Genomic DNA, 71,567 nt, shown 5'->3' with positions numbered 1-71,567 from the left:
TTTTTCCCCTCTAAGTTTCCTCAGCAGCTCCTTGTCCATCCATGGAGGTCTCCTGGCCCTCCTGCTCCACTTTCTTCTAGTCGGGATGCAACACTCTTGAGCACGTAGCAGGTGATCCTTGAATACCGACCAGCAGTCTTGGGCCCCCCTGCCCTCTAGGACTATATCCCATGGAACCTTACTAAGCAGGTTCCTGAAGAGGCCAAAGTCTGCTCTCTTGAAGTCCAGGGCAGTGAGCTTGCTGCATGCTCTTCTCACTGTCCTGAGGATCTCAAACTCGACCATCTCGTGATCACTAGAGCCAAGGCTGCCCTGGAGCGTCACATTTCCAACCAGTCCCTCCCTGTTGGTGAGCACGAGGTCAAGCATGGCACCTCTCCTTGTCGGCTCCTCTATTACTTGAAAGAGGAAGTTGTCTTCCACACAATCGAGGAACCTCCTGGATTGCTTGTGCCGGGCCGTACCGTCCCTCCAACAGATGTCAGGATGGTTGAAGTCCCCCATGAGGACAAGGGCCTGCGAGCGTGAGGCTGCTCCTATCTGTCTGTAGAGCGCTTCGTCCACAGAGTCCTCTTGATCAGGCGGCCTGTAACAGATCCCCACCGTAATGTCCCCCATTGCTGTTTTCCCTTTGATCCTGACCCACAAACACTCTGTTACCTCATCACCTGTCCCCAGACAGAGTTCCATACTCTCCAGCCTATCACTGACATAGATAGCAACGCCCCCTCCCCGTCTGTGTGGCCTGTCTTTTCTAAACAGCCTGTAACCTTCCATTCTGACACTCCAGTCATAGGAGCCATCCCACCATGTTTCTGTGATACCAATGACATCATATTCCTGTATCCTTGCACACATCTCTAATTCCTCTTGCTTGTTCCCCATACTATGGGCATTTGTATAGAGGCACCTTAGCCAAGCTCCAAATGAAGCCGACTCAATGGCTGGGGCAGCTGGAACATCTCTACATCGCTCCAAGCACTTAGTACAGGTGCTGGCAACTGACCGGGAGTGTTGGGATGGATCAATGCTCCCCTCCCCCAACACACCTAGTTTAAAGCTTTCTTGACCAGCCTGGCAAGCCTCCTACCAAAACAGCTCTTCCCCTTCTTTGTCAGACCAGCTCCACCAGCCTCCAGTAGATCTGGCCTCCCAAATCGAGTCCCATGTTCTAAATAGCCAAACCCCTGACTATGGCACCACTCTTCTAACCATTTATTAACCTGCCAAATGCGCCTAGCTTTTTTAAGGTCCTCCCCTTTGTCCTGGAGAATCAATGAAAAACTATCTGAGCTCCAGAGCCCCTAACCACCTCTCCCAGGGCTCTGTAGTCCTTCTTAATGTTCTCTAGGCTACTGCTATCTATATCTCTAGCACCCACATGGACCACTAGAAGGGGGTAATAGTCAGCAGGACTTAGTAGACCAGGCAGCCTCTCAGCAACATCCCTGATCCAAGCCCCTGGCAGGCAACACACCTCCCTCAAGACTGGATCAGGCCAGCAGATGGGTGTCTCTGTGCCTTTCAAAGTAGAGTCCCCTACTACTATGACCCTCCTCTTTTTCCTGGAGGCACCAGTAGCGATCCTCTTTACTGGTGCATCAGCAAGATGCTCATTAGGTGTGGTGGGTGCTTTCTCATTAGCCCCCTGCAGAGCTGCGAAGAGGTTCTGGGTGGGGACATCAGATTTAGGAGGAAGCCCCTTGTCGTTAATTGTCCTCTTCCTCCTTTTTTTGTTAGTTTTTCTCGTAACTAATTCCCAGCTTCCTGGGTTGCTGCCCTCCTTCTTTCCTATATGAACAATGCTGGACGTTTGCAGCCCCTGTACAGTTTGGGCCTGGAGCAAGCAGCCCAGCTTCCTCTCAGCTTCCCTGGCATCTTTTAGCTCTCCAACAGCCTCCCGCAGCTCAGCCACCTGCTGCAGGAGGACCTCCACCAGGGCGCACCGAGTGCAGCCCTGCCCATTGTGCACCCTCGCCTCAAGAGACCAGTCGAGGCACTTTCTACACTCCGAGGTCTGCGCCGCAGCCTCCCCTCTCATCGGCTCTGTCTGGGTGCCTACGCTGGCCACCGCCGGGGCAGAGCTCCCAGAGCGGGCCCTGGTCCTGAGGCGAGAGCTCACCATCCCTCTCGCTGCCCACGCAAACTACCGTACCACGCCCTGGTCGCTCACGCTCCCTGGGATGGGTTTTTACCCACTGAGGGCTGGTGCCGTCACTCCTGGCGCCGCCCCCTGTGAGTCAGCTGCTCGCGTGAGCTGAGCTGCCGGCTCCTGGGCAAGTCCTGTCGAGGACTTCAGGCTCCCTCGGTTGCTCTTGCTGCTCCGAACTGAGGCTCCTGGACGCTGTGCTTCCCCCCGCTCTGGTGTTAAAGGCGTCCTCTCTGGAGATACCTCGGCAATAACCCTTTGCCTCAATGAGACCTTTATGTTTCATATTTGAATCAGAGGAAGAAACAAAAATAAAAGTCATAACCACAAGAAAATTGGTGAACATCTCAGGAACTTTCACTGCAGAAAAAGCATCCTTTGTCTGCTGCTGGGATGTATGTTTCGCTGCGTCAGGCTTTATGAATTTTTAATTTTTTTTTATTAAACATGCACACAGATGTCTTATGAATCTACACTCACCAAACAGGTGCTTTTTTGCCCCAAAGGGCAGCCCATGTGTACGTATGTACCTGCACGGTGCTCAAAGCTGCAGGCAGCATCCCATAACCCCTACTGCTCAGCAACCAATCCCAGTCAAAGTCTCGTTTCTGCAAGTCCCATCACTGGTATCAATAGCACGTGATGGCACCAGAGGAGCTGCAGAGTCTCCCCAGATCAACTACAGAGAAGCTATCAGAATACAAAACCTTTTCAGCAGTTATTTTTCATTTTTCAAGAGAGCTGCATGCTTTAAAAGTACATTTCAAAAAAGGCATTATCTTATTTTTATAAATAGACAACTTTGAAATGTATTCTCTTTAAAAATTATACATTTCTTTACATTTAAATGCCAAAACTTTATTTTCTCTGTAGTGGATTAGAAAGCTGCTATTAATGTAATTTAATTTTCGTAAGGAGCAGCATCTGGTTTCTATTTTTAAAAAAATAAGTGGTTCTGAAATCCTGGCCTGTCAACATTGCTTAAAACATTCCCATTCCATGCCTCTACATAATAAATTAAATCAGTGTTTTAACTATGCCCATGCTTTGTGGTTCCTGGCAGTACAAAAAGATCTTCTGTGAATGCACATCCCAAAAAAATCCTACTGAGTGATTAATTACTAGTCTGGAAGATATAAATAGGCTTTTCAGTAAAGACAATATGGACTGCTAGAAGCTTTGGCCTTGTACATCTCTGTAGATCTCTTTCACCCAGCAGACATCATCTTAATTCAAACAAGATCCCAGCTTCAATATTTACTGGCAGTACAAACCCCCTTCTCTGCCCATTTGCCCTATTTAATTAATACAAGGTATATATATTTGAAACTGAGGAAGATGAGATGTTTATTCATATTTCAGGTTTCTCCAAGTTTTCCTCCTCCTTAAATAACTGTTTAGTCCTGCATGTTCTGGACAATATAGCTCCTCCAGAACAGTGTTTTTATTAGCATGTGAGTAAAGAACAGCCAAGCTGTCAGTCCCAGCCCCATATATAACTTTCCTCCCTGTGACTCTCTGCTGTCACAGCTGGTGGCTTTGCTCTCTCCTTAAACCCTTCTTCTGCTCCAAATCAATTCTGGGAGAACCCAGTGATATTTGCAGTCTGTTCTCAGCTTGTCATACAATAAACATGCAAGGAGATTTATTTTTTTTTCCTTCCCACTAGAACACCATCAGAATGTAAAACTTCAAGCTATTCCACCTGCACTTTGAAGCAAGTCAGTGCCAGCCCAGCCAACCAGTGGGGTTCAGCTGCAGTTCCAGCAGAAGCTTCCATCATGTCAAGGGAAACATCTCCCAGTGTGGTGAGAAGCAGCAGGCAAATAATTCAGCAGAAGGAAAACTAATCAAAACCAGCAGCGAGTTGAAAGGACCTGGAACTAGCAATGTAGTATTGAACTTCAGAGTCAGGTCACCAATGCAAGCCAAAGCAACTTAAGTGGAGATTACTGCTCAATGGCCTGAAAGCAGGGATTGATGGATCATAATCTAGCTCCTTATCATGAGGAACACAATTTATTTCACTAGAAGCAAGAACATGACAACCAAAGACTACCTCCCCATCCTTACTCTTTCAAAAGGTCTGTCCATAGTCAAGGAACAGACTGATATATGAAGGAGAAACCTGTGCCTGTTCTGAGGACAGAAGACTAGAGTTTTGCAATTCTCTGATCACCAAAATTCACCAAAATAATTGGCGCCATTGTGATTGGTCATTAACAATACACATCTTCCAGCTGACATTTTTCATCTGGACCTTGAGAAAACCACGAATTAAACATACATAAGAAGGTAGCCAGCTTCAACAGAGGAAAGGCCTTAAAAAAAAAAAAAATCACAAAAAAAAAGGAAAAAAAACCAACCCCACCACCACAAAACAAAACAAAAAAACCACACAGACCACCAAGAAAGAAAATAAACCTTTGATAAAATAGTTGCTTCTACTGTTGGTTTTGCCAAGCACTGTGGCAATAACTATTCTTAAAAATCACCAAACCACATAACTTATATTCACTGAAGTATTGACCACAACTCAGGATCCCAAAAGCTATCTGTAACTTATCAAACCTAGGTGCCCTACAGTTATATTACCTGGCAAGAAAAGTTTTCTTCTCCTCCTACCCTCAAAGTAGAGGTTCTTCCAACGTTGCACTAGCCTGACCTCAACAAGAGAGGACGCATACTTGTGGCCACTTTAAGGGGTGTAAAGTAATGACCTTGGTGGAATAAAAGCATGAGTTGTGTGAGATGGGGATTCCAGCACAGGTGTTGACATGGACCACACACATGTCCTACCACCTACCACCCCTCTGGTCCTTCTTGCTCTTTGCAGTGCTCACATGCTTCTTTGCACATTGGGAGAGGAGCCTGCACACACACAGACACAGGCACTCTGGATTTATACATGGACCACTAAGAAACATCTGTTTCCAAACTTGCCAAAAAGGGTCTAATTTCCTTTCTCTGGAAATGGAGCATATTTCCTATAAGGAAGATGAGTAGATTTCATTGACATTCCCTTCAACTAATTTTGCCACTCAAATAGCATGTTTTCACCAAATTCAGGACAACAGGGTCTCACAACCCATTTCAAGTTTCTTCGGCTGGTGAGCCAGCATGGCAACCACCACCTCTGAGACAGCAACATTCAAGTCCAACAGGTTTGCATGGGTTTATAGGACCTTTTGGTATCTAATAAGTCTAAGGTATTTTGCCAGAACAGTCCCCGAATTTAAAACCAAAAGCCACAACATCTTTTTCCTATATTTCTGTGATTGCTGCTCTTATTTACAGTGTTCACAGGGTGAGCAGCATGAGCGAGAGCCAGAACACCTCTTCTGAAATAGCACAAGCGTTCCTAAACACAGGGGATTTTTGAAGTGCTGGTTATAATATTTGTTATAATACACTAAATACAGATGCAACAAAGACAGATGACAGGATCTTCCCCTTTAGGAATAGGGTAGTTTTAGCTGCATAAACTCATTATGAGTAGAGTTGTTTTGTACTCTAAAAATGAAAAGAACAGACAAATGTATCAAAGTGGTGAGCCTGAAGGTTTAGACTCTCAGCATCCTGAAACAGAAAATGTCACCCTGCAGGAGTCATTTGCATTAATCAAAATACTCTGCTAGCTAATCCCACATGGATAACAAGGGCTAACCACACAGGGAGCTCAGGTATGCAATGGGGATGGCACAAAGTAAAAGATAATTCAACCAGGAAATATCTCTGCCATAGCCTAGAGGTCAAGTCTGGAGAGCACTGCACAATATCATCCACAACAAGAAAACTTATCCTATATCTGAATGAGCTGCTGATCGATATGTTCATCCTGGATAACCTTGTGCCAAGGCAGTTTCAAGGAGGCAAATCAGAATCATCAGATGTTCAGCAGAGCGGCCTTGCAAATAAAGGATGGTATTGGAGAGCGATGCACCGAGTGAGTCATGGACTATTTGATACCCAGAAATGAGTCATGGCTCAAGAAATGGGCTTGCTCCAGCCACATCCCTTTGTCATATAGTTCTAAGAAGACCAAAAACCCCTAATTGCATCATCCACAACAGAGGAAACTATAAGCTTTTCCAGTCAAGACTGAGCTCATGCATCCAGAACAAAACAACCCCATGTGATTTTTTGCAACCAATTTTTGTGACATTATCAACAGGAATACAAAGCACAAAACACTTTCTGTAATACCAACTAACTAAGGAGGTGCAGAAGCCCGGAGAGCCCCTACTGAGAGTGAATCCATCCCAAGCCCAGCAATAGCACATCAGCCAGCCAAGGCTGTCAACAGCACCATGACAAGGCTCCTGTCTACTGCCAAGAACAAGAAACCAAGCACAGGAGATCCAAGTGGTAAGAGCAAAGTGGCTGCCATGCTGCACCACCTCACTGAACTCTGCCATAAAGGACAGAGCAGGGTCAAAGGGACGAAGATGATGTTCACATGGATGTTGCACATATGGTGCATTTTCTAGAATACTTTAGCCTATATTGCCCATCTTGCCACCACTTTATACAGGTAGTTATTGCCTGTGGTATGGCAAAGTAAAATAACCCAAAGGAGTTGCCATACCATGATCTTTCAGCATGGGAAAGTGTGGGACTAAGGGGCTCCTCCACCCAGCACCACACTGGGGAGCAGCTGTGTCAGCCCCACACAGCCCTGAGGCCCAGCTCAGGGCCATGGCAATCCCGGCACAGGCAACGGGAAGTGAGAAATCCCCGACTTTTCTCCAGCTGCCCACATGCCAGGACCCAGAGCCATTGAGTCCATATGCAGCCCTGCTGCCTTTTAATTAAAGGCATATCACAGAAAAACTTCCAACTTAGAATTGTTCCAGTACTCATCCACAAGTACTCCAGCTTGAAATATCCATATATTTAAAACTACTGGGCCTGTTTTATACAAAATTGGCTTCTACTTCCTTCCTTCTCAACAGTGATCACATCTACTGAATTTGAAATACCAGTTTTAATGGTTCGGGGTTTTTTGGCTATGCACAAAGGGTGAATTTAAAAGGGACATTATTTTTACACCAAGATCCAGAAATCCATCAGACTCTGAATTATTTAAAGAAATATTTTAACAGATACCAGGGAAGAAAAAATTCAGCTTTAAAGAACTAAAGTAAGCTATCAGTTACTGAAACACTGAAAGGCATTAAACCAATAATGGGTTTGTATCAACTCCCAAAGATTATTCATATATTAAAACAAGAAATACTGGAGTTTCTTGGACAGGCACATTACTATAACACACACAGGCTTCAGAAACATAAAAGATCTCTTTAGGCATGTTTTTGTAGAGGGAATTAATAAGGATCAGTTCCAATTTGAATCCTTATTTTGTTTGTGTTACACTGTGCTTTTGGTGCAGCTTCATCTGAACAATTCACACTCTTAAGTCTGAACCAAACCCTGGGACTGAGGGAAAGGGGGGTCAGCCTGGGCCAGCTTCCCCCTGAAGCCGCAGTCACCCTGCCACCCCCCAGCAAACCCTCAGAAGAGCCAATGACCCGGGGGGGGAGGCAGATACACATCACTTAGGGCTTTTAAGGCTGAAAATAACATGGGTGACTTTGCACAATAATCAGACCATTGCAGTATTTCCACCCAATTGGCTCCTGTAGGACCATAATGGAAGGTGTAAGTAAAAGGAAATCTCTATAACTCATCCTAGACTTTAATCAAATGAGAGGGATAAACCATGTTTCTTTGAAAGTCACATGTGGTACATAATTTGCTATCATACCAAGTCTTAACACAAAATTAAAAACTTGGTTCTATTTCCTATAAGTAGCAAAGTAGTAACTTGGCGTTATCCTCTTAGCTCATTCATGCATTATGGACTCAATAGGTTAGTCTTGGTTTTTAATACGTTATCATTAATCAGATGTGGCATGGCCAGAGGCAGAAAACTGTCAGCAGAAAAGGCAAAGATCCAAACTCACTGCATCCCAGCCCATGGGACCTGCCCAGCTGGACCTTCACTGACTTCAACTTCCCAGGAGACACCCCTGGTCTCCGGGCTCCAAAGCAGGTGATCCAGAAGAAACACACACATGCCGCTGATATAAGCATGATCAGAACTTGATACGAGAGGTTGAAATATTAATTCAATGTAATTAAATTTTATTTCCCCAAAAATTACATTTTCTCCTGCGATAGAATTTACTCACAATTGCAATTTTAAATTAAATGCAATCTGTGTTAAATGAAGCCTGTTTACATATAATGCTGTTGTGGTTTAAGCCGAGCCGGTAACTCGGAACCATGCAGCCGCTCGCTCACTCCCCCCCTTCTTCCTCCCCCTGCTCCTGGAGGGATGGGGAGGAGAATCAAAAGAATTTAACTCCCACGGGTGGAGATAAGAACAGTCCAGTAACTAAGGTATAATACAAAACCACTACTGCTACCACCAATGATAATAATGATGAGGGAAATAACAAGGGGAGAGGATACAATTGCACAGCACCTGCTGACTGATACCCAACCCGACCCAAGCAGTGATCTGGGCCTTCTGGGTGACTTCCCCTAGTTTATATACTGGGCATGACGTGCTGTGGTATGGAATACCCCTTTGGCCAGTTTGGGTCAGGTGCCCTGTCTCTGCTTCCTCCCAGCTTCCCTTCCTCCCTGGCAAAGCATGAGACTGAGAAAGTCCTTGGTCGGAATAACCATTACTTAGCAACAACTAAAAACATCAGTGTTATCAGCGTTGTTCCCAGGCTGAAAGTCAAAAACACAGCACTGCACCAGCTACTAAGAAGGAGAAAAAAATGACTGCTGTAGCTGAACCCAGGACAGTATCCACCCCTTATTCCATACCATTCACGCCATGCTCAGATCCCACATTTTGCAATATACCATCGCTTTTGTCTCATATATATATACACCCCCACAGCCACACACAAAGAAAGAGATATCATTCCTTAGGCCATGGACCAATCCCTACAAAGGTGCTGAAGACATCCAGTCTGTGATGTCAGGCTCCATCTCTTCGAATAGTCTTTCAGGGCAGGAGGGACGGTGTGTAGTGTTGGGTTGTTGCCTGCTGATGACACCACTGAACTCGCCTAGTCACTGCGGAGCTTGTCTGGTTTCGTCAAAATTCATTCTTTGTTGGGGTGATGATTGGAGGGAAGTCAGGACCAGTTGCTGGTGACCTGAAGATATCTAGCTGGTGGGCTATAAAAGTGTTATAGAGCAGGCAACAGCATACAATTGAGCTCATTGGCTGTTTTCCCCAAAAATTAAATCCCCATGAGGTACATATCAGACTTCCCCATCTTCCTGCATTACCCACCAAGGATATCCAGGTCCCTGAGCAAAAGCAACCCCACGAGTGGGTTTGCCTTTACCTGAAGCAGGAATAACCCAGACTGTCTTCCCCAAAAAATTCTTTATGTGCACCACAGGAACTTTATCCCCCTCTACAGTAAGTAAAAGTTGTGATTGGGCTGGGCCAGCCCTGTTGGCAGAACCCCTCGTGTTGACCAACCAGGTGGCTTTTGGTAAATGTGTATCCCAGTGTTTGAAAGTCCCACCACCCATTGCTCTCAGTGTAGTTTTTAACAGCCCATTGTACCGTTGAATTTTCCCAGAGGCTGGTGCATGGTAGGGGATGTGATATACCCACTCAATGCCATGCTCTTTGGCCCAAGTGTCTATAAGGTTGTTCCGGAAATGAGTCCCATTGTCTGACTCAATTCTCTCTGGGGTGCCGTGTCGCCACAAAACTTGTTTCTCAAGGCCCAGGATAGTGTTCCGGGCAGTGGCATGGGGCACAGCGTATGTTTCCAGCCAGCCGGTGGTTGCTTCCACCATGGCAAGCACATAACGCTTGCCTTGGCGGGTCGGTGGGAGTGTGATATAGTCAATCTGCCAGGCCTCCCCATACTTGTACTTCAGCCATCATCCTCCATACCAGAGAGGCTTTAACCATTTGGCTTGCTTAATTGCAGCACATGTTTCACATTCGTGAATAACCTGGGCAATAGAGTCCATTGTTAAGTCCACCCCTCGATCATGAGCCCATCTATATGTTGCATCTCTGCCTTGATGGCCTGAGGTGTCATGGGCCCACTGGGCTAAAAATAATTCACCCTTATGTTGCCAATCTAAGTCCATCTTAGCCACTTCAATCTTAGCAGCTTTATCCACTTGCTGGTTGTTCTGGTGTTCCTCAGTGGCCCGACTCTTGGGTACATGAGCATCTACGTGGCGTACCTTCACCATCAGGTTCTGCACCCGGGCAGTGATACCTTGCCACAGTGCAGCAGCCCAGATGGGTTTACCTCTGAGTTGCCAGTTGCTCTGCTTCCATTGCTGCAACCACCCCCACAGGGCATTTGCCACCATCCATGAGTCAGTATAGAGATAAAGTACTGGCCATTTTTCCCATTCAGCAATGTCCGAGGCCAGCTGGATGGCTTTCCCCTCTGCAAACTGACTCGATTCACCCTCTCCTTCAGTGGTTTCTGCAACTTGTCGCAGGGGACCTCATACAGCTGCCTTCCATCTCCGACCCTTCAAAAGCACTGGAGGGGTCCACTGGCCTAGATACTTGGCCATACTATCCCACACACCCTGCCACTCATGACTGTCCAGCCTCAGGGAAAATCTCTTGGTGGTCCTCCTATATTGTTGTCTAACCCTAGACCACATTTGAACCCGATACTGCTTAACTTTCGAGATCAGACGAAATAGGGTGATCCCAGGGTGGGATGGCCATGGGTAAAACACACTCCGTATGTTTGCCAACATGCTGATCCCCAGCACAATCAGCAGGCAGGTCTCAAGAGTATTCAAAGGCCATCCAAAACCTTCAGAACTCTCAAATGCTGTTGCAAATAGGCTGGTGGGGGAACGGGGGGTGTAAGGGAATGCCTCCTTTGTAGGTTGACCCCCTAAGGAGAAAAAAAAAGATGCAATTGCTAAAAAATTTCATTATATACCTCTCAAAGTATAGAGGTGATAACCACGCTGGGAACGCAAACCAGACCATTTTCATGATCAATGAGTCTATTGCATTACAAGTCATTACCATGAAGTACAGTGAAACAAGAACCTTAGCCCAGGCCCCCCAGCCGATAAACACTAAAACAGCAATTACTGCCTCTAAGTAAGGTACAACATGCTGAAACTCTGAGATCAAGTGCAACAACTCTGAGAGCCAATAAATCGACATTGTAATGAGTGACTATTAATCAGAAACAATGAATGCTTATCACAAATATGATTAGACACACTCTGGTCAGATCTGTCATTATCTCAACCCTTCGTGCCCCACATTGGGCGCCACAAAGAACTGTCATGGTTTAAGCCCAGCCGGTAACTCGGAACCACGCAGTTGCTCGCTCACTCCCCCCCTTCCTCCTCCCCCTGCTCCTGGAGGGATGGGGAGGAGAATCAAAAGAATGTAACTCCCACGGGTTGAGATAAGAACAGACCAGCAACTAAGGTACAATACAAAACCACTACTGCTACCACCAATAATAATAATGATAAGGGAAATAACAAGGGGAGGGGATACCATTGCTCACCACCCGCTGACCGATACCCAACCCGAACTGAGCAGCGATCTGGGCCTTCCGGGTAACTCCCCCCGGTTTATATACGGGGCATGATGTGCCATGGTATGGAATACCCCTTTGGCCAGTTTGGGTCAGGTGTCCTGTTTCTGCTTCTTCCCAGCTTCCCTTCCTCCCTGGCAGACCATGAGACTCAGAAAGTCCTTGGTCAGAGTAAACATTACTTAGCAACAACTAAAACCATCGGTGTTATCAGCTTTGTTCCCAGGCTGAAAGTCAAAACCACAGCACTGTACCAGCTACTAAGAAGGAGAAAAAAATGACTGCTGTAGCTGAACCCAGGACAAATGCTTAGGTTTATAAGTAACCAGAAGCATTCGTAAAGGTCACTGTCTGAAGGCAGATCCATCTCAACTAACTCATGTGCCTACTAATGGTGTTCCCACCACCATCACACTTCCTACAAGCCCTCAGCAGCAGGGTGACTGAGCACGAGCTGAGCCGGCAGAAGGGCCATCTGGTGCCACCAGTGATATAGTAAAACATCCCTGTTCACTGCTAGAAACTTCTGTTGCCATTTAATTATGTTCTTATGAAAAATAAGTACCTCAATGCCCGGAAATGCATCTTTAGAAAACTTACTCCTGGGTAAAAAGGACTCTTGTCTACCAGAATTCACCATATAAAATTGTTCTTCAGCATTACTGTAAGCTGGATTTTAGTCTTAAAAGATAAAAGTATAACAATACCAAACAAAAACCTCACCTATTATCTAAAGAAAGTTATGAAAAATGAAATGAGAAAAAAATTAAGTACAAAATTAGCACAAAAACTGTGAAAGCCTGGGCCAGAAACATGACAATGCACTGCTGAGGGAAGCTTTTATTGCCACTTTACAAAACCAGTTGAACAGACAAAGCTTTCCCACATGCCATGGCTGGGTGCATCCCACCAGCTTTAGTGAAGCCCTGCACCTAACCCCTGCCTGTGCCCACCAGCTGGTCTGTGCCCCCATGGCATGGCACAGTCCACAGCCAATGCAGGGCTGGCAGCACAGCAAGGCAGCAACCAAACCCACCTGGGTGCAGTGAGGGAAGCATCCTCGTTAGGCACTCTGTGCAATTAGCTTGAGTCAGTTGAAAGCACATTTTTTGCTCTGCCTTTCTACATCTGTGTTTTCCCCAGAGTCTTGACTACCTGGTTTACTGCTCAAATGCTAAAATTCAGCTCTCCTTCCATGAAGTATTTTAATCTAAGAATAACTTGAACCATGTTTATTTTTTAAGAACTTTTACCCTCCCAAAAATGTTTAAAAGGACAACTTTAAATGTTAATACAGAGTAAATAATTGCTGTTGCTTTTGTTGCAGATAAATCACTTTTAATCTATTTTACCAAAAAAAAAAAAAAAGATCAAAAGTAATATTAATCATGCTGGCCAGGGAGCAAAAGGACATTCCCAGACATTAACTGCTTTCAAAACATGAAAAACATTAAATATCTCTCAAAGCAAGATGTTTTTCTCATGTTTCCTTTGGGGGAAAGCTGGGCGCATTCCTCCCCAGGCTCAGCTTGGGCATTGCCTGCTAGGCTTGGCCGAGGGAGCACCAGCACCACCTGGCACATAAACCTTCCTGCATTAAGCCTTAGGGATACCCCTCACCACCAGCCTGGGCACCTAGCCGGCTCTAGTACTGGGACATCCCTGTCCAGGATGGGGCAGGATGACAATGCTCCAGTGGCACAGCCATACAAGGTGCCCGCACCACCTCACCTCTCCCTGCCCATCACCAGCCCTGCACCAACTGACCACGGCAGCAGAGCCTGGTTTACATATGAATGCTGCACTGGGAGTCATCCTGTTTCTGCAAATTGATTTTTCCCAAACTTTTATAAGAAAGCACACACATGGAAACTCCCACTCTATGCAGCTGTTGCCACAGCACATGTGGATCAAACACCACAGACAGATTTTGCTGTTATTTAATCATGACCGGTGATTTCTATTGACTCAGTCTGAGCCTGATCCAAAACGTGTTCCTTTACCCAAACCACTGGAGGCTTGATGTAACAGGTGTTCTTAGAACAGAGAACAGGTACTGACATGACCTACTGCTGCCCCTTGTTCCTTCCTCCCTGCCTTGCAAAAGCTTAGAGCATACTCACTTCGCTTGTTGGGAAGGTTGAAACTTGTATTTCCTACCTCCTGACAGACTGCAGGATGACCCAGGTGGATAGATTCCACCTTCCCTATAAATAACAAAAGTATTTGAGATTCTTTAACAGCGTGATTGCTGCTCTACTGCTTTGGTTTGTCATGAGAAATGTTCCACCATCTGTTTTGGGAACTATGATGTATTTCGTAATAGTCAATTGGCAGATAAAATCCAGAAGCAGATTATAAATGGTATCAGGATTAGAGTCCTGCTTCTACATGAACAAAGCTTTTAAACTGCAGTTTCAAACATGCCATTTCAAAGTGTGACTTTTGATGTGGTTGCACAGGACACAGCATAGTGAGGCTCAAATCACTGCAGTTCTTTGCATCACCTTGAGAAAAAAATAAAGCTAGGACAGTATGGTTTTTGTTGGTTTGCTCCCCTTGACAAGCATGAATTCTATAGAAGTAATTTTTTTATATGAAACTAGCAAATTCCAGTCTAGTCACAGGTGAGTTCTAAAATGGCAGCTACTTTGAAAAATTAAAGCCTTACTTAGTTGAGGTTTAGGTCCCACCTGGACTAGGGTACGGAGGCCAGGACTCATGCAGAGATGCACCACCCTCAGTCCAATGTCAAGTAAGTTAAGGAGCCTTTACTAGTAGGCTCAATGTCTACTAAAACCATGAAACTCTTTGTAAACACCTTTTATTGACAATGTTTTGCAAACACCTTAGTTCATGAACACTGTGTAGAAGTTTCATCCTTTATGAAAACAAAGTGTATTTCTTAGCAGGAATTATAAACTTTGTGGATTAATACATCTTGCCTGCCTGCACAGATCTGTAACCTTTTTCCCCCGCAGCAAAACCAAGTATTTGTATATAGAATATCACAGAAATAGTAGAAAACAATTTTTTTTTTGCTCCATTCCTCTTTACTGTTGGTTTCAACACAAAGTGAAGACGCTTGGACATTCTTCAGAAGTATGGTCAGTCTTCCTATCACATCTACTGTTTGGTCTCTGTTTCGATCTGAGTTTCTTGAGATTCTTCAGCTTCTGAAAGTTTTTCATCATCTAAAATTCAATATTACTGTTAGTCAAACATGCTTGGCTATACTTACAGACTGCACTGTAACAGGGGCAAGCTCCAGAACACCTGCAATACATTGATGACATCATCGTGTGGGGTGATACAGCGGAAGAAGGTTTTGAGAAAGGGAGGAAGATAATCCAAATCCTGCTGAAGGCCGGTTTTGCCATAAAACGGAGTAAGGTCAAGGGACCTGCACAGGAGATTCAATTTTTGGGAATAAAATGGCAAGATGGATGCCGCCAGATCCCCACAGACGTGATCAACAAGATAACAGCAATGTCTCCACCAACTAACAAGAAAGAAACACAAGCTTTCTTAGGTGTTGTGGGGTTCTGGAGAATGCACATCCCAAATTACAGTCTGATTGTAAGCCCCCTCTACCACGTGACCCGGAAGAAGAATGATTTCAAATGGGGCCCTGAGCAACAACAAGCCTTTGAACAAATTAAACGAGAAATAGTTCATGCAGTAGCCCTTGGACCAGTCCGGGCCGGGCCAGATGTGAAAAACGTGCTCTATACCGCAGCCGGGGAGAATGGTCCTACCTGGAGCCTCTGGCAGAAAGCTCCAGGGGAGACTCGAGGTCGACCCCTTGGCTTTTGGAGTCGGGGATATAAAGGATCCGAGGCCAGCTATACTCCCACTGAAAAAGAGATACTGGCAGCCTATGAAGGGGTTCGAGCTGCCTCAGAAGTGATTGGAACTGAAGCGCAGCTCCTCCTGGCACCCCGGTTGCCTGTGCTGGGCTGGATGTTCAAAGGCAGGGTCTCCTCTACACATCATGCAACTGATGCTACATGGAGTAAGTGGGCCGCACTAATTACACAACGAGCTCGAATAGGAAATCCCAGTCATCCAGGAATTCTAGAAGTCATCATGGACTGGCCAGAGGGCAAAGATTTTGGGATGTCACCAGAAGAGGAGGTGACGCGTGCTGAAGAGGCCCCACCATATAATGAACTGTCAGAGTGAAAAGCAATATGCCTTGTTTACTGATGGGTCCTGCCATATTGTGGGAAAGCATCAGAGATGGAAGGCAGCTGTGTGGAGTCCCCTGAGACAAGTTGCAGAAACTGCTGAAGGAGAGGGTGAATAGAGTCAGTTTGCAGAGGGGAAAGCCATCCAGCTGGCCTTGGACATTGCTGAACGAGAAAAATGGCCAGTACTTTATCTCTCTACTGACTCATGGATGGTGGCAAATGCCCTGTGGGGGTGGTTGCAGCAATGGAAGCAGAGCAACTGGCAACGCAGAGGTAAACCCATCTGGGCTGCTGCATTGTGGCAAGATATCGCTGTTCGGGTGCAGAACCTGGTGGTGAAGGTACGCCACGTAGATGCTCATGTACCCAAGAGTCGGGCCACTGAGGAACACCAGAATAACCAGCAAGTGGATAAAGCTGCTAAGATTAAAGTGGCTCAGATGGACTTGGATTGGCAACATAAGGGTGAATTATTTTTAGCCAGGTGGGCCCATGACACCTCAGGCCATCAAGGCAGAGATGCAACATATAGATGGACTCGTGATCGAGGGGTGGACTTAACAATGGACACTATTGCCCAGGTTATTCACGAATGTGAAACATGTGCTGCAATTAAGCAAGCCAAGCGGTTAAAGCCTCTCTGCTATGGAGGACGATGGCTGAAGTACAAGTATGGGGAGGCCTGGCAGATTGACTATATCACACTCCCACCGACCTGCCAAGGCAAGCACCATGTGCTTACCATGGTGGAAGCAACCACCGGCTGGCTGGAAACATACGCTGTGTCCCACGCCACTGCCTGGAACACTATCCTGGGCCTTGAGAAACAAGTCTTGTGGCGACACGGCACCCCAGAGAGAATTGAGTCAGACAATGGGACTCATTTCCGGAACAACCTCATAGACACTTGGGCCAAAGAGCATGGCATTGAGTGGGTATATCACATCCCCTACCATGCACCAGCCTCTGGGAAAATCGAACAGTACAATGGGCTGTTAAAAACTACACTGAGAGCAATGGGTGGTGGGACTTTCAAACACTGGGATACGCATTTACCAAAAGCCACCTGGTTGGTTAACAGTAGGGGATCTGCCAACAGGGCTGGCCCAGCCCAATCAGAACTTTTACGTACTGTAGAGGGGGATAAAGTTCCTGTGGTGCACATAAAGAATTTGTTGGGGAAGACAGTCTGGGTTATTCCTGCTTCAGGTAAAGGCAAACCCACTCGTGGGGTTGCTTTTGCTCAGGGACCTGGATATACTTGGTGGGTAATGCGGGAAGATGGGGAAGTCCGATGTGCACCTCAAGGGGATTTGATTTTTGGGGAAAACAGCCAATGAGCTCAATTGTATGCTGTTGCCTGCTCTATAACACTTTGATAGCCCACCAGCTAGATATCTTCAGGTTGCCAGCAATTGACCCTGACTTCCCTCTGATCATCACCCCAACAAAGAATGAATTTTGAGGAAACCAGACAAGCTCAGCAGTGACCAGACGAGTTTGGCGGTATCATCAGCAGGCAACAACCCAACACTACATACCGTCCCTCCTGCCCTGAAAGACTATTACAAGAGATGGAGCCTGACATCATGGACTGGATGAGTTCAGCAATTTTACAGGGATTGGTCCATGGACTAGGGAATGATATCTTTCTCTGTGTGTGGGTGTGGGTGTATATATATGTGTATATATGGGAGAGGGGCGATGGTGTGTTGAGAGATGTGGGATCTGAGCATGACGTGAATGGTATGGAATAAGGGGTGGATACTGTCCTGGGTTCAGCTATAGCAGTCATTTTTCTCCTGCTTAGTAGCTGGTGCAGTGCTGTGTTTTTTAACTTTCAGCCTGGGAACAACGCTGATAACACTGATGGTTTTAGTTGTTGCTAAGTAATGTTTATTCCAACCAAGGACTTTCTCAGTCTCATGCTTTGCCAGGGAGGAGGGGAAGCCAGGAGGAAGCAGAGACAGGACACCTGACCCAAACTAGCCAAAGGGGTATTCCATACCACAGCACGTCATGCCCAGTATGTAAACCGGGGGGAGTTACCCGGAAGGCCCAGATCACTGCTCGGGTCGGGCTGGGTATCGGTCGGCGGGTGGTGAGCAATTGTATCCTCTCCCCTTGTTATTTCACTAATCATTATTATCATTGGTGGTAGCAGTAGTGGTTTTGTATTATACCGTAGTTGCGGGACTGCTCTTATCTCAACCCGTGGGAGTTACATTCTTCCGATTCTCCTCCCCATCCCTCCGAGAGTGGGGGGAGGAAGGGGGGGAGTGAGCGAGCAGCTGTGTGGTTCTGAGTTACCGGCTGGGCTCAAACCACGACACTCTGGAATAAGCTTTTCATCTGCTAATCCACCAGCGCCACAGTGCTGTCCTTCCCAAAACAAACGAATACAGGTTTTCTCTCAGATGCACGAGGAAGAATTTTATTAGGCTGAAGTGTACATGTATGATTAGAATAACAGAAAGATTAGCTTATTTGTGAAATAACTGACAAAACCAATACCCAAGTCCTCAGCAGATAGGATAGATGCCTTTTAGCAAGGACTATTAAAAAAAACCCCAAACAAATGAAAGTATCACCAAACACACACATAGGTCCCTCACATTTTCAACCTAGTTTCTTCTCTCTCCCTCACTAATTTTTTTTTAACAGAACAGCAGTAGTATTTGAACTTCTACCAACTCCTAAGGAATTAGGATTTTACATGTTTATCATCTCTTGCAAGAGAAAATTCCCAGAGATCCCAGTGATACACAGCACACAAAGCACAATGCAAAGTGATACAACTTGTTGGAAAGTTCATAATTACAGATCTTTAAAATATTTCAGTGTGAAATATACGAGAATGTTCTAGTCCCCTGCACTTTGTAAAAGCAAATTAACAGCTATTCAGTATCTCACATCAGTACGGTAGTGTACTGCATGGTCTGGATGTTACAAATCCCATTCAAGCAGGAATTAGCCATCCTTAACTTACCTGCCAGCTCCCAAGCACAAAGCTCTACACTTCAATGACCGTCAACGGCACTTATGTCGCCAACAGAAAACCAGGACGCAGAGGATGCTTCAGCTGCGGGGTGTCAGGAGTCAGAGATGGCAGCAAGGCTCCCTCTGCATCCTTCACACATTCCATCCCAGTATTGATGGGACCAATAGAATTTGTGAGGTGTGTAGGATCACAGCAGTAAAACCCAACAATGCATGTCCTGGACTGCAATTAGAGTGCAGAGTCTTGAGGGTACCAGGGCTGGTGGAATGCATGCCCTTTTTTCAATTAGAACACCAAAAAAGGAGCCTATATAAACTATTATTGCTTTCTGATTCACTGTTAGATTAATACTCAAACAGAAGATATACAGCCTCAAGTTATTTTCAAAACATTAGGATAAGACAGGACAAGCATTTAATATACTGATTTAAACTTCTGCTGGGCAAAAGTACTTTAGACCATACCCTCGGCTTACTGTCTGCAGGTGTGCCTATGCCACTGCCAATACTGACAACAGACCTGTCACCTTCAAGACACAATCCATAATTGACACAGTAAAAAAACAGAAAATATAAGTGAAGCTTCTCCCAACCTTTTTGCCTTTCCTATGAAAGAGACAGTTATCCCTGCTCCAGCAGTACTTAGATAAGTACACACAGAATGCCTACAGGCTACAGTTTTTCATTTTCCTCTTGGTCAATCTATAACTAAGCTGCCAAAATAAACAAGTTTAGCCTTCCAGTCAGGCTCAAAATGAACCAAACTGAATTTTGATGTCATAAAAGGAAGCAAAAAAATAAGCAGGAACAGTTAAAATGCTTAAAATATCAACACTTTCCCAGAAGGGAAAATAAATTTATGAAGACACGCTATTAAGCAATGATTTCAGATGCTAATTATACAGCCCCCAATGCATCCAATGCAGTACCACAATCACAGTCTTCTTTCTAAAGTCAATGAAGAGAAAAAGTTTAGCCCTGTGACATGAGGGAACAAAACAATAGACTTTTTAGGTCAGAAGAGGAACAAGCACATATTTTGAAAGTGACCTCATTAACTCATTCTTTGCGGAGCAACAACTTTATTAAACTACAAGGTTTGAGTGACATTTTTACTGCCCAGTGAAAGCTCCAGAAACAAACCAGAGAGGAATCTTAAGTCTCCTCCGACTCAGAGATTCAGGGATGCCCCAAGGTCACTTGGGCAGCCAAGAGCCAGCTCGGCTTTAAAGAGCTGGTATTGATATTATCTGGAGACACCAAGTTTTCTCCATAGGACCCAGACTACTTCCATTACTGGACCTAATTTGAACTTTAAATGATTAAATATTTCATTGTGTACTGAAAACCTGAAGGATGAACTTTTCTAAAATGCTGAAAACACAGTAAGCAAAAAGACAACACAGACCCGAGGAGTACAACAATCACCTCCCACAACGCCAGTCAGCATATTTCAATGCTATTTTGGTACAGTTCTGCCTCTGACAGGCCTGTAACCAGGGAGTGTGGAACACCCACCAAATCCCTTCTTCCTTGGCCCAATCTTGTACTGCTGTGGCTGTAAAATGTGACCCGTTGTCACTTTGGATTTCCTCTGGAAGGGGAAGTGTGCTGAACCACCCCTTAAGACCCTTTACTGTGTTCTCTCCTGTGGCTGATGTAAAGTCAGTGGCCACAGCGAGTCCAGAGATGATTTCTACTCCCACCAAAACATATTTCTTCCCACCTGATGGTCTCAATGGTCCAACATAGTCAATTTGCCAGGAGTGCCACAATGTTTTCCTGTCCCGAATGTGTAAAGGAGAGGCCTTACTCGGATGGTCTTTACTGAGTCGTAAGCAACATTGTGAGCAGGCAGTCACTACCTGTTCACACAGTTTAACCGATACAGGCCACCCTCGGGCTAAACCTTCCCGATAAAAATCAGCCCATCCGGTATGGCCATGTTTAACGCGTAACCATTCAAGTAAGCGTTCCCATTTCTGATCATCATCTACAATATCAATTTGCCTTGGTTGTGTGAGGCTGTCTACTTGCTGGCTAAACCGAGCAGTGATCGAGTCTGAATGGTCATGTCCTTTTACCCAACCAACGTGTAATGCTCTCTGTTCCCCTATCTCCAACAGTTGTTTCCAGCTATCGGTTTCCCAAACTGGGACCCTGTTCACCTGCCAGTCATTTGCTGCCCAATGACCCACCCATTCGGTGGCTCCTTTGAAAACAGCATATGAGTCAGTGTAAATGTGACTAGCCCCATGTTGTGCAGCTAGTAGGACTGCTCTGAGCTCCCCCACTTGTGCACTTCCTTCACCTGTTTCAGTTACTCTTTCCCGTTGCTACCTCCAGCGCTACGGCTTTGTATTTCCACTTATTGTTCTCTCGATAAGATGATGCATCTGTAAACCACACTCCAGTAAGATCACTGCCTTCCTTCAGAGGAGGGGCTTCTTGAATCGGAGATGGTTTATTCAGTGGAGATTGGAACAACAGAGTACCATCTATGTCCTTTTGCAGTTTGGATACTTTAACATTGCCTTCAGAAATCGGCATAATTTCATTAATTCCCTCTAAATAAGCATACCACTTACGAACTGTGGGTTTCTGGGTGATGCCAGCTGGCGGTGCTGTTCCTTTACGGACCACATCTAGGAGGCGGAAAGGCCCCTGAATGATCACACTTTGTTCTTATTTGTTCTGCTTGTTTCACCGCTCACACTAGGGACAGTAGGCCCTTCTCAAGATCTGAATACCTCCTTTCAGTATCATTGAAAGAGTGAGAGCTAAACTCCAGCGGTCTTTCTGGTCCTTCTGGCCCCTTTTGCCATAAGTTGCAGTGAGAACCATGTTCACTGAACCCCCATTCTACATGGATAAGGTCAGTTGGGTGTATAGGACCAAGCTGTTGGAATAACCTTAGCTCATTTATTAATAATTCCAGTGCATTGGTGTGTTGTTCAGTCCATTCCCATGCTTTTCCCTTTTTGAGCAAACTATAAAGGGGACGGGCAATAATGGAAAAGCCAGGAATATGTTTACGCCAATAACCTAAAGCTCCCAAAACTTGCTGTAGTTCCTTTACAATAGATGGATTTTGTCCATATTCTAGGTTTTCCAGGGTGTCCTGAGGGATGGAAGCAGCTCCTTTAACACACCAGACGCCCAGGAATTTGACCTCCTGTGCAGGTCCCTGACACTTTGAATCTGGAATTTCCAAGCCTAGTTCTAGTAATGTTCCTCGAATGTTTTCCATTGTGTCTTTTACACTTTCTTGGTTCTCTCTCCCTATTAGGATGTCATCAATGTATTGGTATACTGCGTTGCCAGGTGGAACAGGAATCTCTGCTAAGACTTTAGCCAAAGCATTGTGAGCAACGGTGGGGGAATGTTTATATCCTTGTGGAAGTTGGTTAAAAGTATATTGGATTCCTTTCCACGTGAATGCAAACTGCGCTTTGTCCTGTTCGAGGGGAATCGTGAAAAACATATCCTTAACATCTAAGGCAGCGATCCAAGAATGGGAAGCTCCTTGTATCATTGTCACAATTTCGGCAATATTCGGAACTGCCACGGTTAGGGGTGCAGTATTGCCATTTAACTGTCGATAATCTACTGTGAAATGCCATTGCCTGGTGGGTTTCTTTACTGGCCACACCGGTGAATTATAAGGTGAGTCCTTTTAATGATGCCTCTCTTCTCCAACTCTGTTACCACCCCATCAACCCCTGTAAGTGCTGCTGCAGGCAACGGGTATTGCCAAACATTGGTGACTTTAGATGGAGGTAAGGGTATGGATGTTTCTAACAGACTCAACCTCATTGTGCCTGATCCTTTTTCATGTCCTGCAAAACCCCACATAGTTCCATCTGGGAGCTTCCACGTTTGTCCACACAATATGTCAAATCCTAGAAGGTTAGTATATGTGGCACCGACTAATACTTCTGCCTGGGTCAGTCTCTGTTCCTCCAGCAACCAGAGGGTTATTTTTGCAGTGGGGCAGTCTTTTACCACACCATCAGTTCCTGTAAATTTAACCCTGCGTTGGGTAGGTTTTATACCCAGTGTTTGTGCCATCTCATTAGTGATCATTGACATTTGGACCCCAGTATCAATGAGAAATTCTACCAGTATTTTTCGGGGTCCGACTGGAATAGCAAGAATAGGTTCAGAGTTTTTATCAGAGAGCCATTGTACCGCTAATACCTGCCAGGCAGGATGGCTCACTGCCCTCCCCGGGGATGGAAGTTTTTTTGCTGGGAATCTGACAGATCAAGTTGCGTTCTGGTGCAGAAGGCACGCTTTCCTCATGGATCAGGGACTCTCTAGTTAAACACTTTTCCCCTACCAGGTTATTCCTTCTAGATAGAGATTGGACCAATATACAGAAATCCTCTGTAGAGGCACCGTGCAGGAATTATCGAGGCACACCCACATCTAGGGCTTTACACCACAACTTATTCCATTCCTTGTTAGGTCTAAACCTCCCATCAGATTGAGAGTTTTGGGTAGATTTAGAATTTTGAGTGTGGACTTGGCAAACCCTTCGGGTGTGATCAGGGTTTTTTTCCCCTGGATCAACCGACCCAGCCCATTTGGCACCCATATTTGATTAATTCCAGGTGAGCATGTAAGCCTGCTGGCCTCACCTATGACCTTGACCTCGTATGCTGTCCTGAATTTTTACTATGAACATCTTAAGACAATCAGGGAAACCGTGAATTTAATCGGTCTGGGTCAATAGGTGCAGACATGGGGGATTTCCGCAACTCATCCCTATTATACATTGCTTGTATACAAGCTGCTTTCCATACTGCCTCAGCTAGATCAGAGTAGCCTGTGGCTTGGATTGACAGTGGTTCCTCTCTCTCCCATGGGTCCATACCACCTGCCCAGTACACTGCTCGAGTGGTTAGGGAACAATATTGAGCTCCTGGCAAGGTGGTTAAAAACACTCCAGGTCCCCAAAAATCTCCTGCTTCTTTCTCATTTAATATAATCATATCTCCTCCTTGAAGGGAGACTCGCCACAGATACTCTGTCTCAGACTCTCCTGCCCGTCTTGAGTATTTTTCCCCTTAATTTCATTAACTCTGTTGGTGACCATGGAGTGGTGCACATGATGGTGTGGACCTCCTCATCACTATCGACAGCAGTCTCAGTTTTAATCAGAGGTCGTAAGGGAATCAATTGAGGAGCAGGGGTCCCATTCACCTCATCATCATCACTGTTGGACCAAAAATCTCCAGTCTGAGTTGGGCAACGCATTAATCTACGAATCTGCTGGACCGGGGCAGAAGGTTGCATCTTATCCAACAGCCCATTCACCTTTTCCAGTAGTAATTTAAGTTGATAATTTTGATTCACGAGTCGATCAACTTGGGTTCCTAATATCTTATTTCCACCCGAGCTGTTCAACTTGTGATACAAGTTGATCATTTTGAGCTTCTAGTTTTTCCATTTTCACTCGCAAGTTGATCAGTTCGAGCTTCTAATTTTTCTCCTATCTCCTTGTGAAAAGCTAATGATGACTTCAGCACCTCATTTTCTGATTTCAGAGTTGCATATTCTACAGCATAAACCAGATTAGGAGCAGGGGCATTCTTGGATTCTTGTTGTACACAAGACAAACAGGCACCTAACACTGCACAAACAACATATTTACCTTTTCCCACTCTAAGCTTTTGTAAAGCTTGATGCTGTTCAATACGTTCTACTACTTTCTCTTCATCTTGCCAAAATTTTTGGGCTCACTCCTTCCCAGCTGGGGAAGGGGCACAATGATATTTTTGCAGCAGTTTAAACATAGCAATCCTGCCTACACCAATTTTCCATTGCATTAAAAGGCAAGACAATTTGGCAGAAAACAAACCCCTTTGCATTCCAGCAGGTCCTCAGATATTAGAGGGGCTGGGTGCGGCTAGGCTTAGATTCTGAGTGATGCCCAATTTACCACTATCAGTCTGGTCACGTTCAATATATTGAACAACCACGATTCCAGATGCACTAATAGCACACCGTACCTTCAGTCTAATTGTGCTCATGAACTAACATGGCCACACTTAAAGGATTTGGTTGCGTTCAATGAGAAACTATTACAATTAGCTACTTAAACAGTGCAGTTTATTGAAACAACAGATACAGGTTCTTATGGATTGTCGGTGATAAATACACTGTCTGCAAAAGCACGTGCAAATAATAGGGTATACAAACACGTGACAAAGTAATGAATAACACAGCCTGGCTTTAAAATATAAAACTAGAAAGTAACTTTATGTAGAGATTCCTAATTTTCCCGGGGAAGCACTTGATACAGTGCAAGTCTTACCCAAAGGCATCCCTATGGAGGGACTGAACATTCATAGGGGACCACCATGAAGGAAGCCACCGGTGTACATTCAAACTGCTCTGTTCTTCTGAGGAGTTACAACATCAATTCCCAAAGACCAGCAAGATAAGACAAAAATTGTACAAGTAACTGGTACCTGTGCATGGGACAGCAGACCTGGAGAATTAAATTCTTTGGTTCCACTTCACTGAAAAACATTATATCTGTGTGCTGTTCCCCAAAACCATCTCCAGAAAAAAATTATAGAAAATACATGTATTTCCAAGTTTGTGACCAGCCTTGCAATGTCTGGCAAAATGAAAGACAGCCATGAATGGGCACAACTTGCCTTTTTCTGCTTTTAAGATAGCCGTGGTTTAAGTCCAGCCAGTAACTCAGCACCACGCAGCCGCTCGCTCACTCCCCCCTTCCTCCCCCCGCTCCAAGCAGGATGGGGAGGAGAATCAAAAGGAGAATCAAAAGAATGTAAACTCCATGGGGTGAAATAAGAACAGTCCAGTAACTAAGGTATAATATTAACTACTAACAATAATAATAAGGGAAAATAAGGGGAGAGAATATAAAACTAAAAAGGGAAGAGGAAAAAACTCCAATAAACACAAGTGATGCACAATACAATTGCTCCCTCTGTGGTATTGCCAGGATGACAGCACACCTCATTTAAGTGTTTTATTAGTTAATCCAGATTTCGCACTTGTTCAGGGGTGAAGTTCCAAAGCACTGAAGGGGCCAACTGGCCTAGATACTTGCCCATACTATCCCACACACCCTGTCACTCATGACTGTCCAGCCTTGGGGAAGATGATCTGGTGGTATTCTTAGATAGCTGTTTAACCTTAGACAAGACCTGAACTATATTCAGCAAAATGCTGATTCCCAGCAAAAGGAACAGGCTGGTTTCAAGGGTACTCAAAGGATATTCACAATCTTTAAAATTCTCAAATGCTGCTGTAAATAACCTGGTGGGGGAGCGGAAGGCACAGGAGGATATCTCCTCCATAGGTTGACCCTCCAAGGGGGTGGGGGTGGGGTGGTGGGGTGTTAACAATTCCCATTATACGCCTCCCAAAGTATAGAGGTGAAGGCCACGCTGAGAACAAATACCAGAGCAGTTTCATGATCAATAATTCTGCTGTATCACAAGCCATTATCATAAAGTACAACAAAACGAGAACCTTAGCCCAGGCCCCAAAGCTGATAAACACTAAAACAGAAAATACTGGCTGTAAGTAAGGTACGACATGCTGAAACTCTGAGATCAAGCGCAACAACTCTGAGAGCAAATAAATCAACATTGTGATGAGTGACTATTAATCCAAAACAATGAATACTTATCACAAATACATTTTGACACACTCAGGTCATATCTGTCATTATCTCAAACCTTCATGCCCCACGTTGGGTACCACAAAGAACTGTCGTGGTTTAAGCCCAGCCAGTAACTCAGAACCATGCAGCTGCTCACTCACTCCCCCCCTTCTTCCCCCCCACTCCTGGAGGGATGGGGAGGAGAAATGAAAGAATGTAAATCCCACAGGTTGAGATAAGAACAGTCCAATAACTAAGGTATAATACAAAAATACTACTAATAATAATGATAAGGGAAATAACAAGGGGAGAGAATATAAAACTAAGAAGGGAAGGGGAAAAAACCCCAATAAACACAAGTGATGCACCAGCTACTAGGAAGAAGAAAAATAACTGTTACAGCTGAACCCAGGACACAAGGCCAAATTATGAAATTAAGAATTTTATATGTTTTTTCCTTGTTATTCTCGTTGGGGGTGGGGGGGGGAAGGAATTATTTTCACAAGATATATCTTAAGACAACTGATGATCCAATGAAGAACCAGAACTGAGTAAATCCCTGGAACACACATTTCCAGGATTTCACTATTATTCATACACAAAGGTTTCAAATAGCTAGTAATTTGGACACGGACAAAATGAAACATTGTCTGCAGAGATTTCTGTATCCCATATTTGAATAAATTTAGCATATAAAATAATGTAGTATTGTGTATTTTATAACAAGTGGCAGATTTACCATTAGCTCTGTTTGTAAGGTCCTGTGGAAACATGGGGCAAGACCCTGCCCTGGACACCTGCAACGTTAGTGCAGGCCAACAACATGCCAGAGGGATGGAGAGCACCACCAGCCTGAAGTTCCAGGAAAGGCACACACCAAGTCTGCAGCCAACCTCAGAACCACCACTGCAGTAATCTCCCTTCTTTTTACAAATAAAATAACCCATCTGAAAACTAGTGGGAAGACACGTAAAGCATGCAGCATCATAAACTTGACAGCAGCATGAGTTTGGATCATGCAGAGCAGCCTGCACCAATGCACAAGTTCCTCTTGTCCTACCCCAGCTGACTTACAGCTGTTGCATTCCCGTGAGACCAAGGCAAGACTTTTTACCAGAAAACAGACTCATTCATGTTGGACACTCAGCTCAAGTTTTGAGCTATGACAGGACTAATCACTGAGAAGTTACTCCCCCAAAAGCACAGACTCTCCATCTCTGTACACATAGAGATTTGAGTTCCTCTCTGAAATAAGGCATTGATCAAAGACACATTGAGCTCCATGGTGGTACCATGACCACAGCTAATGGTTTCCAAAACATGGGTCAGGCTGGTCTGGGGCAGCAAGAGGAAGAAAATTCTGATTGTTATGGACAACTAACTGCTTCCCTGAAGAATCAAATTTCATCCTGCCCCATAGAGACTTCTACAAAGTTAAGCCACTTAGTTAAATCAGACTTGCCAGAGGTATTTACTAATTGTATGTTCCACAGATACTGACCTCCAGCCTGCTAATAGGGTGCGGCACTGGCAATGTGCTGTGTATCTTCAGATACTAAGATAATGGGATTTGTTTTCACACATAGAATGCTCAGCAGTGCTAGATGCTTTGAGTCACACAATCTAAGTAATTTTCAATTTAATCTCATGGAAACTCTGAGCAAACAAGATGCCACTTGTTTCTCAAGGCCCAGGATAGTGTTCCGGGCAGTGGCGGGGGGCACAGCGTATGTTTCCAGCCAGCCGGTGGTTGCTTCCACCATGGTAAGCACACGGTGCTTGCCTTGGCAGGTCGGTGGGAGTGTGATATAGTCAATCTGCCAGGCCTCCCCATACTTGTACTTCAGCCATCATCCTCCATACCAGAGAGGCTTTAACTGCTTGGCTTGCTTAATTGCAGCACATGTTTCACATTCATGAATAACCTGGGCAATAGTGTCCATTGTTAAGTCCACCCCTCGATCACGAGCCCATCTATATGTTGCATCTCTGCCTTGATGGCCTGAGGTGTCATGGGCCCACTGGGCTAAAAATAATTCACCCTTATGTTGCCAATCTAAGTCCATCTGAGCCACTTCAGTCTTAGCAGCTTTATCCACTTGCTGGTTGTTCTGGTGTTCCTCAGTGGCCAGACTCTTGGGTACATGAGCATCTACGTGGCATACCTTCACCACCAGGTTCTGCACCCGGGCAGCGATATCTTGCCACAGTGCAGCAGCCCAGATGGGTTTACCACTGCGTTACCAGTTGCTCTGCTTCCATTGCTGCAACCACCCCCACAGGGCATTTGCCATCATCCATGAGTCAGTAGAGAGATAAAGTACTGGCCATTTTTCTCATTCAGCAATGTCCAAGGCCAGCTGGATGGCTTTCCCCTCTGCAAACTGACTTGATTCACCCTCTCCTTCAGCACTTCGTGCAACTTGTCACAGGGGACTCCACACAGCTGCCTTCCATCTCTGATGCTTTCCCACAATATGGCAGGACCCATGAGTAAACAAAGCATATTGCTTTTCACTCTCTGACAGCTGATTATATGGTGGGGCCTCTTCAGCACGCGTCACCTCCTCTTCTGGTGACATCCCAAAATCTTTGCCCTCTGGCCAGTCCATGATGACTTCTAGAATTCCTGGATAACTGGGATTTCCTATTCGAGCTCGTTGTGTGATTACTGCAGCCCACTTACTCCATGTAGCATCAGTTGCATGATGTGTAGAGGAGACCCTGCCTTTGAACATCCAGCCCAGCACAGGCAACTGGGGTGCCAGGAGGAGCCAATCACTTCTGAAGCAGCTCAAACCCCTTCATAGGCTGCCAGTATCTCTTTTTCAGTGGGAGTATAGCTGGCCTCGGATCCTTTATATCCCCAACTCCAAAAGCCAAGGGGTCGACCTCGAGTCTCCCCTGGAGTTTTCTGCCAGAGGCTCCAGGTAGGACCATTCTCCCCAGCTGCGGTATAGAGCACATTTTTCACATCTGGCCCCGCCCGGACTGGTCCAAGGGCTACTACATGAACTATTTCTCGTTTAATTTGTTCAAAGGCTTGTTGTTGCTCGGAGCTCCATTTGAAATCATTCTTCTTCCGGGTCACGTGGTAGAGAGGGCTTACAATCAGACTGTAATTTGGGATGTGCATTCTCCAGAACCCCACAACACCTAAGAAAGCTTGTGTTTCTTTCTTGTTAGTTGGTGGAGACATTGCTGTTATCTTGTTCATCATGTCTGTGGGGATCTGGCGGGATCCATCTTGCCATTTTATTCCCAAAAATTGAATCTCCTGTGCAGGTCCCTTGACCTTACTCCGTTTTATGGCAAAACCAGCCTTCAGCAGGATTTGGATTAACTTCCTCAAAAACTTCTTCCGCTGTATCGCCCCACACGATGATGTCATCAATGTATTGCAGGTGTTCTGGAGCTTGCCCCTATTCCAGTGCAGTCTGGATCAATCCATGGCAGATGGTAGGGCTGTGTTTCCACCCCTGGGGCAGTCGGTTCCAAGTGTACTGGACGCCCCTCCAAGGAAAAGTGAACTGTGGCCTGCACTCTGCTGCCAAAGGGATTGAAAAAAATGCATTGGCAATATCAACTGTGGCAACCCCTTGGCTGCCTTTGACTCCAGTTCATATTGAAGTTCTAGCATGTCCGGTACGGCAGCACTCAATGGTGGTGTGACTTCATTCAGGCCACGATAGTCTACTGTTAGTCTCCACTCTCCATTAGACTTTTGCACTGGCCATATGGGGCTCTTAAAGGGTGAGCGGGTCCTGCTGATCACTCCTTGGCTCTCCAGTCTGCGGATCAGCTTATGGATGGGAATCAGGGAGTCTCCGTTGGTGCGATATTGCCGCCGGTGTACTGTTGTGGTCGCAATTGGCACTTGTTGTTCTTCGACCTTCAGCAACCCCACAACAGAAGGATCCTCTGAGAGACCGGGCAAGGTGGACAGCTGCTTAATTTCCTCTGTCTCCAAGGCAGCGATACCAAAAGCCCATCTATACCCTTTTCGGTCTTTGAGGTACCCTCTCCTGAGATAGTCTATGCCAAGGATGCATGGACCCCTGGACCAGTCACAATGGGGTGCTTTTGCCACTTCCTCCCAGTCAGGCTGATTTCAGCCTCCAGTACAGTCAACTCTTGGGATCCTCCTGTCACTCCAGAAATATAAATGGGTTCCACCCCTTGATACCTTGATGGCATCAGGGTGCACTGTGCGCCGGTATCTACTAGAGCCTTATACTTCTGTGGGACTGATGTGCCAGGCCATCTGATCCACACAGTCCAGTAAACCCGATTATCCCTCTCCTCCACCTGGCTGGAGGCAGGGCCCCTCTAATAGTAATCACAAGATATTCCTCTTACATCTTGTAGAAAGGGATTAGTATTCCTTATCACAGGAGCTGGAGTAAAATCAGCTCTTTCACTCCATCTGGGAAACTGCTCACCAGAGACTGGAGCAGCAGCTTTCCTGGGAGGATCATCCTTGACCATTGTTCTCCTCTTCAGTTCACGCACCTGTTGCTCCAGAACTGAGGTAGGTTTTCCATCCCACTTTCTCATGTCTTCTCCATGATCCTGCAGGTAAAACCATAGGGTGGCCCGTGGCATGTACCTCCGATATTTTCTTTCTCGAGCAGTAGGGCACCTTCTGTCAATAGTTGAGACATGGGTTGGTATACGTGGGGAGCTGGATAGATCGGATAAATCATCTCTCAATTGTTTGAACTCCTGGGACAGTTTTTCCACAGCTGAAATGATGGAAGGGGTGAGATTGTCTTCGAACTCTCGGAGTTGATGAGTCAGTTCATCCACTGTTGGTGATGCTCCGTCATTCCAGGTCATTGATGCCAATGAGTGGGCATAAAACGATGGTGCACTCCATATAATTTTCCGCCACATGGGTTGTGTAAATTCAACTTCATCTGGATCTATGGATGTGTTCCTGGCATCTGGCCTATGATAGCTCATCTCTATAATGGCTGATTCCCTCAGGGACTGGATGCCTTTCTCTATCGTGGTCCAGTTGGCTGAGCGACTCATAATATCGTCTTTGTAGGGAAACCTTTCCTTCACAGCTGCCAAGAGCCGCCTCCAAAGACTGAGGGCTCATTTCCCTTATGCAATCACTTTGTCAATTCCTCCTTCCCTAGCAAGTGATCCCAGCTACTTGGCTTCCCTACCTTCTAGTTCGTGACCGTCGGCCCCATTGTCCCAGCATCGGAGCAACCAGGTGACAATGTGCTCCTCTGGAAGACGGGTGAAATCTTTTTGCATATTCCACAGCTCGGTCGAGGTCCAGGGTCAAGAAGTCACCTCTTCTTCTTCTTCCTCTTCCTCTGATCCACGCAGTAGTAACTCTTGTTCAGGTCCTGTTCCGTGTAGTAATTGCATTGGGACTTCATCTTTCTTCGCTTCACGGGTTGCTCTTTGTGCGTCTCGTTTGCTTTTGCTTACAGGGGCAACAGATATTGTCACAAATTGGCCATTTGGTTTAGCTGCAGTGTCTGCCACTAGGATTGGAGTGGCTGCAGTGTCTGTTGCCAGGGTTGGTGCACATGTCGTGCTTGGGGGTTGAGTAACACCAACAGCTGCATTGTCTGTTGCTGTCAGGGTTTGAGTAGCTACTGTGCTTGTCACTGGGGTTGGTGTGGCTGCGGTGCTTGGAGTAGCCGCATTGTCTATTGCTGTCGGGGTTTGAGTAGCTGTTGTGCTTGTCACTGGGGTTGATGTAGCTGCTGTACTTGGAGTAGCTGTGTTGTCTGTTGTGGTCAGGGTTTGAGTAGCTGCTGTGCTTGTAGTTGGCATAGCTGCGTTGTCTGTTGCTTTGCCATCAGATCCAGAGACATTTTTTTCCCTTTGAAGGTGCTGGATAGTGTTGAGCAGGGCTCTGTAGGCGTAGGCCAAGCCCCAGCACGTTGCAGTGAGTTGTCCCTCTCTGGTATATCCAGGACGACAGCACACCTCGTTTAAGCATTTTACTAGTTTTTCCGGATGTTGCACTTGTTCAGGGGTGAAGTTCCAAAGCACTGGAGGGGCCCACTGGCCTAGATACTTGCCCATACTATCCCACACACCCTGCCACTCATGACTGTCCAGCCTCAGGGAAAATCTCTTGGTGGTCCTCCTGTATCGTCATCTAACCCTAGACCACATTTGAACCCGATACTGCTTAACTTTTGAGATTAAATGAAATAGGGTGTTCCGAGGGCGGGATGGCCATGGGTAAAACACACTCCGTATGTTTGCCAACATGCTGATCCCCAGCACAATCAGCAGGCAGGTCTCAAAGGTATTCAAAGGCCATCCAAAACCTTCAGAACTCTCAGCTGCTGTTGCAAATAGGCTGGTGGGGGAATGGGGGGTGTAAGGGAATGCCTCCTTCGTAGGTTGACCCCCCAAGGAGAAAAAAAAAAGATATGCAATTGCTAAAATATTTCATTATATACCTCCCAAAGTATAGAGGTGATGGCCACGCTGGAAGCACAAACCAGACCAGTTTCATGATTAATGAGTCTATTGTATTACAAGTCATTACCATGAAGTACAGTGAAACAAGAACCTTAGCCCAGGCCCCCCAGCCGATAAACACTAAAACAGCAAATAGTGGCTGTAAGGAAGGTACAACATGCTGAAACTCTGAGATCAAGCGCAACAACTCTGAGAGCCAATAAATCAACATTGTGACGAGTAGTAACAATGAATGCTTATCACAAATATGATTAGACACACTCTGGTCAGATCTGTCATTATCTCAACCCTTCGTGCCCCACGTTGGGTGCCACAAGAACTCCTGTGGTTTGAGCCCAGCCGGTAACTCGGAACCACACAGCCGCTCGCTAACTCTCCCCTCTTTGTTCTCCCCCCTGTCTCTGCTTCCTCCCGGCTTCCCCTCCTCCCTGGCAAAGCATGAGACTGAGAAAGTCCTTGGTTGGAGTAAACATTACTTAGCAGCAACTAAAAACATCGCTGTTATCAGCATTGTTCCCAGGCTGAAAGTTAGAAAACACAGCACTGCACCAGCTACTAAGGAGAAAAATGACTGCTATAGCTGAACCCAGGACACCAGCATCTACCAAGTGCAACACATTATTTGCTGTCACAATAGAAGCAAGCAAAAAAACCTTAACCTCTCCTTCTCCATGACAAATTAAGCTTTACATAGACAAAATTGCATACGGTCCTGATATTGACTGCATGTTAAGAATGGAAAAAAGAGTAAGTGTGAAAGAAATACACTTCAGGTGATTTTATTCAGGCAAGAGAGGACCTCCTGCTTAACATTCACAATCCATTAAGAATTTTTCAAGCAAATCATATGGACCTGCATTTACAGTACTTGTTCATTCTTCCTTATGGAAAGAAGGATGAAAGCATCCTGGCTTCAGGATGGACTAGTTTAATTCTGTTTCAGCAATCAATTCTGCCTTTCATTTTCCTACTGACTTTCTGAAATTCCATGGAAAGGCATTGTTGTTAGACAGCAGTGTTATTCTCACAGCAGTGCACACTAATAATAATAATTCAAGGTCATGTCACAGAAGGCTGTGAGCTCTTAGCTGAATTTATTTGAAAAATAAAGTTTGTTGGGTTTTTTTTTTTTGGTTGGTTGTTCCCCCCCCTTGGAGATCTTTACTTAAGTCAGCATAGAACTCTTGTAAAAGATAACTACCAATAAGTCACAACTACCCAAGGAACAGCCTTTTTATTTTTTTTTATTCCTTGCTCACCATGACAACATAATGAGCCCTGAGAGACTAAAAGTTCATAACTATTTAAAATTTTGTATGTTAACTTTCATTGTATGCTTCCAGCCATAATGCTTATTATTTTTAAAACCCTCTTCATTGTCTCCAAGTGAAATAATCCAATTTTCAACTGCAATGTACAACAATCAGAAATACATCTTTAGCTGTGATTCTGAGTAACAGTTTACAAAACCAGTCTTGTAGTATTTTTGTGATCCATTAATATTTACTTGCTCCTGTAAAAGCAAAGCAACAAGCCAAGGGTTTCAACATCCACTTTTTCAATTTTTGTTTTGAGTTCTGTCGGATGTCTCTGTACTCTTTCATACATGACTAATAGGAAAGATACAAGACTAAAGAAACATAACTGCAACTTCACTTACGGTTGGTTTCAGTTAACAGATGGTCTTTATCCAACATAAAAGCATTCATTTTAGGAAAACTGACCCCAAAACTGCTGCATAAAGTATTTCAATTTTTTTTTGTCATCCCAAAGCTTTGAGAGCTTTCAAGACACTACAGTAGAAGAGGTCCCAGTGTTTAAACAAAAAAAAAAAAAACAAAAACACCCCCAAAAAACACCACAAACAAACAAAAAACCCACAAAACAACACACTAAGAAAACCCCACCAAACTAAAACCCACTTAACTTCTGACCTTAAATATCAGAGAATAAAGGTTTTTCAATGTACCAGAAGTAGCATACACAGCTATACAAGAAGATGGGCCTCATAGACTACATCTTTTCTTGCTAAATTTCAAGTGCCAATATAAAACAGCAGCAGAGATCTGCAAAGTCCCTGTGCTACAGGTGACTGCCACAACGGGTCAGCCAAAGCTTTAGTTTCCATAAGCTAGCACAGCAGCCATAGCGGGGTCTTTTGCCTGCTGTAATAGCTGCTCCCTTCTGCATCTGAACTAGGGTGATAATAGTACAAGCCCTACTTCCAAACTCTTTAATGTAGCATATGGTGAATGAAAAATTGGTTGTCCCACACACCTCTTGTACAGTTGAAGGGTGTTTGCCCAAGATCTATAAATAGGTTTGGCAAGACCTGTGTTCCACATTTCTTATTCTGACAATACCAGTGTATTTTCACCCTGTTCTAACACTTATCTACAAACCTGCTACTGACCACAGTCAGTCTGGCCCTTTCGTTCAGTGTTTTTTGTTCATAAAAGACCACATTCGAGAGCTATGCAATAACTTTGCCACAAGTGCAACCTGCTTACAGCATGGCTTTTCTTAAAGGTCCGTCTATAAAAGAAACCAAGAATAAAACCAGAGAAACAGCTATTGTCCAAAATGCCTTCCAAGCCCATCCATCACTGTTTGCATAACTTGGGGACAAACAGGTACTGCTGCAGTTATATGGACACCATAGCATGGCACTGATTTAAATATGAACAAGGTTTAATGCCTCTGACCTTTTCCAGACTCACTCTTCCATATGTTATGGTAGCAGCCCAACTGAAGCCAAAACTTCTCACAGTTCACATTTACAATTAAAGATTGTTCTATTCAAAATTGTACTGGAAAGTACTTTTTGCAAGTCTGTTCTCCTGCTTCTGTTTCGAAGGTGCCTGTGCAGCACCATGTGCTGTGCAGTCCATGACTGGATTTCCCAGAACTTCCAGCAGCTGACCAGGGAAAGCAGCAACGTGTCTCTTTCCCAGGAAGAGACTGCAGGTGGCAGCATTTTTATATGGAAAAAAACAGAATCCACTTTTTTATAGTCAGATTCCAAGCCCCTTGCTCACCTGCAAGGACACTTACTCTTGCAATCAGTTTCTCCCACAGAGCTACATCTGTTAATGAAGCGCCCACACAAGCCATCAATATTTTGGTCTAGACAAGAAGCTAAACTTTTCTATCTGCTAACATCACAGAACTGCATTCAAAAAGTCCCTCCAATACAAGTTTAGAAACAAATGAAGAAACTGGAGCTTGCAAAACAGACCTACACCCTATGAACATGGTTCTTTATTTTAAATATTTTTATGACTTCCTAACCACAATTCTTTAGACTTTGCAAGGAGGTATATGATCACTTAAAAAAAAAAAAAAAAATCACTGGAGAAAAAGCTAGGGAATAAGCCAAAGTTGAAAGTAAGTTTCTTTCAGACAGTCTGTTTTTCCAGATTCATCATCAGCATCTGCATGTTAGCAATTATTCATTATTTATAAATGTATTACAGGAACACAGCCAAACTACAAGCCAAGAAGTCCAACACACATTTTTTAAAATAGGGAATGTGTCTTGGTTATAGAACAAAGGAACTCATTTTATCACTTGGCTTTAACACTTAAGAAAATGGCTCCTGGTGTGCTGAACTCCATGATAAATGCACCTCCTATAGATCTTTATTGCCCTCATAATCAAAGAACTAACAGCAGTTTGTCCTGGGTTCAGCTATAGCAGTCATTTTTCTCCTGCTTAGTAGCTGGTGCAGTGCTGTGTTTTTTAACTTTCAGCCTGGGAACAACGCTGATAACACCGATGTTTTTAGTTGTTGCTAAGTAATGTTTATTCCAACCAAGGACTTTCTCAGTCTCATGCTTTGCCAGGGAGGAGGGGAAGCCGGGCGGAAGCAGAGACAGGACACCTGACCCAAACTAGCCAAAGGGGTATTCCATACCACAGCACGTCATGCCCAGTATATAAACCGGGGGGAGTTACCCGGAAGGCCCAGATCACTGCTCGGGTCGGGCTGGGTATCGGTCGGCGGGTGGTGAGCAATTGTATCCTCTCCCCTTGTTATTTCACTAATCGTTATTATCATTGGTGGTAGCAGTAGTGGTTTTGTGTTATACCTTAGTTGCGGGACTGCTCTTATCTCAACCCGTGGGAGTTGCATTCTTCCCATTCTCCTCCCCATCCCTCCGGGAGCGGGGGGGAGGAAGAAGTGGGGGGGGGAGTGAGCGAGCGGCTGTGTGGTTCTGAGTTACCGGCTGGGCTCAAACCACGACAGTTCTTTTTGGCGCCCAACGTGGGGCTCGAACCCACGACCCTGAGATTAAGAGTCTCATGCTCTACCGACTGAGCTATCGAAGGGAGCTGTGTGGAGTCCCCTGCGACAAGTTGCAGAAACTGCTGAGGGAGAGGGTGAATCGAGTCAATTTGCAGAGGTGAAAGCCATCCAGCTGGCCTTGGACATTGCTGAACGAGAAAAATGGCCAGTACTTTATCTCTATACTGACTCATGGATGGTGGCAAATGCCCTGTGGGGGTGGTTGCAGCAATGGAAGCAGAGCAACTGGCAACGCAGAAGTAAACCCATCTGGGCTGCTGCATTGTGGCAAGATATCGCTGCTCGGGTGCAGAACCTGGTGGTGAAGGTACGCCACGTAGATGCTCATGTACCCAAGAGTCGGGCCACTGAGGAACACCAGAATAACCAGCAAGTGGATAAAGCTGCTAAGATTAAAGTGGCTCAGATGGACTTGGATTGGCAACATAAGGGTGAATTATTTTTAGCCCGGTGGGCCCATGACACCTCAGGCCATCAAGGCAGAGATGCAACATATAGATGGGCTCGTGATCGAGGGGTGGACTTAACGATGGACACTATTGCCCAGGTTATTCACGAATGTGAAACATGTGCTGCAATTAAGCAAGCCAAGCGGTTAAAGCCTCTCTGGTATGGAGGACGATGGCTGAAGTACAAATATGGGGAGGCCTGGCAGATTGACTATATCACACTCCCACCAACCCGCCAGGGCAAGCGCTATGTGCTTACCATGGTGGAAGCAACCACCGGCTGGCTGGAAACATATGCTGTGTCCCATGCCACTGCCCGGAACACTATCCTGGGCCTTGAGAAACAAGTCTTGTGGCGACACGGCACCCCAGAGAGAATTGAGTCAGACAATGGGACTCATTTCCGGAACAACCTCATAGACACTTGGGCCAAAGAGCATGGCATTGAGTGGGTATACCACATCCCCTACCATGCACCAGCCTCTGGGAAAATCGAACGGTACAATGGGCTGTTAAAAACTACACTGAGAGCAATGGGTGGTGGGACTTTCAAACACTGGGATACACATTTACCAAAAGCCACCTGGTTGGTCAACAGTAGGGGATCTGCCAACAGGGCTGGCCCAGCCCAATCAGAACTTTTACGTACTGTAGAGGGGGATAAAGTTCCTGTGGTGCACATAAAGAATTTGTTGGGGAAGACAGTCTGGGTTATTCCTGCTTCAGGTAAAGGCAAACCCACTCGTGGGGTTGCTTTTGCTCAGGGACCTGGATATACTTGGTGGGTAATGCGGGAAGATGGGGAAGTCCGATGTGTACCTCAAGGGGATTTGATTTTGGGGGAAAACAGCCAATGAACTCAATTGTACGCTGTTGCCTGCTCTATAACACTTTTATAGCCCACCAGCTAGATATCTTCAGGTCACCAGCCATTGACCCTGACTTCCCTCCGATCATCACCTCAACAAAGAATGAATTTTGAGGAAACCAGATGAGCTCAGTAGTGACCAGATGAGTTTGGCGGTATCATCAGCAGGCAACAACCCAACACCATGTACCGTCCCTCCTGCCCTGAAAGACTATTACAAGAGATGGAACCTGACATCATGGACTGGATGAGTTCAGCAATTTTACAGGGATTGGTCCATGGACTAGGGAACGATATCTTTCTCTGTGTGTGGGTGTGGGTGTATATATATGTGTATATATGGGACAGGGGTGATGGTGTGCTGAGAGATGTGGGATCTGAGCATGACGTGAATGGTATGGAATAAGGGGTGGATACTGTCCTGGGTTCAGCTATAGCAGTCATTTTTCTCCTGCTTAGTAGCTGGTGCAGTGCTGTGTTTTTTAACTTTCAGCCTGGGAACAACGCTGATAACACCGATGTTTTTAGTTGTTGCTAAGTAATGTTTATTCCAACCAAGGACTTTCTCAGTCTCATGCTTTGCCAGGGAGGAGGGGAAGCCGGGCGGAAGCAGAGACAGGACACCTGACCCAAACTAGCCAAAGGGGTATTCCATACCACAGCACGTCATGCCCAGTATATAAACCGGGGGGAGTTACCCGGAAGGCCCAGATCACTGCTCGGGTCGGGCTGGGTATCGGTCGGCGGGTGGTGAGCAATTGTATCCTCTCCCCTTGTTATTTCACTAATCGTTATTATCATTGGTGGTAGCAGTAGTGGTTTTGTGTTATACCTTAGTTGCGGGACTGCTCTTATCTCAACCCGTGGGAGTTGCATTCTTCCCATTCTCCTCCCCATCCCTCCGGGAGCGGGGGGAGGAAGAAGTGGGGGGGGGAGTGAGCGAGCGGCTGTGTGGTTCTGAGTTACCGGCTGGGCTCAAACCACGACACAGTTAAGAAAGCTTTTGAGTGTTTTTGAAGGTTTGCTTTGTACAAATAAAATCTCATATTAAAGAATTTGTTAGTCCTCAAGGTGTGGAAAAATGAGTATGACTAGAACCTGTTGTGCTTTAACTGTTTGTTTCCACTATTTTCCAAAAAATAATTTTGTAGCAAGGGTACCAGAATAAGTACAATCACTCTGCACTGAAATATAGACATTAGAGTCAGTGATTTAGTTATTAAAAAAATAAAAAATAAAAAAATTCTACATCCAAAACTTATCAGGCAAAATATCACTGTTAGTGTTGTAGGGAGGACAGGATTATTGGAGTCACCAGCTAACCCATGGGTATGGACAAAAGTTTTTAAATTCATTGGCAGAAACAACAACAATATTCACAGATTGCCAAATTATGGTAAGCAGCACAAATTCTACATATATACGTATATGTTTGGTCAAGTAACAGTACCCTATAGGGAAACAAATAAGTTACCACAACACATAAAGATCATATCATAAAGTGGACAGATCAATTTATAATTACAGATTTAAAAGTTTGCTTTAGAGATTACATTCTAGAACAGGCATTTGGGACAAAAATGGTTATTTGGAGGTCTTCAGAAGCAAACTGCAGTCTGGATAAGGACACATTATGGCATCATGTGCTGAGTATACGATGTCAGCATTTCACTGAATTACAGTTTAACAAAAACAAATTAGAATTAATGTTGCAGTGACTTTCTGTTTTGCTTCCATGGCTTGCATTATCCTTGTTCAATTCCAGGCAGCATCATTCCTTCTAAAACAGTTTATGATACATCCTGGCCAAAGAAAACTTAACAGGACACTACAGTTATTTGGACAAAGCTAAACATATTTTTATAGGGAAATAAATATTTCCTGTTCAAACTGGTAGCACAAAGGTATTATGTGACAAACTATCCACAGGTCTGAAGAAAGCATAGCTTCTCTTGACTGGGTTTTAAATGCATTTCAGAAGGCATCTCAGTGAAACTATGTCAGCAGACATTGTCTCTAACTGTTCAGTTTCCCCTGTCCCAGTCAAAATAAAATAAAGTAGGGTTTTTCCTCTAAAAACAAAGAAAGACAACCAGTATTAAAGGAGCACATTAGTAAGCACCATTTAGGATTACGATCCAAAGTATCGGGCAACAATATTTTCCAGCTGCATAGATCTTTTGTAGCCAAGGTCCCAAGGATGTCACTTATCACTAGCACACACTGGAAAGCTACAGAGAAAGAGCAAATCAGGCTGAAGCATTACTGCCTTCTGCATGATTTACCCTTCTCCCCACACCCTGAGCCTGCCTGCCCACAGCCCACCATCTGCTGGTTTATGTAATCCTCCTTGATGCACTCTGCCCTTTAGGTAGATAGAGACCCTCTTTATCCAGAAGGGACTCTGATGTGGGTAATTGAACATTTCTTTCCAAGGAGAGGCTACTGACCAGCAAACAGCAGCTCCTTCATAGATAAGATAGAAAAATACACATCAAGAGCTATACCTAAAGCAGGCTCTAATTCTGGAGGGGATAGCCAACCACACAGCCACCCAAGCCTCAGTTCCTGTCCTTGATGAACCGAGGTCATTACTGTGCCACGCTGGTATTTTCATTTAAAGCACTGTTATGCTTCTAACACTCATAACTGGAAAGAACACCTAGAAATACAAATTGCATGTATTCAGTAAATGTCTGCCTTCCCTAGTCCGTAGATGATCATGCTTCTGTGATTCTAACAACAGTTTGCTGTGTCGTCATCGTCCGTGTGTCTGTGTCGTCCCCCCCCCGAATTTCCACCACTGCCCTCCACCCCCAATACTGACATGCTGAAAGAAGGTAAGAGATTAGACCACTAAAACTATCCCTCAGCTGTGTTACTGTGGTTTTGTAGGCCAGCATTAGTTAAATTATAAAACAGTTGGCAAGCAGAGACTCCATAAAGCTATGCTTGATGGCTGCCCACAGAATGTGTCATCAATTTAATAAGGACTGAGGCCCAAACATGACACAGGACATTTCACAGAAATTAAAAAAAAAAAAAAAAAAACCACCACCAAAAAAACCCCACCCAACAAACTTCTGAAGCATATAATTACTTCACAGTTTAAAGACAAATACTGATTCCTGATGGAAGTGAAATTCCTAAAGTAGAAGTGCGATCCTCAAGTCTGGAAAAGAGGTCAGAACATGATGAAAGATGTAGAAACCACTCAGAATGCAGGTACCAAAAGTTTTCTTCCTACTGCCTCCCAGCAGCTGACAGTTTACAGAAGAGTTTACAACACCTAACAGATCAAGAGGTAGAGAATAATGGAAGGGAAAAAAAAAAAGTGAATTTATTCTTTACAATTCTTATTTTTTAATCCAGAACTCATTCTTAAACCTCTGAAAACAGTTATGTGTAAGTTTTGGGGTTTGCAGTTTTTGTGTTTTGGCTTTGGGTGTGTGTTTGGGTTTTCTGGGTTGTTTGGTGGTTTTATATATATATAAACAAAATAGAAGCCCAGCAATTAATGATGGAATCACTTGTTCCATGTAGAGAACAGAACACAGCTCACTCCCTCCCCACTTCAGGTCAGTTGCCAGGTGCTCATGTACTGCAGAACCTCTCTAAACTTTGAGTTTCAGCTCAGCAATCATGAGCCAACTCATATATAAACATTGATGCTTGCCACTCTACAGTTAAATTACATCAAGCATCAATGCAATCAATTCATTAGCTGTTTTTTATTGAGCACCAATATTCATTACTTTTCAAGTCTTTGATTAAGCAACATATTGTCCATTTTCCCAGTCTACATCTACCAGCTGATTAGCTCAATAATACTGATAATCTTCTCAAGTCAAAAGAGCTGGGAAGTAACTGAAATCCCTATGAGCAGACTCAATTTACTCCTTTTGTGTATAACATCAATACACTAAACTACTAGCAATGCAATTCAGCAAATGAAACTTAAAATGCACTAAGTTAGAGAGTAATTTTAACAAAAAATCACAGCAGGTCATTAAAATGCCCCTTAATTGTCTCTGGATCATACTCCATTACCCTTCCACAACCTTCCTGGCTTGCTGAGATTTTAAATCTCTTCTGACTGATGCGAGAACCAAGAAGAGAATTGAAGTGTGATTGTCACATATGAAGTCTGAATGCCCAAGGTCAAAACACTTACTGGTATGCTGGCCCACTGCTCCAAATTTTATATCTTCTCTGTCCCTTGGTTATTGCCTGACATGATTTAACAACTGCAATTTCTTATTTAACAAGGTCAAAGGTTTTTAGGAAATTGACTGTATTTCACCAACAATATATTTCTTCTTGATGACAGAGTGGTTAAAATTATTTTGAACCAAGACAGCAAAATAAAGCAGTAATAAAATCAATAAAAGGTGCTTAAAACATTCCTTCTATTAAGTAATGGCATTTAAAATATCCATAGCTTGTAATGGCACTTAGGATATGCCCAAAAATCAATGAGCTAAATTACTTACTGAACTAGTTAATTTGAACATTGAGTTTTATATGTATATTGATAAAACAAGCGACAAGAACACTGGCTGTACCTGAATTTAACGATCAGAGTTCCCCCTCTGCTGGAAAAAAACCCTCTAAAAACTCGAGCAGAAATTGTTTTTAAAAGCAACCCTAAAGGATGTAACGTCTAAAAAACTCCACAAGAGGTCCCCAGTTCTCAGAGTTTGTAAGTGAATGCTGCTTTTGCTGAACGCTATGTGTTGAAAGATGCTAAACAGCAATGCAAAACTTTAGATTTCATTGAATCATGGAATAGTTTGGTTTGGAAGGAAACTTAAATCTCCTCTAGTTCCAACGCCCTGCCACGGACAGGGACACCTTCCACCAGACCAGGTTGCTCCAAACCCCATGCAACCTGGCCTTGAACACTGCCAGGGATGGGGCACTGCAGTAGTTCTTGTGCATGGGCTCAGCTTAAGCTGAGACCCTGTCACTCACCTCTCACCTGGCACCAAATTTATCTAGATTCAGGTTTAGAAATGCTGATGGTTGTCAAGGTTCCTAGTACTCACACACAATACAGACATCTGATCAGACACAAGAAATATGCAAAAAAACCATAATGTGGGTGTCTGGGGTTCAGCTATAGCAGTCATTTTTCTCCTTCTTAGTAGCTGGTGCAGTGCTGTGTTTTTTAACTTTCAGCCTGGGAACAACGCTGATAACACACCAATGTTTTTAATTGTTGCTAAGCAATGTTTACTCCGACCAAGGACTTTCTCAGTCTCATGCTCTGCCAGGGAGGAGGGGAAGCCCGAAGGAAGCAGAGACAGGACACCTGACCCAAACTAGCCAAAGGGGTATTCCATACCACAGCACGTCATGCCCAGTATATAAACCGGGGGGAGTTACCCGGAAGGCCCAGATCACTGCTCGGGTCGGGCTGGGTATCGGTCAGCGGGTGGTGAGCAATTGTATCTTCTCCCCTTGTTATTTCACTAATCATTATTATCATTGGTGGTGTGATAAATTAATCGAGTCCCAAATAGGATTTTTAGAATTTATTAAACGAATAAAGGCAAGCAAACAGCGCTGGGTGCGCCGGGAGTCTCTGCCCACCAAGACGCACACCCCACAGTTCCCGCCCCTGGTTTTTATATCTTTCAGGGATAGGCGTGTCTCAAACTTTCCCGCTTCGGACTTTTCCCGCCTCGGCTAGCAGCGACCTTCCAGGGATAGGCGTGTCCTGAACTTCTCCTGCTTCGGCTAGCAACAAAACCGGCCCAACCGGTTTTAGGCTGGTATGCTGCAATGCCTGCCAAACGACCTTGCAAAAAACCTTGCAAACATAGGAACTATATACATTGCAGATGTCCATCACGAGTCTTATCGCCATCTTAGCCCTCACACATTCCATTTTTATATGGTTAGGTTCCACAACATTCTATAACAGAATACATTTCCTAACCCCTTAAAAGCATCTAAGCAACCAAACAAGGAACAAAACATTTCTTTTAGCAATTGTGTGATTAACCAAGGAATTATTCCCTTATCCCTTCTTCCCTCTTACTGTGATGTCGACAGGGACATTTATCACATTCTTTTACACATAATAATCACTAAGATTTCCTATTTGTTGACACGAATCACTCCTATGTTCCTCACAGTGGTAGCAGGAGTGGTTTTGTATTATACCTTAGTTGCGGGACTGCTCTTATCTCAACCCGTGGGAGTTACATTTTTCCAGTTCTCCTCCCCATCCCTCCGGGAGCAGGGGGGAGAACAAAGAGGGGAGAGTTAGCAAGCAGCTGCGTGGTTCCGAGTTACTGGCTGGGCTCAAACCACGACAGTGGGAAAAGTGTAAAAAATAAAGGATATCATAATCTTTAAATCAGTGAGACCATCCTCAAGAATTTTACTAATACTTTTCCTAATTCCTCTATAGTAGACTCAGGAATAACAGCCTCAGGTTCTATTTTCTCACTAGAAGTATAAGAGACAAGCTATGTGTCTACCAGTTCCTACTCCTGAGATGCAAAATCTCTTCTATAAAGACTAGCCTAAAGCACTCTGCTTAGGTCAGTCTCTTTCTCCCTTGCATCAAGGCAAGTTATACTTCAGAAAGAAAAAATGTTTACAAACAAATTAGACTAACAGTCCCCATGGAAGAAAGCAAACACTAACAGTAATAAGGATTTCTGCCTACTTACATAGACTTTTATCACCGTGGTACTGGGAACCCTGAAGTTACCTGAAGCTCTGGAACAAGAGGCAAGGTGGTGGAGCTTTTCTAGCCCAGGCTGCAACAACTCCTGAAGTTGCAGACACAGAAATTAAGGCAAAGCACACAGCTGGGAAGGTCAGGGTACCACCTGCATATGCTATTAGCACTCCCATTATCAAGATGAGAAAGCAGCACCTTGCATTTTAAACCCGCAGTCCAGTGGCAATGAAAAAATTGTGACACCATTCTAAGGTTGCGCTCTCAGTTTTTAAAAGGTCGTGGTGGTTAGGAGACGTTCCTGACAACTGAAAAAAGGCAAATGCTACACTCCCTTCCACGAGAACAGCAGAGGGGGCCGGGGAAGGCTGGCCAGCTCCTAAAACCGCTTGTCCCTGGAAGGGCTATAGGGCAAACACTCTTGCTGGCCACTTAGGTAGACAAGGGACCCGCTGATTGTGCCCGGACGCACTCAGCAGAGCTGCCCGCCTCACTCCGACCCTGCCTCCTCAGCCCCCCACTGAGAGGGACCAACCCCCACAGCCACCCTCCTTCAGGTGGGGCGCGCTGAAGCGCTGCCGTAGGGAAGGGGAACCAGCACCTCCATGTACCCGCCCTTCACCTCTGGGTGAGATGGTGCCACGTTGCCGGCAGTAGGGACACACTTTTTTTTTTTTTTTTTTTTTTTTTTTTTTTTTTTTTTTCAAGGCGTTAGCAACATGTCTGTCTCCCACGACCTCTCTAAGATGGTATCCAACTACTGACTACGACGACCTCTTAAAGATGGCGGCGGTGGCTCCGCCCCGGCGCGGGGCAAGCTGGGAGTGGGGCCGCACGGCGGGGAGCGGGCCTAGTGTGAGAGGGAGGAAGGTAGTTGGGCTGGCGGTGGAGCAGGGTTGGGTGGGCGTCATGCCCGAGCTGGTGGTGGACCGGGTGGTGGTGCATCCGCTGGTGCTCCTCAGCGTCGTCGATCACTTCAACAGGTGGGGCTGGGTGCGTGAGGCGCTGTTGTGGCGCTGAGTCACTGGCCGGGCCGGGCCGGGCCGGGCCCGGCCCAGTTGGGCCCAGCGCGGTGGAGGACGGGCAGATCGTGGTGGGGGGGACCCAGCGCCACGAGGGGAGCGGCGCGCCCGGGCTGGGCGCTCGGTGACGAGGGCCGCGATCCCCGGGCGGCGGCGGGAGCGCGGCCTGCGCGAGCCGACGGAGCCCCCAGCCCGCCGCCGCTGGTGTTTTCCTCCTCGGGAGGATGAAAGTCCGAGGGTGCCGTGAGGGGCGGTCGGCGCCTTCTTCGGGCCCGCCGAAGGCTCGGAAACCACGTCCTGATGGTTAAAACACGAGTGGGGGAGAAATGGGGTTTGATCCTAAAGCTGCGGCTGCCCGAGCGGGGGATAAGTCATATCCCTCTAAACACCTAGCGTGTAACTCGTGCCTAACTTAATTGCACCGATTGACAAGAAGTTTTAATGTCAAAAACTAAAAAGATCTCACAAGGTGAACAAGCCTGCTCTTGCGAAAGTAAATTGTGGATGCCACCGAGCAGTGTAAGAGCTTATTCACTTTTTTATAGTGCATTGTCCTGCAGAGAGGCTGCAGCGGTGCTGATTTCAGGTCCTGACCCCCCTCGTGAGCTGCGTTGGACCATGCAGCCCTCTTTCTCCATTGCTGGGTTGCAAGGTTTGATTCTGAGGGCACCGAGATGCCTTTTTCTGGATGTAAATTAACGATTAGTAATAAAACAGTCATAATGCCTCTTTTTCCTTTCCAGTCTGTGTACTGTTTAACTTGCAGAAATGGGGCAAAGCAAGGGGTCTGCTAGTACCTTCTTCCCTGAATCGGGCTTTTTTTCATGGGAACTGACAGCCTTTTCCATTTAGAATAGGAAAAGTTGGAAATCAGAAGCGTGTCGTTGGTGTGCTGCTGGGCTCGTGGCAGAAAAAAATACTAGATGTGTCCAACAGTTTTGCAGGTGAGTTTGGGTGTGCTACCCTTCTTCAAACCTACTGAATTATTTAATAGATTAATTGCATTTGGGTTTTTTTAAGCCATTCTGTCAGAGCACAGATTGTTCCCTCTATGTACAAATCAGCCTATATCTAACAAAAAAATGCTTACAGCTGTCAAAAATACACCTATTCCAGCCAGTCTTGTGCTGCATCTTCCCTGTAATACTGTGCACTGTGGAATGTTTTGGGAGCAGGTGTAAACCTCTTTTAAAATGCTGGTGAATGTTTTGCTGCAGTGGACTCGCTGACCTCCTGTAAGTGATCAGCGTCTCAACATGTCACACAGAAATCGGTGCTTGGTGCTGATGTAGCTGTTACCTACTTCTGTAAAGACATAATGTATATTTTAGCCTTGCTCCTTTTCCTCAGATTTTCTCTAATTAAATACTAGTTCTTAAGTATGTTGTTAATAGTGTGAAATAGTTTCCTCTTAAATACTTATGTAATAGTAAAAGTACTTCTTGAAAGCATGGCTTTTGCTGACCCATTCATGTTAGTTAGATCATTTCCTTCCCAGCAGGACTACTCTGTGACAAAGCAAAATGATCTCAGTTTATATATGGAATTTCACAGTTTACATGGAGTTTTTCTCCCAAGTGTGGACTCTTTCTTTTCTCCCCCCCCCCCCCCCCCCCCCCCCCCCTTTTTGGAAGAGCTTTTTTCTATTTCAGTTGAAAAAAAGGGTGGGTTTGGTGGGGGGGTTTTGTTGTTTTGACAGCTTTTCAACTATGACGCTTTTACTATAATTGTAAATTAAAAGATTGAGACCAGTCTTTGTTCTCAGAACTGAGCCTGTCTGCCTGCTGATAAAATAACTAGTCATTTACTCAAGGGTAAATAGTCCTTACTTAAATGCCTCACAGTGTTCTAGTAGTCTGTAAATATGTTGATGACGTGTTCTACACTGAAAACTAATTTTTCTCTAAGTAGACTGCTCTTGATTGACAAGCTGTAGAGTCTGCTGGGATACTCAGTTTATCATATCAAATGTCTATGCATGCTGTTGAGTCAGTTGTATATGTGGGAGGATTTCTCTCTGATGCTTGATGTTGTCCACTGAGGATAACCCTCAGAATGCTTTGCATTTCCTTCCTCAGTTCTAAACTGTTAGTAATGATGAGACAGCCTTTGCCTGAGAGAACTGGCCAGCATGGCAGGTTAGTTTGGGCAGCAGTGTTGCACAACAGTTGAAACTGATTAAAATCCACTATCCTTTAGCATCCAAAGATATCTCAACCCTCAGTCTTTCTGTAAAAATCTTCATTCTGGAGGTTGGATTCTTAAATACTGATATTTTGTTTTATTCCCAGTACCTTTTGATGAAGATGACAAGGATGATACTGTGTGGTTCTTAGATCATGACTATCTGGAGAACATGTATGGAATGTTTAAGAAGGTTAATGGTAAGTCGAGGTGGTCTTGCCATCAGGGATATGCTCCCAGCAACTTTCAAGACTCTGTATGGGGAAGTGAATTCATAGTAAGGTAGAGAGTTAATTGCTCACATAAGAAGCCACTCCATGCTAATTCTCTGCATGGCTTCACTTTCACTGATGGTTTTCCACTGGATAATTTGTGCAAGTAGTTTGTGTTCTTAACACATTAATTTATATCTTGCTAGTTTTCCCAAGACTCTTGAGAGCTTTGCATTTCAGAATAATTCAGATTTCAAAATGCCATTATTTCTGAAGAATTTCAGAACTTTCTCTCTATAATCCATTCTATACAGATGTGCCCTGAAGTTAAAAAGTGTCTTTACTACTCAGTTGGAGCTGAATGTTCAGTCATAACTTCAGTTCCTGTAAATTTTCTTAGCCCTGGGACCAATTGTCATTCTTATACAATTTGCATTTCTAGAATTTTTGCATCTCTAGGTGTCAGTTTCAAGCTGTTGCATCCTGATATCTGCAAAATTAATAAATCATATGAAATAGTCCAGTTTAGTTAAGAACCTAGGAATGAAGTTATATATGTAGTTAGTAAGTTATGATAGGTACGATTAGTAAACTCTTTGTCACTACCCATGTCATTGCCTTGCCTACTGTAATTTATTTCCCACACACAAATCAGATTTTCACCCTTGATTTGTTAATTCGATCTCTGCCTAAATCTTTCTGCTATTGTCTTACCATGCAGTTCTGATTTAGAATCCTTTCTGGTTTTGCTCAGCTAGAGAAAGAATAGTTGGCTGGTACCACACGGGCCCTAAGTTGCACAAGAACGACATTGCCATCAACGAACTGATGAAAATATACTGTCCTAACTCTGTAAGTGTGGCACTTCTTTGGTTGGGGGAGGGTGGTCCTCTCTCTCCCTAAATGGGGATCTAGGAACCCTTGGCCCCCACCTTTGTTACTGGTGATACAGTGTGTTAAAGACCTGGTAGCTGCAAAGGGATTGAGAAACTCGGATCAGAGTCTTTTGAAACGGTTATAGATGTCTTTTCTCAGAGCCTGGAGTTAACGCCTCTGAGCAGCCAGTGTACCATTGCTATGAAGAGCTGACTTGGGGATTTTTTTTTTTTTTTTTTAATGATCTTTGAATGAAACCCAGTTTTCTGAAATGTTTGCTTTTTCCATAAGGTGTTGGTGATTATTGATGTGAAGCCAAAGGACCTGGGGCTGCCCACAGAAGCTTATATTTCGGTTGAAGAAGTTCACGATGTGAGTATTCAACACATTTCTCTGCCTTTTCCTAGGAACAGGGTTTCCATTAAAAGATGGCCTTTAAGATGATTGCCTTATTTTCTGAAGGATGTGCATCCCATGGCACATAGTTGCCTTTGGCATACAGGATGTTGCACTCACTAGTGAGGGCCTGTGACTTGCAGCCAAAATCTGCTGACACTAGAGGTTAAACTCCAGTCATAATACACGCATTTGTAACTAAAGCTTTCATCCACCGGTGTGCTTGGAAGAAAAGCTCTGTGTTACTGTTTGACCTGAGGAATTCCACAGCTCCAGCAGTCCATGTAATTTAGATGCTTCTTACCTGTTTCTGTCATGTTTGTGGCCATGAAGAAAGTCACAGATTGGAGCACTTTTAAGATGTCACTGACACATCAGCCTGCTTGCAGAAGTGTTTGGAGTAATTGTGTGTTTACTCATTTGTGCACGTGGCAGTGCTGGGCAGGTAGGTTAGGCATGAGCAACACTTACTAATCACTTGCAGCACCATACAGACAAACAACATACAGTAGTAAGTCAGCTTTAGCTTTTCATTTGCAGGTTTTTGATTTAAATTACATTCTGGATGTATATAAACAAGTTTGATCCTTTTGCCTTTCTGAGGCATTCTCAGGTATTCAGCCTGTGAATCTTTTAAATATCTTCCTTAATATCCAATGTATGTTATACTTTTAATGAGATTGCTCCATATTGGTATTTTTCTTTCTGGAACTGCATATGTGTTTCTAACTGGCTGAGAGCAAATACCAGGATGACAAAAGTATCCAAAAATGTAATAAGGTTGTATCAAAAAAGTAAGAAATAATTGTGATACTTTCCATTCTACCCACCAGTACATAGACCAGCAAAATACATTAATTGAAACTTACACAGAGCACAGGAAAGAAGAAACTGCTTGCAGCTCTGGGCTCGTAACAGTTGGGTAACCCTAATTAAATCGAGAAAAATCCAACTAGAGCCTTTCCTCTGATTTCTTGTGGACTGTATATAACCACTGTGCTGGTTTCATTAATATGATTTCTCACTCTGTCTAAAATTCCATGTTTTTAAAAGGCATTGTGATTCACTTACAGCCTTCTCCCTTGAGCTGTGTACTTCAGTCCCCTGAGGTGCTGTTTTGCCATAATTTGCCCTACTGCCTCTTCCTGATCCTGTAAACAGGCATCAATCTATCTGACACAGTGGCATTGTGAGAGCTGCCCCACCCCGCTGCATGGGGGATGCCTGTGCTGGCTGGTAGGCACGCACCTTTGTACCTGTGGCTTGGTCTGACCGTATCTCCTCTATCCTTGTGCCCTGAAGGATGGCACTCCGACCTCCAAGACGTTTGAGCATGTGACTAGCGAGATCGGAGCAGAGGAGGCAGAGGAAGTTGGTGTTGAACACTTACTACGGTAAGCACCTTTAACATGAAAGCATTCTTGGGAGACTTACATAGCAGTGACCATGATCCCATCTGTCTGGCATCTCCCAGTGACAGCTTCTTGTTCAACATGCTACTTAAATGTTAGAGAGTATTCACTTAGTAGTCTTGTTTGGCATATTTGCTCATTGCTAGTGAAAAGTGTGACTGCCCACTGATGAGATGATGAAACTACATATTCATACGATCAAAGCTGCAGAATATCATTTGCAAGGGCTGAACAGGAGTGTTGCTGATGGCTCTGTAGCTCTCTGGGGAGGGAAGAGCAGTCACCCTCTGAAATCCTGTTGTTTGTTTCATTTCTCTCTTCCTCTAACTGGTGTTACAAATATTATTCCAAAGAGAACATACACACACCACAGGATACATCAGTGATCTATTGTAGATTGCTTTGTAACATACATCTGCTCGTGCTCATTCTTTGACTGGGTGCATTCATTTCACTTGTGCTTCATACTGCTTTTCTTCTTAAGCTGGAAAGAGCTCTTAATGTACCTACCTGCTAATGAGAATGCAAAGTAATCTTCTAATGCTTATTCTTTCTGTGGTGGGTGTTTCAGGGATATCAAGGATACCACAGTGGGCACACTGTCCCAGCGGATCACAAATCAGGTCCATGGCTTGAAGGGACTGAACTCCAAGCTTCTGGACATCAGGAGCTACCTAGAGAAAGTAGCCATGAGCAAACTCCCCATCAATCACCAGATCATCTACCACCTCCAGGATGTCTTCAACCTGCTACCAGATGTCAACCTGCAAGAGTTTGTCAAGGCCTTTTATCTGAAGACCAACGACCAGATGGTGGTGGTTTACCTGGCTTCTCTCATCCGTTCTGTGGTTGCCCTGCACAACCTCATTAACAACAAGATTGCCAACAGGGATGCAGAGAAGAAAGAAGGACAGGAAAAAGAAGAGAGTAAAAAGGAGAGAAAAGATGAGAAGGAGAAAGACAAGGAGAAGAGCGATGTCAAGAAAGAGGAGAAAAAGGAAAAAAAGTAAAATGTGTAGGTTTTTTATTTGTAAATTAAAAATCTTGTAAACTAAATCACTTTGGTGCTGGGTTTCTGTCTCTTGTTGGAGGGTCAGCGCTCTGATTTCCTCTGCTTTGGTATCCACTTTTTGTGTTCACCCTGACGTGGCCGGAGAGGTCTTCTCAAGGGGGCAGCCATGGGGAGGCCTCAGCACCTGGCCAGGGAGGGCTGAGCGCCAGGGGGAAATGTTAAATGTTAGTTATGTTTTTTTAGTGCAGCACTCCTCCTTTCCCCTTGAGGCCAACAGCTGAGAATTTCTACCAGGTGCTTCGGTAGCCTTCACATGAGGTCTGGTCTTACCCAACACCAAGTTTTTGCTCCTAAGAACTGGTTTGTTCACATAAATTCATTTTTGAGCTGAGCAGGAGGGGCTGAGTTCCAGAAGCACCATGCAGTGACTAGTGAAGGGGCTGATGCTGTTTTTTTCAGCTTTACTTTGTGCTGGGCTAGTAAAATCTTATTTATTTTTTTGCTGTCCTTTCTATCTGGCCAGTGACAAGATTGGGGTTGGCTCTTTTGTTACCTGACAGTTAGTACTCCTGGTTGGTGTGATGCTCTGCAGGGAGACATGGAGGGGAGAGAAGGTGGGATCCTGCCACTGCCCTGGCCAGGGTGGGAGCACCCAGGGCTCCAGGTGATTGCAAGTGCTGTGTCGGCACACTGGTGCCAGGAGAGTGGGAAGTGCCAACAGCAATGGAAGCATTCCTGCTGGGAGTGGGCTGGCAAAGGCAAGGATCACCCACAGACTACTGGGAAAAAAAAACCCCAAACAAACAAAAAACAGTCTCCCCCCCCCCAACCCCTCCAAACACACAAAGAACTAATGAGCCAAGGCAGCTGCTGAAAAGCAAAGTCATGGCAGAATTACTGGATGCAGGCTGTCCCCAGTGATAGGAACAGTGGGTTTGGTTAGTTCTGCTTGTGTTGGATTTTTTACTGAATGTCACCAGCCTGTGGCCACTGGCCTCATGCACCTAATTCTGTTCCACAGGTGCTGCTCAGTTTCACACAGTGGCACAGGGAGGCAGCTCCAGCTCTGGCAAAGGACCCTGCAACCATTTTTAGCTGAGTGTGATTAGAGGTTGGATGAAGCCTGATCCTCCTGCACAGCGTGTGCATGGAAAAAATACGTGTTACTTTTAACACCACTAAGGAGCTCTGGGCACCCATCATGGCCCAGGCACCCTGGGGGTTGCACCAGGCTGTCCCCCGTGCAATGCAGGGACCAGGGACACGCACCTTAGCAGATGCTTTATCATTTATTGCACAAGAAGTCAGCATGGCTGAGGCAGAATGGTGCAGTACAAAACTAGCCGGTTACCAGTCAAAAGCTATTGCAGTGTCTTGTATCCATAGACTTCCTTTATGTACAGCTATGTACACCAACACTTGTATGCACTGGGAACAGGGGGGCAGCAGAGGTGGCACCCAGACAAGGGACAGAGGCCTGATCCTGCCTTTACCTGCAGCTCTGGGAGCTCCTGCCACCAGCCCAGCCAGTGACAGAGAAAACAGGGAGTTGGGCTGAACCCATGAACCAAGCAAAGGCCAGATATGCCCCAACGTGACCAGAGCTGTGGAACACCATCTCTGAGCAACAAACCACTTAATGATGACATACAACTGCAAAGGGGCCACATCATGCTTACAAATCAAATACACAACAGGCATGGTCAGCCAGGCCCTGACTCCAGGCCATGTGGATCTGGCATGGGGAGGGGCCATCCTGGCCCTCACACAGTGCAACATCAACTGTGGTTCCCCGTTCCCTTTGCAGGGTGCTGGATAGGACCCAAAAGTGACCCGAGAGTCAGTTCGAGAGCCATTTCCCCTCCTCACCTGCATCTATTAAAGTGTCATGAAAAGGCAGAAAACACTAGGGGAAAAATAGCCTGTGCCAAAACCAGATCTCATTTAACTGTTTGCAAGGGGGGGGGGACCAGAGAGCCTCAGTGCACCTTGCGCTGCCTGCCAAGGGCTTCTCCCCATCCCCTCTGCACCAGCCTGCAACTCGTGAGCTGAGCAGAGCCAGTGAAGGGTGAGAGGTGCAAACACCTCTTGTCACACCTTGAATTTCTTTAGGGAGGGAAACATGGACCCATTTCCCCCAGGACTGCATTAAATGCAGATCTTGCCCAGGAACAAGAGCAACAGCATCCCAGCTGCCTGTGCACCATCCTGCGGAGAGGGCTCAACACTGGGCTCTGTGGGCAGGACCTCGTGCCCAGCAGCACTTCAGGGCCCTCCCTGCCCTGGGAAAGCACCAAAACCCCATCACTCCTGTCCAAATCCTTCTGTCTCCTCAATTGCATAAAGCAGCTTCTCCTTCAGCTGTTTGTAGCTCTTGTAGGGAGGGAGATCCAGACGGTTAAAGCTGGAGAGACAGCAGAGGCTGTGAACAGCACCACGATCCCAATCCTCCTCCCCACTGCAGGATCCTCTCCAGCTTCAGCTGCACACAGCAGCTGCCATAAGATGCACAGCCAGGAACGGCAGCTATGTCCCCTGGGAATGTGGGTGGATGGGACAGAGTGCCCAGGGCCCTGTGCAGCCCCACAGAGGCTGCTCGCGGTTGTCCCCACATGCTCCTAACAGGGCTGAGGAGAAATGACTTACCACGTATGGCTCTGAGGCAGCCATGTCTCTCCACCAATTTTATCGATGCAGAATTTCTGGGGCCCGTTGCTGCCTGTTAATTATGAGCACAGCAAATCTCATTACATGTCCAGAAGCTGAAAAGAAAACCCTTTGACACACTATTAGCTGATTGCACCATCACACACCCTTATGATCCTTATGACACATCAGGGCATAAATTCATAGCAGGACTCTCTGCCTGTTCTGACCCCTTCAGAGAGAATGTACAAAAAACGAGAAAGGAAAAAGCTGACAAGCATATTGACAGCACAGAGAGGGAACAGCATGGCTTCCAAGCAAGACAGTTAAACAGCAAATGCTAAAACATATTTATCCATGGACCCGCAAGACTGAGTGGGTCCATCTGAGAGTTTTAAAGGACCTTGCTCAGGAAGCCTGAGTCACTGAGGTCACTTTTTAACTGATAGTGAATGCTGGAGAGGTTCCAAGGGGCTGGAAAAACCTTATTTGCCAGTGAGAATAAACAAGTGGGTTAAGTTAGCTCAACAGCGATTCCAGGAAAGTAAGGGAAAGGCTGATACAGGCCCCAAAAAGCAGCAAATTAAAGGATGAAAGCAGAATAATGCCACACTGTGGTTTTCTGTAAAGGGGGTTTCATCGCACAGAAATCAAAATGAAATAAAAAATCAAATTCATTCAAAATGGGATTACAAACTGGACTGACAAAGTTAACTCTGGTGGCATGGTTCATGGCTAAGGAATGTGTCTGGGTACAGCATGCCACCAGATGAAATCACCATGCTCAGATGTCACAGCTGCTTCACTGCTGCGGGCTGCCTTGCACTCTGTGATGGACACATGGACAGCTAGGTCCCACCACCAGCTCCATGCCTGGCCACTGCCCCTGCTCAGCTCCCCAGCGCCCCCCGGGCACACGCACCGATGAGCTCTGCAAACCCCTCAACGGGCAGGTGGCACATCCCCATCATGAACTGCAACAGCCAGATCCTCTTCTCATTATCCATTTCTTTAATCACCTATGACAAGGAGAGTGGGATCCCTGTCACCCCCAAGCCTGCAGCTCAGCCAGGCCAGAGGCACTGTCCTGCAGCACGGCTCCTGCCCATGACTTACCCCACACCCTGGGACACAGCCCAGGGTGGTCCAGCCCTCACCTCCATTCCTGCATCCTCAGGTAAGAGTGCATCCCAAAGGGTCTGAAGGGAGCAGCTCTGCCCAGTCTTGCCCTCCTTCAGAGCCATTTCTAACCCCCTTCTTTCCTGGCCAGCACAGAGCAGCACTGCCCGAGCCAGCGCAGTTTTATTACATATCACCCCCTTCTGTCATCCTGCCCAAGAGCAGCAGCTATTACTAGAAGCATGCTGACCACTAAGTGCTGCCTGCTGTCCTCAGCAGTGGCACCAGGGCCTCTGCCAGCCACAGCCAAATGCTACTTGCTGAACACGTGCTCATGGTTGCATTTTGTTCTTCCTGACAGCCTGTGAGGCTGCCTGCCCCAGGCCATGGGCCAAGGATGATCCCAGGGCTGTGGAGTGGGTTGGAGATGCTGCTGGCACTGGGACTGACCTGCCAGAACCACTGGATCTGTTTGCTGTTCTTGGTGTAATGCTGGTAGATGGTATTCTTCTGCCAGTCGTTCATGTCAATCTCCTGCATGCCGCATAGCATCAGCTGGGGACAAGGGACAGTCAGCAGGGGATAGAACCAAGGCCTTGCACCCACCCCTCAGAGCACCAACTCCTCCAGTGCCAGACTTCACAAGGCACAGGCTCCAGCACTGGGCAACAGAGCTGTCTGGAGGAATTCCTTGCCTCTTATGAGATGTTTTCTTGCTAATGAACCCAACAAGCCACCCCACAGACCCAACCACCTCCCCATCAGCAGAGCCAAGTGGCAGAGGCTGTGAATGGAGCACATCACCACGTGCAATTCCCAGGCAGCCTGCAGCTGGGAAGCACTGGAACCTCCATGTCCCCCATTCCAGCACAGGCACCAGCTCACCTCCAGCTCCTTCTCGTCGAAGTACCGCAGCCACTCCAGCAGCACCACCTCATTGAAGCCATCGAGGAAAACCTTGGTCTGCTCCTCCACGCCCCGTGTGAACCTCCATTCCGTCAGCAGCCTGGGGAGGCAGATGGTGGTCGGCAGGCAGCCAGCAGCGTGGGGAACCATCATCATCCCTCCCGCCAGCAAGGAGGGCCCTGGGACCTGCAGGGATGCGTGGGGAGGGGGAGAGGGGCTCCTGCAAATCAGCAGGGCTCCCCACTAGTGGGTTTGTCTCTCTGCCTCTGAACCCATGAGCAGCAGACAACCCTGAGCACAGACCAGCAGCCTTCGGGAGATTGAGGGGTGCAAACCATGTCCCCTGGCTGGAGCCTACTGTCATCAGGAGGAGATGGCCCTGGCAGCCCCCAGCCAGCCCAGTAGCAGACAGGCAGGGTGAGCAGCCACAGGACAGGGAGAGAAGTCTCACCCTCTCTCCCCAGTCCTCTTTCCTGAAAGTACTGGCAACTGCCCAGCCAGCAGTAAGCCAGATCGCAGCAGAGCCCAGCCAACTGCACCAGCCCATACTTGTCACAGCCCATGTAGACCAGGGAGGCAGCCACATCCCAAGACCTGTATTCCCAACCCCAGAACTGCCCTGCATCCAGTGAGGGTATGGCCTGTCGAGGGCCTCAAGATGGCCACTCACATGATGTACTCCTCCTTGTTCTGTCACCCAGATGCTCTCACCACCCTCCTTTAGCTCATGGGTGGTCACCTTGCCCAGGATCTCCATGTCCTGGATGAAGTACAGCTCCAGGCCACACTCCTCCAGGCTGTTCTCCCTGTAGGGGAACACCGGGATGTGATTTCTGACAGAGGCACCTGGCAGCAGCGAGGGGCCATAGGGAGGAGCACTGCCTCCCCACAGCAGAACAGGTCAGGGCCAGGAGGGAGCGTGAGACACTCACTTGGTCCAGACAATGGAGTTGTAAAACTTGGGGTCGATGGATTCCAGGTCCTTCAGTGTGGGCCACTTGTTCAGCATCCGCTTGTAGAAGGGCAGCGTGAAGCCAGTATTGATGAACTTCCCATGATACAGAGCCTGCAGTGGGAAAGCGACACCAGGTCACAGGGGATGCCAGGACAGACCCGTGAGGCGAGATGATGCTCCACCACTGGGGCAGCCACGGAGCAAAAGGGAATCACTCATGGGGTCCCAGAGCTGCAGCACTCACTCCCAGCTGGCAAACTGGGCTCCCCCCGGCAGTATTGCCCAGGGGCAGCTTGCCCGGTGCAGGTGTGCTCACAGCCCCTCTCCCCTCCCCACCGCGAATTCCACCACGTCTCCTTCTCCCCTCACAGCTCTATTAAGAGCACTTGTTTAAACAGAGCTGTGCTGCAGTTTCCCTGAATCCCTGGCTTCCAGGAGCCCCAAGGCAAAGGCAGCCAAAAATAATGCAGACACTTGTCTAGAACAGCCCAGCGGTAATAGTCTGGGGTTTTATTGGTATCCTGCAAGGCGCAGGGCAGGGCAGAGCGAGGTCCGGAGCAGCTCACAGCTGCCTCCCGTGCACACCTTGCAGGGCTGTGGGCCAGGGACCCCTCCCCAATCTCAGGAAACCCCTGCCAGCCCTGGGCCGGGCAACCCACAGCACATCGGCCTTGGGGAATGCGAGATGAACGGGAAGAGCCACTCTGGGGCTTGGGCAGCTGGAAAATCTCACACTGCTGGGGCTAAAACTAGTCCCTGGAGCTGCAGATCAAACAGTGCCTGGGGTAGTAGCCAAAGACCTGGAGCCACCCCTGCCACACCGCCCCTGGGAAACCAGGTCCCCTCTGGCTCCACAGCCATTCCTTGGATTTAAAATACATCACCCCACAGCCTTCCCCACCACACCCCCTCAATGGCCCATCTCTCATAGACCCACACCTGAGCAAGAAGGGGCTTAAGGAGGGCGACACCGCCAAGCTGAGCACAGCCATGGCAGGCAGAGCTGCCCCACTGACCCTCCCATCCCCTGCAAGGCCCCTGCTCCATGGGGGCACATGAATGAAGCATCTTGCCCCCCAGTGCCTCCTTAACCCCTCTCGCCCATCACCCTGAGCTCTTACCATGGCGATGAAGCGGCTGATGAAGTGGAAATAGGTGAGGTGGTCAGGGTTGATGGAGGAGGCAGGGTTGATCTGCAGGCAGTAGTTGTTCTTGCCAGCATACTCGAAGAGGTAGTACATGGGGTTGAGCACCTCATGGGACAGGAGGAAGAACCACTCCCTGGGGCAAGAGGAAGGGGAAGTGCGGTGACAAGCAGCTGGAGGAGCCTGGGCACCCAGGGGCTGTGCCCCAGCAGAGAGGACAGCCCTGTGCCTCCACAGCACACTCCGCACAAACTAGGTCCCCATCTCCACAGAGTGCCACTGCAGGTGTTGGATGCTGGTGTGACTTTGTGAGGGTGTCCTCTGCACCAGGGGTGCCGTGTGTGGTTTGTGAAGCACTTCTGGAGACATCAGCAACAGATGTCCCGGTTTGCCAGAGGCCCCACTTGGAGAACTGGGGGTCCCGGCAGGCACCATGTGGCTCAGTCCCACCCAGGCTGCCATACACATACACACACACACTACTGTGCACACCCGCCCCAAGTCTCTCCACACAGGCTCCCCTGGGAGCTCCACCCTGAGCTCAAAGCAGCGCAGGATGGGAACCATCCTGGCTCTGCTCCCCCAGCTGTGCAGGGAGACAGGAGTCCTCAGACGCAGCCCCGGCATCCCGTCCGTGGTTCTACCCTGTGGTAGAACAGCATGACGTAACCTACCATAGGGTAAAACCACTGGCAGGACACAGAGAGAGGTGGAGAGCAGGAGCCCCTGCACCAGAGCCAGAGGCAGCAGCACCACAAAGGAGGAGCGGGCAAGAGCATGGCAGCACGGGTGCTGGAATGGCAGCAGGTGGGGGAAGTGATAGCCCAGCACCAAGGCAAACACCCTGAGTGAGCCAGCGGGACCTCATGGGGGCACAGGACCCTCCTCCAGCCAAGATGCAGCCCATGCCCTGTAGTAACACCATCCTCAGGGCAGGAATCACACCTGGCACACACGGATTGTCCCTGGAAACACGGGGCCTGTTGGCTGCGGGGAGAAGAGGTCACTTCACCCATCACCCCATATCCCAAGGGCAGCAGAAGAGCTCACACTGGGTCCCCCAGCCCTCTCTGTGCCAGGGACAGGCCAATGCAATGCTTTCAGGGTGTCCCACCATTCCTAAAACTCACTGTTTCCCATTTGAACGCCCTTGGGCTCCTCTGCCCAAACAGGCACTGCAGAAAGGCTGGGGACCCGGGACAGCTGCCGGACAGACTCCTGTGCCTGCATTGCCCTTTAGGACTCCACACCGCAGGCACAGCCCCATCCAGCAGCAGGTACATGGTCCAGCACACGGCACTCACCTGGCAATGCCACCGTAGTCCGGGCCTTCCTCTCCCCGCATGATGATGTACAGGCGGTGCTGCAGGTTGTACGGCTTCATGTTCATGATCTGGGGAGAAGCAAGGGGAAGCGTCACCACAGGCTGATGCAAGGGCCAGCTCCACACCTCTCCAGGCACTGCAGCCCCAGCACTTCCTCACCTGCTGGAAGGAGTCCTCAAAGAGCATCTGTCGGGACATGCTGATCTTCACATGGCTAGGCAATGCATTCGACTGCAAGCAAGACAGAAACACAAGGCTTTGTGCAGGCTGGCACAGTGGCTCCTCTGACCCACACCTGCCCATGGGGTCAGGTCATCCATGCACCCATCCAGCACAGCAGCCCTGAGCTGCCAGGGCCCTCTGGCCACTCTACTCACATGGCAGAGGAAGTGGAACTGGTGGTACTTCCAGCAAAAGCTCTGGTCATATGCCACTGGGGAGCCACCCTGCTTGCTCCTGCAAAAGCAGCATGGGCCTTGGCTCAGCATCCCGAGCTGCTTGGCACAAGCTGCCTGGCCCCAGCAGCCTCATCGCCTGCTGGGCGGAAGGAAGATCTCTGGGGTGCAGCTCTCTTCTGTCAGAGCCAGATGTGAGCCCCTAAACCCACTGTTCAGTGTCTTTGCAACAAAACTGACCCACTTCCCCCACTCTGTGTCATGACCACAGGAAGACACAAGCTGCAAGCAGGCAGCCCGAGCCCCAGCTCCCAGTGTGCAGTCCGGCTGCAGGGCAAGGGGCTCAGCCCAGAAGCACTTACCCAGACTCAAATCCAGGGCGTGGGTCCTTGAAGGTTGTGGTGCGAGTGTTGTGGTCCACAAAGTAGCGCACGCCCTCGTTCGTGTACTTCATCTCTCAGCCGGGTGGCAGTGGCGGCTCCTGATCATCCTGCCGACAAGGAAGGGGTCACCAGGCAGGCACCTCAGGCATCTCACCCTCAACTGCAGCCCTCCAAATTATTGCCCTTGGGGACAACCTTCAATTTGCAGTTCAGCTCCATGCCAGACAAAGGAAGGATTCACAGTATGGGATTAGTGAGCACCTACCTGCAAGCTACAGCTTCACACTCTGTCTGCGGGAGAGGTGGCCTCAGTGGAGGCCTGGGCCAGGTCCTCAGCTGGGGCAGGTCTCTGGAGAACCACAACCCCAAAGCTCTCAGGAGCCCAAGAAGAGCCCTGAGGGAAGGCGACAGGGCAAGGAGAAAGCACTTCTTTCTGCCCAAAAAACCCTGCAGTCTTCCCTATGACTTCCTCAGCTCCACCCTCAGCTCCTGCAAGCTGGAGAGCTGTTCCACAATGCCAAGGATTGCAGCATCCCACCCTCAGGAACTCCAGCAAAGCCTGCTCGCTGCCTGCAGTTCTTGGTGCTCTTGACTCCCCAGCACTGCAGCCCACTCAGTCCCCCGCATGAACAGCTTTTGGCACCCAGTAGCCCATCTCATGGACCTTCCAAAACCACAAGCATCCTCCCTGCTCTCCCCACAGGCTGCCTACCCCTGCGTGTGAGGGTCTTCCCACTGGGTGGTCCATGTGTTGTGGTTCATGTAATACACTCGCCCACTGTCCTGTCTCTTCTCTAAGAGAAAAAGGAGAGGAAGTGTTAGCTGGAGCACCCTGGCCAGTGCTGACCCACAGTCTAGAGAACAGCCCTCCCCTTCCCAGCTCATGAGAAGTTTGTCGGCTCCTCTGTCCCACCTCCCACCAGCACTACCCCTGCTCATTTGGAAAAGGCAGGATAAAAGCCCTACATTTCTTCTAGTGCAGAAGCTGCCACACCTCCAGGGAAGGCCAGCGAGTGGGAGGTGCCATGGCAGAGGCCAGCCCTGCCAACATGCTGCCAGGTTGGCACAAGAGGCATGCTTGGCCATGCACCTCGCCGGGCAGGTGGCACACGCACCCTCCTTCAGACACGCAGCACTCCACAAGCCCAGCAGCCCTCCCTGTGGATCTGCAGGTGCTTCCTCAAACACATCTGAGCTCCCTGCATGGCTGTACTGCCGGTGCACCAACCCCCCTCCTCTGCTGCACACAAGCATAAAACAACCCTGCCACTCACCCCAGCACCACTGCTCAAACCCCCTCCATGTCTGCAGCCTCACCTCCTTCCCAACACACACTTCCAACACCATTTTCACATTCTGAAGAGCAAGAGCCTCCCAGCCATGGCTGGGTACCACATGCCCTGACCTGCTGATGATCCTGTACCTGCTCCCCACCCCACCAGCCCCTGGGTGCCTGCACCCACACTGCACAGCCCCTCTCACCCTGCCTGCATGCCCACCAACAACCCCGCTCTGCCTCTCACCAGCCACCCCGTGCCCGCCTGCTGCCTCCCCACAACATGTGTGCCCCACACAACACACCTCCTCCCTCCACGTGCCTGTGTCACTCCCAGCACACAGGGCCCTGCTCCATGCTGGCCGGGATGCCCTGCACACACACTGCCCTGTCACCTCCCAGCCACCGCAGCCCCCCCTCACTCCGTCTCACCCCCGGACTGTGGGAAGCAGCTCACACACCATGGTTCTGGCAGACCCCATGTATGATGACTGGGACTGCATCCATCCCGGGACCTCAATCCATCCCAAGGATCCCACTCCAAGGTGCTCAGCCCCATGCAGAGCTGTGCTTCCCCCCAGTCTGCCCAGCTGAAACTGGGGACAGGACCCCTTTCATCTCTGATGCAGGACGTGGACCACCCAGCATGGCAGCAAAGGCTCCAGCACTGTTCCCATAGAGACCCTGCCCTTGGAGACCCCCTTAGCAGCCTTGAGCCTTCTCTGTCCCGCTCCAAGCTTGCCACAGTTTTAACCCCTCTCCTGCCCTCCCTGCCTGGCACAGGACAGCCCATCTGCACCCACAAGCATCCCAGCCTGCCCTCTTCAGGGATGCTCTCGCCATGGAGGGGGCCTCTCTTCCCTGGGGATGGCACAGGGATCTTTCAAAACCTTCCAGCACACAGTGCTTGGACCATGGGGGCAGGACAGCCAGCCCCGCTCCTGCCATCTCCCAGCCCCACTGTGGATTGAGGCAGAGCATCCCAGGAGGCACGCAGAGCAGTGGGATGGATCCCTGCTCAACATAGGAGGGGTCTGGGGATGAGCGAGGAGTTGGATCCCCAACCTCTCCCCCCATCCAAAGAACAACCACAAGCACTTCTGCATTCAATAGCTGAAATAAGCTGGGAACTCCTCCAGGAAAAGGGGAAAAAAGGAAAAACAGCTGGATTTCAAATCAGAGATCATGCTAATCACAGGCAGGCTCAGCCCCACATGCAGCAGAGCACAGGGAACACTGACTCCCCAGCCACCATTCCCATTAACACCAGGGATGGGAGTGCAGGAGCTGCTGACAGCACCATCCTGCGCTCCCAGGGTCCTGCTCTGGGTGACAGAAGAGCATCCCCATCGGGGCTGTGCAGTGAGTGTGGTGGCAGGCAGGTGAGGTGGCTCAGTACTTACCCCAGCGAGGAGGAAGGGGACCGAGAGGATCATTGTCAGACGGAGCACTGGATGACTAGAGACAACAGAGAGGGCAAAACCACACAATTAAACCAGGGCAGGACACCTGGGAAGAGTGGAACGCAGCGGTGAGCTGAGCAGCCCGGCTCCCACTTGCCTCCCCTTGGCCTGCAGCTCCCAGAGAACTAAAAAAAACCAACAAAAAAAAAAGCACAAACTAAACAGAGGCTGTGGCAGCCAAGGGGGTGGCAGGGGCTGTGCCGCACAGAGGGAAGTGGGACAGCGTGGCAGGGTCCAGATGTGCATGGCTCCCGCCGCCTGTCCCCACCAGATACACCTCCAGCCTCTTCCAAGAACCACACACAAGAGGGGAAAAAATATCGCAGGCCTTTCCAATGAAATCATTCCCACAAGCCCAGTCCACGCCCAGCACTTCCTGGCAGGCTGGCGGCCCCCTCCTCCTGGGCAGGGTGCGGGATGCCCTTGCACTTAGGCCACATTCATCCCGCGCAGACGGGCGGCTCTGCGCCCTGCCACCCCCCCGGCAGGTTGGGGGCCGCTGCACAAAGCACCTTTCTTCTTCCCCAGGGCAGGCAGAACCGGTGGCCATCACCCAGCCTGAACCGGAGGATGCCCCGGGACAAGGGGAGCAGGCTGGAGTGCTGCCCCGTGCCTGAACCCCCATCTCCAGCTCCAATGGAGGTCCCTGGGGATGGAGGCACAGCCTCGACAGTTGGGGGTCCAGGGAGGAGGAGGCCTGCAAGTGCTTTTAACGGTTAAATAAGAAACGCATTGTTACCAAAAAGGCATTTTCATTGTACCTCCTGAAACCCAACTGCCAGAGAGGGGCCGCCTCCCAGCCCTCAGCACTGGGCTGGGGATCGGAGGTAGCCTGGGCTCAGGAAATGCCAGGGCCCCCCACTCTGAGACAAGCAACCAGCACTCAAGACACCCATGGCAGCCCAACACCCCAGGGATGTCCTGGGGGACAACAGGGATGGGGCTGGCACAGTCCATGCCTCTCTGAGCGTTGTCTCTGGTACCCTACCCCACATGCCAGGACTGAGCGCAGGAGGCACTGCCCCAGCATGGCATGGGGCAGTCTCCACTCTCTCCCTACCCAGACAGGCCAGCCAGAGCCACAGCTGAGCCACGTCCAACGGTATCACCTCACTGTGACCTAAAACCAGCTAATTAAAGTTAACAGGGCAGGGACACAAGAGCCTGGGGCAGAGGTCTGGGGAGCCATCCCTCCTGCAGCTCTCCACATCCCCTGGGAACAACTTGGCCCCTCGTGCCAACAAGACCACTTGGTGCAAGGGATGCTGCATGCAGGCACAGCCCAGGGAGCCCTGCAGCACTGAGGTGGCAGACTGGTCCCTGGCTGCACCCTGGCCCCCCATAAGCTGTGGCTTCCCCCAGGGGCTGCATGGAGAGAACTCTGAATCGCCCAGGGCTGCAGCACTGCTCATCCATCACCTCCCCACCTTCCTCTCCCAGCAAGGAGGGCAGGTGGATGCTGGAGACGGGAGGGCAAAGCAAAGCAGAAAGCCCCTTGGGGAAGGAGGCAAAGAAGGAGACATCACTGCTGGCAGCAGAGTTTGATACAAAAAGTACAATCGTTCTATCAGGCTAAATTTGGAGCGCAAGTCCCTCCCTCTGCTCTCCACAAAGCCTGGCCAGGGTGAGTTGCACAGCACTGGAGCAGCTCCAAGGCTAGTGTTGCTGGAGATGGGAGTGAGTGACAGGCCTGGAGCCCTGTTCAGCCTCCAGTGGAAGCCCCCTCCTATGCTGAGGAGCACAGGCTGGCAGTGGGCAGCAGAGCTGTGGCAATCCAGCTCCTGCCGCAAGGCTTGGAAGGGCTGGTGAGTTGTCCAGGAGAGACAGGCAGGGGGAAGAGAGGGGCAGAGCAGCTTCCTGCACCCCTGGTTGTCTCAAGCAGAATGGACTTTGCACAACTGCTCTGGCTGCACCCCTCCCAAAGAGCATCCGAGCTCCTCACTGGAGCACAGAGCTCACACCAGCACTGCTGGGACATGCCAGCCTCCTGTCTTTCTCCAAGATGAGCTAAGAATCGAGGAAAAGCTGGTCATTGCTCTGCCCACCTTCGCCCCACACTTGCCCTGCAGACCTCCTGCCTCCTGGCAAGAGCCATGTTTTTCACCCAGCTGACAATAGACAGCACTGGGACATCACTGCTCTGGGAGGTGGAAACGCTCCAGCCTGGCTCTTTCCCAAGCATTGCTCACACTGCAGGACAACGGCCATCAGCACTGTCCCAGTTATCAGAGGGTGCTCACCACCACTGGAAGCCAGGTCCCAGCTCCAGCAGCAAAGGCAAGGCCAGGACAAGAGTGGTCTCTGCCCAGAAGCTACTGCTCTGCAGGGCTGTTGAAAGTCCATTCCCCAAGCAAGGAAGCACAGCTACTCAGCCCACACCAGGAAGCAGGGGAAGCAGAGAAAGCAGGAGGAAGCTCGCCAAGCCCAGCAGCGCTTGTTCCCTGCGCTCTCTGGTCCCTTGGCTCTTGAAGCCCTCACCATGTCAGCACTTGTACACTGGGTCTGCAGCTACTGCTGCTGACTCTTGCTGCCACCCAGGACCCAACCACGCTGTCCTCAGCCCAATGGAGACTTGGGGCAGAATAAGCTCATCCCCAAGAGCCTCCCCCCTGCTACAGACCAGGCTTCCATAGCTTCCTCAGCACATGCCCAGCTCCAACAGCATGCAGCAAGTTCTGTAAGCCTTGCAGGTCAGCAGCAAGGCTTGCCTGATGGGAGCCATGAGAGAAAGTGTGTGCCTAGCCACACTGGCACTGCAAGGACACTGGGGACAGGCTGCTGAGGACACCTCCCACCACCCTTCAGGGCCATGCAAGCTGCTTTATAAAAATAAAGTTACTCCCAGACAGTTCTCCACATACAGAGGAACTTGTGGGCTCTAACACAGCCCAGCAAGCAAGCACCTCCCCACACTCCATGTCTCCCAGGCCAGCCCGGGTGAGACTGGTAGGAGAATCGGGTGAGACCCCTGCCGCCACCACCACCCTAGCTCTCACCTAATACAGGAATCTTTGGCTGAACTGCTGCATGGCTCCTTGGAGCTGGTTTCGCTGGGACTGCCACTGCTCATAGTTCCTGACATATTCAGCTGTAGGGTGCTGCCATGTGGTGGTCCGGGTGTTGTGGTCTATGTAGTAATACCTGCCCCAAGGATCCACACGTTTCTCCCACCTGGAAGCACCAGAGGAAGATGTCACTGTCTGTCCTCAGACAGCTCGGTGGGTCTTGCTAGCAGGTGCTTCCAGCTGCCGTATGGCAACTCAGTACAAATGCTGGTGTGAAGGCAGCAGAAAGAAACCCCAAAGAGGCCGGGAGGCACAGCAGAAGGCACAGACCACGGTGGCACACAGAGGAACCCCCCCATTACCCTTGTCTGAGGGCTGCCCCTAGGGCCCCAGATGCCCAACAGCAGCTTGAGAACATCCAGCTGCTGCCCCAGAACATGCTGAAAGCATGACTGAGAGAAGCATGGGGTTACAAGCCACTTCCCCAGCTGCCACACTCCCCTCATGTTCCCCATGCAGGGGCTCAGCAGAGGATTTGTGGTTGAGTTCTGCCCCTTGGAAATACAGGTGAGAAAAGCAGCTCATAGTCCTCCAAGAGAGGAAGACCCAAGAGCTGCCTGGGCCCAGGAGTCCAGCTATGGAGACCATGACTTTTCATTGCGCTCTGACACTACAGGCTGATTTCAGACACTTGCTCTCTGGCTCCTCTCACAAGACTAAGATACCCTTTAACGAGGGCTCCATTCCCAGCTCCAGCATAACCACCAGTTTCACAGCTGAAGGGGCTCTTTTGGGCAAAGATCCACCAGAAGGAAATACAAAATACAAGTAAGTCTTGTGCAAGGGCACATGAAGCCTAGATGGGATGCCTACACACTAGCCAAGTTCACACCAGGATGCTATAAGCATTCCTCCAAGACAGCTGACCTCTGACAGAGGCAAGGCACCGGCTTGGAGACCTGTGCAGAAGGGAAGGAGTATATCTGGGGTACTCTTAAACCTACCTTTCCAGGTAACAGCCTCCCTCTTTTAACACCAGACATTTAAAGCTGTTGTAGGATCAGAAAGCAGCTGCAGAGATCACAGCTTAACTAAAAGTAGTGTGTGCCCACAGGAACCTGGAGGCTCCCGTGGAAAAGAACAGGACAGGTTTGTATTTCACTTTCACACATTGGTGGTTAAAGCACACTTCAGTCATTCCAGCCCTGAACAAACTCAGTCTAGAGAACAACAGTTTGGCTGTATTGAGTTCTCTGCTTTTAGGAGCACAAAGAGGTGAGAATTCAACAAGCTTCTGAAAAGTACATGGATCCCAGGGCTGTGTACAGCCTTTATGACCTGAAGACTGTTTACTCCTGCAAATGAAAGCATGGCCCTCCTGGACATGAGTTTTGCAGAGTGCTTCCTGCAGGTCTCATGGAGCTGAGCAGCATTGTCTTCTCGAGCACAAGCAGACCCGAGTGTGGCTGAGAACATAAGAGGCCCCTCTGAGAGAGGCCAGGGTCCAGCTCCAGGTTGGGACACACTAAGCATGCCTGTTTCTGCTCACCAGGAGCTCAGCCTTCATCTAGAAGCATGTTTTTCCAGGTGACATGAGGCCCACCCTCTCCCTTCTGGTCCTCAGGGGGACTTTGCTGGCATCCCATCCTAAAGGCCCACCCCTCTGCTCTGCCCACAGGTGGTTGTTCTGCTGCTCAAGTGTTCAGCGATTTCTGTGGACTGTTAAAATAATCCTCTAACAGAGGTCAAAATCCAACAGATTGGAAGGCCTTTTCCTTTCTACAAATGCTGAAAAGACCTTTCTGAGGATACAGCATGTGTTTTCAGGCCAGTAAACACTTGGTCATCTCACCCCATTTCTTTTTAGGAATGAAAAGACTTTCCTGCCACCTACCCCCCTTTTGCACAGACTCCTGTGTGTCTGCTACAAGAAGTTAGTTGAGTATCTGAGATGCCAGCTGCCCCCAGAGCCCCTTACCCTGGAGGAAGAGGTCTCTCCCACATGGTGGTCTTGTTGTTATGGTCTACCATTAGGCAGCTCTCGCTGTTCCCACCTGCAAGAAAAAAAAAAAGTAATAATGAGACAGCTGATATTTGTTAGCCCAGAGCCCAAACTCTGGCTGAGGGGGAGCTCCCAAAACAAACTGCCCTCTGCAATGCCAGCCAGAGCAACTGCATCCCACTGCATCCCAGGCACCTGTCCCCTGCTCCAGGGCCAGCTGGGGAGAGCAGCACCCCTTGGGAGAGGATGTGAAGCAAACCCAAGGCAGATGAGATGGCACCTGTCCAAACAGAGAGAAGTGAAGGGTTCAGCTGGAACAAGCAACATGGATCCAGCAGCTGCAGCCCCTGCATCTGCAAGGCAGCCAGAACCAGAGCCTTGCTGCATGTAGGACCAAGAGATATCACAGGCACCTTCATCTACCTTAAATCCTGCCCCAACAGCCTCCCTAGCAAAGCTGTTTGCACATGTGCCCATCTGCTCGGACCGCAGCTGTGCAGCCCAGCCTCCCCCCCAGATCAGTGACTGTGAGTAATTAATAATCACCTTATTACCCAGAATGTCCAGAGAGCTGCGGCTAGTGGATTTGCAAGCTCACCTCCTCACATTGCTTAGCTACAGCATTCTAACCTTTCTTTAAAGAATGAGAGCAGGTCTACATGGCAGTTGTTTGGCTTGCTAGATCAAGATGATCAGAGAGGTGCTGCAGCAGCCTACTTTCTGGAAACAGGCATCATTTGGAGCATAAATTCCTCATTTCCTCCAGAAGGTAGGAGGGTCGGCATAAGATTTCACACAGGGTCAGTTTTATGCCCTGTGAGGTTTTGATGTAATTTTTATTTGGCTTCTCTTAATACATCTTTAAAGGAAAGCCTTTGAGTTTGGGCTGGGGATGAATTTTCTCCTTGGCAACCCTCCCGCTCACTGCTGACAGATATTGTTTAAAGACATCACATGGCCACAAGGCACTTGGTTGGGAGGTGGCCCCTAAGGGGAGCTGGTATGATAGGGAAGCCTGGCTTTACAAGGCTACACTGAAACCATGCTTTGCCTTAATTCATTCATGAAAGTGTATGCCCTGGCAAAAGTAAAAGCTACATGGAGCACTGAGCTTTCCTGTCAGCTTTTATTCTGCAACAGAGAGGTGAGCTGGCAGCTGCTGACGGATCCAGTGTTCTCCTGCCACACTTCTGCTCCCCCAGGTCTCCCTCCCAATTCAATCTTCAGTCTCAATCATCACAAAAAGTCCTAGAAAATTAATATATCGGCTTCTGTTGTGACAGCAACAAATGTGGGTTTGCAGAAAGCAGCCCTTGTGAAGGAGATGCTGTAAGCACTAATGTCTCATCACCCGGGCTTGCACCAACCCTGCTCACCCTCAAAACTCCCCAGGGAGTTTTTGAAGCCACCAAACAGTGACCTCAGCCACAACCACAGGTCGTGCACATCGCAGCCTCGTCACCGCTCTCGAAAGTGGTGGGAAGGCAGAAACTGAGAGAATTTCTGCCATGTTCCCAAGCCCGGGCAGGGTGCCATCAGCTGGGGACCCCAGCGGTCCAGCAGCCATGCAGGCAGCCTGGAAACCCCTGCCCTGGGCAGAAGGCACTCTTGCACTCCAAGATAAGAGTCAGTTCCCCAAAAGCAGGAAGGGAAAATGAATGCCAGGCTCAGGATTTAGCCAAGAGATTGTCTAACCCAAATCCAAGCTGCTGGCTACGCTCCTATAGGCTTCTCAAAAGCACTGTCAACTTAATGCATCTGCAGAGACCAGGTAACATCTGCAGATGTTGCTACCAGTCAGCAACACTGGGTCTTTCTCATCTGTACAACAGGTCTAGGGACACCAGTGGTGCTCTCTGATGGAAAGAGTCCACGGCAGGACCTGCTGTGCCTGTACACCTTTGATAGTGAGGCACTGCCAAGCATAACACTGCCCAAAGAGGTGAGCACATGAGAGCAGAGCCAGCACTACCCAGTGCTGTTCTGGCATCAGGAAGTCTTTGTCTCTCCACCCCTTTTCCTGGGTTACCCCTGGGCAGCGTTGGGCATTGTCAGAGGGGAAATGGCTGAAGTTTCCTGATCACTAAGGATGAACTCAGTGCTTCACAAGCATAAAAGCACTGGGACAGCAAAAAGAAAGATTAAAATCTCTAAAAAGAAAATCAGCATAGCTGGGATTTCTTGAAGACACAAGCATGTCCACTCCATGAGATGGATGGCAGAAGGTCCCCGGGCATCTTCAGGGAGAAGACAGGGCTGAGGAAGTGCGCTGGCTGGAATGCTGCCCACTTCAGGCAGAGCTTTGGGAAGCCCCTTCCCAGACTTGCACTGCAGGTGCTTCGGATTGGCACCAGCAACCAGATACGGACCCGGCACAAGGCTCAGGTGGAGGAATGCTATTCACAACCAAAACTCCAAGGCACAACTCCACTCGTGAGACTTTGCAGAAGTCAGTATCCCA

General features: G+C 47.7%; 2 protein-coding genes and 1 non-coding gene across 3 annotated transcripts; 1 reads left to right on the top strand and 2 right to left on the bottom strand.

The window, feature by feature from the left end:
* Positions 1 to 37,308: 37,308 nt before the first annotated feature.
* TRNAK-CUU lies at positions 37,309 to 37,381 on the bottom strand. The gene has a single exon. It is a non-coding gene; the product is annotated as a tRNA-Lys (tRNA).
* Positions 37,382 to 46,262: 8,881 nt separating this feature from the next.
* On the top strand, positions 46,263 to 52,530 carry LOC115618965 (26S proteasome non-ATPase regulatory subunit 7-like). Its single transcript, XM_030510960.1, has 7 exons — positions 46,263 to 46,355; positions 47,247 to 47,338; positions 48,686 to 48,778; positions 49,545 to 49,642; positions 49,958 to 50,038; positions 51,365 to 51,456; positions 52,046 to 52,530. The coding sequence occupies exons 1-7, from the start codon at positions 46,282 to 46,284 to the stop codon at positions 52,482 to 52,484; spliced, it is 969 nt and encodes a 322-aa protein (XP_030366820.1). The 5' UTR covers positions 46,263 to 46,281; the 3' UTR covers positions 52,485 to 52,530.
* Positions 52,531 to 54,346: 1,816 nt separating this feature from the next.
* On the bottom strand, positions 54,347 to 69,149 carry LOC115618964 (NEDD4-like E3 ubiquitin-protein ligase WWP2). Its single transcript, XM_030510959.1, is given in 18 exon segments — positions 54,347 to 54,890; positions 55,133 to 55,205; positions 56,055 to 56,151; positions 56,702 to 56,806; positions 57,137 to 57,257; positions 57,828 to 57,848; positions 57,850 to 57,963; positions 58,090 to 58,223; positions 59,234 to 59,393; positions 60,562 to 60,650; positions 60,742 to 60,813; positions 60,960 to 61,038; positions 61,340 to 61,467; position 61,899; positions 62,073 to 62,154; positions 64,040 to 64,094; positions 67,084 to 67,270; positions 69,083 to 69,149. Coding segments are annotated over 18 exon segments (1,671 nt in total). The 5' UTR covers positions 69,136 to 69,149; the 3' UTR covers positions 54,347 to 54,790.
* Between the last annotated feature and the right edge of the window lie 2,418 nt (positions 69,150 to 71,567).

This window comes from Strigops habroptila, chromosome W, assembly GCF_004027225.2.
Source record: "Strigops habroptila isolate Jane chromosome W, bStrHab1.2.pri, whole genome shotgun sequence".
NCBI classification, from domain to species: domain Eukaryota; kingdom Metazoa; phylum Chordata; class Aves; order Psittaciformes; family Psittacidae; genus Strigops; species Strigops habroptila.
This window is presented reverse-complemented; position numbering and strand designations above follow the sequence as displayed.

Excerpts from the sequence above, each read along its gene's own strand:
- LOC115618965 (XM_030510960.1), top strand. The coding sequence starts at position 46,282 with ATGCCCGAGCTGGTGGTGGACCGGGTGGTGGTGCATCCGCTGGTGCTC. Across the intron at positions 49,643-49,957 it reads AAATATACTGTCCTAACTCT|GTGTTGGTGATTATTGATGT; the intron begins GTAAGTGTGGCA and ends TTTTTCCATAAG. Across the intron at positions 51,457-52,045 it reads GGTGTTGAACACTTACTACG|GGATATCAAGGATACCACAG; the intron begins GTAAGCACCTTT and ends TGGGTGTTTCAG.